Raw genomic sequence first — 72089 nt, 5'->3', positions numbered from 1 at the left:
GGACCCCATAGCAAGGCATGGAAAAAAGTGGATTTTCAGCACCAATTAGGCTTTTACTCGGACACCAAATGACCTATCGAGCCGAAACTCGGGATTCGGGGTCGCCTCACATAGGACTACACATAATGTCCGAACTGGCCCCGCAGCTAGAAAGTAACTATGTGTTTTATGTTTTTTTTATGTTTTGTACCGAAGGCCTTGTGAATTTTGGGCCAGCTCTGAAGTATGTGATACTTGGCTCCTAAACGAGTTGGGAAAAGTGGGTTTGGTGTCAGTTTGTATCAGTTTGGTGTCAGAATGATATCAAATTGACTGATGGACGGTGACTTGCAGGTGACTCTTGTCCATTTGCAATATGTTTAAGCGGTGAGGTACCATCACCAAAAGTGACATTCTGAAATCAACCCAAACGAGCGATGGAGAGGTACCAGAATCACTGCCCAGCCATCCCGAGTTCATCGGTTCAGTCAATTTGGCATTCCTGCATGATTTTTATAGCATGACAAATCGGTGATGGTGACTGCCCAGTTAACCATATGGCAAATGCACAGTGACTTTGCAAGAGTGAGAAACATCACCAAATGGACATTCTGGAATCAACCCTAACGAGCGATGGAGAGGTACCAGAATCACTGCCAAGCCATCCCGAGTTCATCGGGCCAGTCAATTTGGCATTCCTGCACGAATTTTCAGTGACTTTGCAAAAGTGAGAAAACATTTGCAATATGTTTTAACAGTGAGGTACCATCACCAAAAGTGACATTCTGAAATCAACCCAAACGAGCGATGGAGAGGTACCAGAATCACTGCCCAACCATCCCGAGTTCATCGGGCCAGTCAATTTGGCATTCCTGCATGATTTTTATAGCATGACAAATTGGTGATGGTGAATGCCCAGTTAACCATATGGCAAATGCACAGTGACTTTGCAAAAGTGAGAAAACATAAACAAATGGACATGATGAAATCAACACCACGAGTGATTGAAAGGAACAACAATCACTGCCCGGCCATCCCGAGTTCATCAGGCCAGTCAATTTTGCATTTCTGAAGGATTTTTGAGCATGTCAAATTTCTTATGACATTTGGCCCCCACAAAACATATGCCTTATGCACAAGTAAAAAAAAAAAACCATTATGATAATAAAATATGACTAAAGTATGTTGATACAGTTCTTATACGTGTGTAACTGACACAAAATTCGAATTCTTTTCGAAAAACGGTCCAGAAAGCACTTTTTTAGGGGTGTGTGAAGTTTTTTATGAAATTTTGCAATTATTGACTTTTGACTTCTGACTTCCTATGAAATCATATTGCAGATGGACAAAACACATGCAATAATGCGAAGTAAAAAAAATAAAAAAAATATGATAATAAAATTGGACAAAAGTATATTCATACAGTTCTTACACATGTGTAATTGACAAAAAAAGCGAAAGAATTTCGAAAAACGGTCCAGAAAGCACTTTTTTAAGGGGTGATAAGTTTTTGACAAAAAATCAATTTTTTCAAAATTTGGCTTTTGGATGTTGACTTGGAGTCCAATATCAATATGAAAAACCACGGTGGAGCGCACACGCCACCTGTTGGATTTTTGAAGTGTTACAACTGGCAATAGCCATATGGCATTTGAAGTAAACTTTGCATGAATCAACGCCGATTTGGGTGGTATTGACCAATGTGTACATGGTTTGTACTATGCCAATAATTTGCCATTCATTTTTGTCCACTACGGGGGTGAATTCCCTTACATACGATAAGAATACTGGAACTGACTCAACACATGGAAGAGCAAGGCGATAGCTATAATACATTCTTTTAGGATTTGAGCCTCGGTCGGATTCCTTCCACACATCTTGACAGTGGAAAGAATATTTACTTCATATTTCCTATAACAGCAAATACAGCAGCAAACTGATTTGAACATTTTCAAGATGTGTGACCCTGGTACGGCCAACAGAAAGAGAGTCATGGACACAGCAGTGTGTCTTCCTAGATCTACGTGCTGGTTTTGGCAGGAACAAAGTATCCTAAACAAGTGTAAAAACTGTCACATTAGTGAGACAGACCTTGTAGGGGCATGAAGTTTAGATGTAGAATCAAATGCAGACTGGTTCAAATTTCTATCTCAATTTGTCTTTCCTCACTTCCTTTTCAACCATATTGGAGGAGAAGGTCCAAGGTCCCTCCCCTCTGACCTTCTCCAATACCTTTTGAGAAAGTGGCAAGGAGATAGGATGTGAGGAATCGAGACCGAGCCACTTATTAGGGATGTTGCTGCCTTTCTAGTTTCCTCATTACCTTGTGTCTCTTCCTTCTTTTTCAGCATGTTAAACACAACAGTCAGCAGCTCGTCTACTGGCTGAAGGAGAGGACGGGGAGAGGAAACCTATATCTATACCTCTTCAAACAGGGACAACACCTCCAGAGGTAGAGAGAGGTCGGGATGAGAGGTAAGGATGAGAGGTAGGGATGAGAGGTTAGGATGATAGGTAGTGATGAGAGGTAAGGATGAGAGGTAGGGATGAGAGGTTAGGATGATAGGTAGTGATGAGAGGTAGGGATGATAGGATGAGAGGTTAGTGATGAGAGGTAGGGATGAGAGGTAGGATGTAGGTAAGGATGAGAGGTAGGGATGATAGGGGATGAGAGGTAGGGATGAGAGGTAGGGATGAGAGGTAGGGATGATAGGTAGTGATGAGAGGTAGGGATGAGGTAGGATGAGAGGTTAGGATGATAGGTAGTGATGAGGTAGGGATGAGAGGTAGGATGAGATAGGATGATAGGTAGTGATGAGAGGTAGGGATGAGAGGTAGGGATGAGAGGTAAGGATGAGAGGTAGGGATGAGAGGTAAGGATGATAGGTAGTGATGAGAGGTAGGGATGAGAGGTAGGGATGAGAGGTAGGGATGAGAGGTAGTGATGAGATGTAGGGATGAGAGGTAGGGATGAGAGGTAAGGATGATAGGTAGTGATGAGAGGTAGGGATGAGAGGTAGTGATGAGAGGTTAGGATGATAGGTAGTGATGAGAGGTAGGGATGAGAGGTAGGGATGAGAGGTAGGGATGAGAGGTAGGGATGATAGGTAGTGATGAGAGGTAGGGATGAGGTAGGATAGGTAAGGATGAGAGGTAGTGATGAGAGGTTAGGATAATAGGTAGTGATGAGAGGTAGGATGAGAGGTAAGGATGAGAGGTAGTGATGAGAGGTAGGGATGAGAGGTAGTGATGAGAGGTAAGGATGAGAGGTAGGGATGAGAGGTAGGGATGAGAGGTAAGGATGAGAGGTAGTGATGAGAGGTAAGGATGATAGGTAGTGATGAGAGGTAGGGATGAGAGGTAGTGATGAGAGGTAGGGATGAGAGGTAAGGATGATAGGTAGTGATGAGAGGTTAGGATGATAGGTAGTGATGAGAGGTAGGGATGAGAGGTAGGGATGAGAGGTAAGGATGATAGGTAGTGATGAGAGGTAGGGATGAGAGGTAGGGATGATAGGTAGTGATGAGAGGTAGGGATGAGAGGTAGGGATGAGGTAGGGATGAGAGGTAGTGATGAGAGGTAGTGATGAGAGGTAAGGATGAGAGGTAAGGATAATAGGTAGTGATGAGAGGTAGGGATGAGAGGTAGTGATGAGAGGTAGGGATGAGAGGTAGGGATGAGAGGTAGGGATGATAGGTAGTGATGAGAGGTAGGGATGAGAGGTAGGGATGATAGGTAGTGATGAGAGGTTAGGATGATAGGTAGGGATGAGAGGTAGTGATGAGAGGTAGGGATGAGAGGTAGGGATGAGAGGTAGGGATGAGAGGTAAGGGTGATAGGTAGTGATGGAGGTGATAATAGGTAGTGATGAGAGGTAGTGATGAGAGGTAAGGATGAGAGGTAGTGATGAGAGGTAGTGATGAGAGGTAGGGATGAGAGGTAGGGATGAGAGGTAGGGATGAGAGGTAGTGATGAGAGGTAGTGATGAGAGGTAGGGATGAGAGGTAAGGATGATAGGTAGTGATGAGAGGTAGGGATGAGAGGTAGTGATGAGAGGTAGGGATGAGAGGTAGGGATGAGGAGAGAGAAGGAGTATGTTATACCTGAAACTAGGGACTCGGGATAAGTAGATAAGATTGACACTATGACCACAATATGATAATTAATCCCTGTCCAGAAACAACACTACGTACTTAAATTAGATCTAAAATAATTGCATAGGTGTAAACAGCGTGGCTGTGGCCCCATCTTGCCTCCCGATAGATGGAATATTCTGTTCCTGGCAGATCTACAGCAGCTAGGCCCGAGTCTAAGGGGTAGGATCTAGAGGCTGCTTGTGAACCAGGCCCGAGAGAGAGACACCATGGACACTGATGTCCATCCGGGGGGTCAGAGGCAAAGGGTTGCTGGGTTGTGTCTGTGGTTGTCACGGCGTGAGGAAGATCTAACATCAGTCAGCTGTACCTCTCCCTCATCAATGGTTGTGTCCCAAATGATACTGTCCTCCCTACAAGGGCTCTAGTCAACAGTAGTGCACTAGGTATGGAATCAGGTTCCATTTGGGACAGAGGGGAAGTGATACTGCGGGCAAATCATTAAATACAGGCTATATAAAACTGGTGTCTGAAACGTCTCCCTATTCCCTATATAGCACACAACTTTTGACCACTACTGCTCAACATGAGTGTACTATGTAGGGAATAGGGTGCCATATGGGATACAAACATACAGGCCCTCCTCTCTCCTGACCTGATTACCCAGACAGTTCTGAGTGTAAAGGGTGTTCTGATACTTGATGATGGGGAGGAAGTTGTGGTTTAGTCCACTCATATTTGACGTGTTTGAAATATTGTACTTGAACGCTCATTGCCATCAGAAAGATATCATTGTCAGATGGGTGATTGGATAACTCGATGTTCATGATAGTGAGGGGATCAACTTTCCTACTGTTGTGATGACTGCCATGGGATGTGGCGTTGGTCGGAGTAGAGTGAAGTTGGCCCTAGACGCTGATCTTTGGTCAATTTAGCAATTTCCGCGCTAATGGTTTCCATTAGGATTTGGGAAGGGGAAGCTGATCATAGATCTGTACCAAGGGGTACGGTCATCTCAGAGTGATTTTGGTATAGCCTAACATGTCGTCCAGCAGCAGCGTTTTTGTGATGATGCAGCAGAGTTGTTTGGGCAGGCGGCCTAGACCGGGAAAAGATGAGCAGACAAGAAGGGATAAACATCGCTTACTTTTCAGTAGCAGTTTGACATTTCACTTTGAACTTTTTTGATTCAATTCACTGAAAAGTTTCATTGTGACGTAATTAACTGATTCCTGGAATTTTAACAGCTTGAGCAATGTTTAGTTTGTTTTTTTAACACCCTGAAACAGTTTGTGCTTTATTTATTGATACCAGCCTTATGAATGAATCACAATCATGAAAAAGGGAAATATTATTTATCCACTTACGCAATTATTTCTGAATAAGAGTTGACTAGAATTCATGTGTTGGAAATTAAGCAAGCATTACTACATATTGTTGGGAATATGGTGTTAATTGGGACACAGCCATGATGTCATGGCAGTGGCACATCTCAGCAACTATAGAATAGCTGTTATCATTGTGTGTAAACATAAACACCAGCGTGGCACCAATGTGGCATTTCCACGTTTGTCAGGAAATCTATAATGTTGTATATGTGGCTCATTCTTTAGTCTTCACCTATGGACAAATGTACAGTTGGAGGGGTAGATTGTGAGGGGAAATAAAACGGAGGCTGAATAAAAGCCCAACTTTGACCTGTGTGTTTTGATAGAATACAACCAGTAGCAGTGGGACATGGAAATGTGCTTTTATAATTAGGGCATCGAAAGGCAGAAACCAAAGACTCTTCCTATAGTTCTGCAATATGATGCCTTCAGTAGAGATGGGGCTATCTTTATAGTTATGTAATACGATGCCTTCAGTAGAGATGGGGCTATCTTTATAGTTATGTAATACGATGCCTTCAGTAGAGATGGGGCTATCTTTATAGGTCTGCAATATGATGCCTTCAGTAGAGATGGGGCTATCTTTATAGGTCTGCAATATGATGCCTTCAGTAGAGATGGGGCTATCTTTATAGGTCTGCAATATGATGCCTTCAGTAGAGTTGGGGCTATCTTTATAGGTCTGCAATATGATGCCTTCAGTAGAGATGGGGCTATCTTTATAGGTCTGCAATATGATGCCTTCAGTAGAGTTGGGGCTATCTTTATAGGTCTGCAATATGATGCCTTCAGTAGAGATGGGGCTATCTTTATAGGTCTGCAATATGATGCCTTCAGTAGAGATGGGGCTATCTTTATAGGTCTGTAATATGATGCCTTCAGTAGAGATGGGGCTATCTTTATAGGTCTGCAATATGATGCCTTCAGTAGAGATGGGGCTATCTTTATAGGTCTGCAATATGATGCCTTCAGTAGAGATGGGGCTATCTTTAGAGATGGGGCTATCTTAGTATAGGTCTGCAATATGATGCCTTCAGTAGAGATGGGGCTATCTTTATAGGTCTGCAATATGATGCCTTCAGTAGAGATGGGGCTATCTTTATAGTTCTGTAATATGATGCCTTCAGTAGAGATGGGGCTATCTTTATAGTTCTGTAATACGATGCCTTCAGTAGAGATGGGGCTATCTTTATAGTTCTGCAATATGATACCTTCAGTAGAGATGGGGCTATCTTTATAGTTCTGTAACATGATTCCTTCAGTCGTGATGACTCCAATGCTTCCCACAGTTGTGTCAAGTTGGTTGGATGTCCTTTGGGTGGTGGACCCTTTAGTCACACACACAGTCAGAGCCATAAAAATGTATGCATTGACCAAGTTATCATTTTGGCTCTGTACGCCACCACAATGGATTTGACTATCAAGATGACCTGAAAGTGCAGACTTTCAGCTTTAATTTGAGGGTATTTAGATCCAAATCGGGTCAACGTGGAAGAAATTACAGCACTTTGCATGTGGTCCCCCCAATTTTAGGGGCTCAAAAGTAATTGGACAAAATAATATAACCATAAATTAAATTGTGAGTTTTAATACATTGGTTGCAAATCCATTGCAGTCAATGACTGCAGCAAGCGAAGGCAAAACTGTAAAGCTTAGAGACGATCTAATGTTAAACACTGTTAAAGTAATATGGCTACAGGTTCATCTGCTTCACCTAAAGCCCATTCTTGTGGGAAGCTGCTATAGACCACAAGTACTAACAGTTGCTATGTGTGAAATGCTTGATAATGTATGAGATAACAGTGAAGTATATTTTCTAGGTGATTTAAAATATTGACTGGCTTTCATCAAGCTGCCCACTCAAGAGAAATCTTCAAACTGTAACCAGTGCCTTCAACCTGGTTCTGGTTGTCAGTCAACCTACCAGGGTAGTTACAAACAGCACAGAAATTAAATCATCAACATGCATTGATCATATATTTACTAATGCTGCAGAAATGTGCTTTAAAGCAGTATCCAAATCCATAGGATGTAGTGATCACAATATAATAGCCATGTCTAGGAAAACCAAAGTCCCGAAGGCTGGGCCTAATGTAGTGTATAGAAGGTCAGGCGCTGCACTTGAGCAACCAGATGCTGCACTTGACACATTTATGAAATTGCTTATTCCAGTTACTAATAAGCACCCATTAAGAAAATGACTGTAAAAACTGTTAAATCCCCTTGGATTGATGAGGAATTGAAAAATTGTATGGTTGAGAGGGATGAGGCAAAAGCTATAGCAAATAATTCTAGCAGCACAACTGTCATGCCCTGGTCTAAGTATTTTGTGTTTTCTTTATTATTTTGGTCAGGCCAGGGTGTGACATGGGTTATTTATGTGGTGTGTTTTGTCTTGGGGTTGTTGTAGGTTATGGGATTGTGGTATAGTAGAGTTGTCTAGGTAAGTCTATGGCTGCCTGGAGTGGTTCTCAATCAGAGGCAGGTGTTTATCGTTGTCTCTGATTGGGAACCATATTTAGGCAGCCATATTCTTTGAGTGTTTCGTGGGTGATTGTTAGCACCAGATAAGGCTGTTTAGGTTTTCCACGGTTTTTGTATTCAGTTGTTCATGTGTACTATTTCGTATTAAAAGAACCATGGACACTTACCACGCCGCATATTGGTCCTCCGATCCTTTTCGCCTCTCCTCTTCGGAAGAAGAGGAGGAAATCCTTAACAACAACCGACTGGCAAACATACTGCAAATTAAGAAATCATGTGACTAAACTAAATAAAAAATAAACTACACTATGAAACAAAGATAAATGATATAAAGAATGATTGTAAAACGCTTTGGAGCACCTTCATTCATTGAATCAGATGGCACTGATACTGCCAACTACTTGGCATGACAGCAAAAAACCACTGACACTACACATCCCAGTATATCTGACCAAATTATAAAAGACAAGAATTATACTTTTAAATTCCATAAAGTAAGAGGTGAAAAAATGATTGTTGTCTATCACCAATGACAAGCCACCGGGGTCTGACAACTTGGATGGAAAATGATTGAGGTTTATAGCGGACAATATCGGCACTCCTATTTGCCACATAATAAATTGAAGTCTACTAGAAAGTGTGTTCCCTCAGGCCTGGAGGGAAGCTGAAGTCATTCCACTACCCAAGAATAGTAGAGCCCCCTTTACTGGCTCAAATAGCCAACCAATCAGCCTGTTAGCAACCCTTAGAAAAAAATAGTGTTTGACCAGATACAATGCTATTTCACAGTAAACAAATTGACAACAGATTAGCAGCTCGCTTATTGGGAAGGACACTCAACAAGCACAGCACTTACACAAATGACTGATGATTGGCAGAGAGAAATTGATAATAAAATGATTGTGAGGGCTGTCTTGTTAGACTGCAGTGCCGCTTTTGACATTATTAATCATAGTCTGCTGCTAGAAAAATGAATGTGTTATGGCTTTACACCCCCCTGCTATAATGTGGATAAAAAGTTACTTGTCTAACAGAACATAGAGGGTGTTCATTAATGGAAGCCTCTCAAACATAATCCAACTTGATTCAGGAATTCCCAAGGGAAGCTGTTTAGGCCCCTTGCTTTCTTCAATCTTTACTAATGACATGCCACTGGCTTTGAGTAAGGCCAGTGTGTCTATGTACGCAGTGTAGGGATTTTATATGATGTACTGTTTTATTTTTAGCTCATTCAGTACAAACATAGTTCAATGTTTTATCTTTTGTTTTGTTGTATATGTAATGTGGGTGCTTTGGTATGTTTGGACTAACAAATACAAATACAAATGCATTCTCAATTGGATTCAGGTCAGGCGATAGACTTGGCCATTGCAAAACAATCCACTTCATTGCCTTAAACAAGTATTAGGTTGCTTTCGCAGTATGCTTCGGGTCATTGTCCATCTGCACTGTGAAGCGCCGTCCAATGAGTTTTGAAGCATTTGGCTGAATCTGTAGCAGATAATATAGACCTAAACACTTCAGAAATCATCCTGCTGCTTGTCAGCAGTCACATCATCAATAAATACAAGGGAACCAGTTCTATTTTGTAAATGACATTGCTGAAGTCAAGGTTCAGTAGGATAGTCAGGATAGTCAGTTTAGTAGTTTAGGAATTGTTAGTTAGATTACTTGTTGGTTATTACTGCATTGTCGGTACTAGAAGCACAAGCATTTCGCTACACTCGCATTAACATCTGCTAACCATGTGTATGTGACAAATAAATTTGATTTGATTTGATTTAGGCTAGTAGGATAGTCAGGATAGTCAGATAGGCAGCATGAGTGAAGGAGGCTTTGTTGCGAAATAGGAAGCCGATTGTAGATTTAATTTTGGATTGGAGATGCTTAATGTGAGTCTGGAAGGACAGTTTACAATCTAACCAAACACCTATGTATTTGTAGTTGTCCACATATTTTAAGTCAGAACCGTCCAAAGTAGTGATGCTCGTCGGGCGGGTGGGTGCAGGCAGCGATCGATTCAAGAGCATGCATTTAGTTTTACTTGCATTTAAAAGCAGTTGGAGGCCACGGAAGGAGTGTTGTATGACATTGAAGCTCGTGTGGACGTTAGTTAGCACAGTGTCCAAAGGGCCAGATGTATACAGAATGGTGTCGTCTGTGTAGAGGTGGATCAGAGCAGCAAGAGCGACATCATTGATATTTCCAGAGACGGTCGGCCTGAGAATTGAACCCTGTGGCACCCCCATAGAGAGGTCCGGACAACAGGCCCTCCGATTTGACACACTGAACTCTATCTGAGAAGTAGTTGGTGAACCAGGCGAGGCAATCATTTCAGAAACCAATGGTTTATGGTTTACGTCTTGTAGTAAGCCATCTGTATTTACTCTGGTGAAGTCTTCTCTTGAATGTTGACTTTGACACAGATATGACTACCTCCTGGAGAGAGTTCTTGATTTGGCCAACTGTTGTGAAGGGTTTTTCTTCACCAGGGAAATCATTTTTCTGTCATTCACCACAATTGTTTTCCATTGACTTTTGGGCCTTTTGGTGTTCCTGAGCTCACCAGTGCGTTCTTTGATTTTAAAAATGTTTAAAATAAGGTCTTCTGGGTGGCGCAGTGGTTAAGGGTGCTGTACTGCAGCGCCAGCTGTGCCATCAGAGACTCTGGGTTCGCGCCCAGGCTCTGTCGTAACCCGCCGCGACCGGGAGGTCCGTGGGGCGACGCACAGCGTTGTCCGAGTTAGGGAGGGTTTAGCCGGTAGCATGTGTGTCCAAATCAATTGTTTTAAACATTTTTATTTATTTTTTGTTGTTGACTTTTTCTCCCCAATTTCGTGGTATCCAATAGTTGCTACTAAAACAATCTTGTCTCATCGCGCACCAGCGACTCCTGTGGTTTCTTCCGACACATTGGTGCGGCTGGCTTCCGGGTTGGATGCGCGCTGCGTTAAGAAGCAGTGCGGCTTGGTTGGGTTGTGTATCGGAGGACGCATGACTTTCAACCTTTGTCTCTCCCGATCCCATACGGGAGTTGTAGCGATGAGACAAGATGAGACAAGGATTAGCAACAGAATCCAAATGCAAATGTCACACTTGAAATCAACTCGAGACCTTTTATCTGATTACTTGTAAATGAACTAATGAGGGAATAACACACATGACCATGGAACAGCTGAGCAGTCAATTGTCAAATGACTTTTGGTCCCTTAAAAAGATGGGACCACATAAAAAGAGCTGTATTTCCTTTTCACCCAATTTGGATGTACAGTTGAAGTCAGAAGTTTACATACACTTTAGCCAAATACATTTAAACTCAGTTTTTCCACAATTCCTGACATTTAATCCTAGTAAAAGTTCCCTGTCTTAGATCAGTTAGGATCACCACTTCATTATGGCCAAACAGTTCTGTTTTTATTTCATCAGACCAGAGGACATTTCTCCAAAAAGTACAAGCTTTGACCCAATGTGCAGTTGCAAACCGTAGTCTGGCTTTTTTATAGTGGTTTTGTTGCAGTGTCCTTCGTTGCTGAGCAGCTTAAGGTTATGTCTATATAGGACTCGTTTTACTGTGGATATAGATACTTTTTTACCTGTTTCCTCCAGCATCTTCACAGGGTCCTTTGCTGTTGTTCTGGGATTGATTTGCACTTTTTGCACCAAAGCATGTTCATCTATCAAGCGAAAAGGCACGGAGTTTGAAGGTAGGCCTTCAAATACATCCACAGGTACACCTCCAATTGACTCAAATGATGTCAATTAGCCTATCAGAAGCTTCTAAAGCCATGACATAATTTTCTTGAATTTTCAAGCTGTTTAAAGGCACTTAGTGTATGTAAACCTCTGACCCACTGGAATTGTGAATTACAAGTGTAATAATCAGTCTGTAAACAATTGTTGAACAAGTTACTTGTGTCCTGCACAATGTAGATGTCCTAACCGACTTGCCAAAACTATAGTTTGTTAACAAGACATGTGGAGTGGTTGAAAAACGAGTTTTAATGACTCCAACCTAAGTGTATGTAAACTTCCCACTTCAGCTGTATATAATATTCTGCCCCTATGGACACATTTATTTTAGGTCATACAAAGAACAGCTTTGCATTCTTTAATGAAATGCAGCAAACAGACATATTGTTTCACATTCTTTAATAAAAGTCTCTCCCTCCCACCCCTGGGAAACACATGTTCACATTGCCAAAGGAAGGGAAATCGATATCAAAAGTTAAAAACAAATTTACACTGAAATTTCCAAAATAATTAAAGCATTGCAAATGTAATTATGTCTATATACAGTGTTTCTATCTCTCCCATCATTCCTTTTACAAAGTAATTCAACTTGTATTTAGAATTCAATTCTGAGACTCTATGTACTGAATCTTGATGTTGAGTGTGCAGGTGTCTGTAAGCAGGGTAGTACCTTCCACAACCGGTTTTGCTCGACTAAAATACACATAAGCATAGATATAATAGTGGCCTGTAATAATCAAAGATGCTTATCATCCTATTTAAAAAGGGATAATTCACTAAGACAAGTATTTTTCTGACCCCGGAAGGCGACAAGCCGGTTATCTATGCAGACAACTGTCAAGATGTCTAATGTACTGATTCACTTTGATGTCAGCCGAAATTGAACCATCTTTTCCAATGGACCGACGGTGACCTTGTTGTTGACGATACAGAGGTACTTTTGAGGTTCCGCCACAGATTTCAGAATGCCCCACTCCCCCATCTTCTCATGCCACTGGAACAGGCAATTCTCATCTGAACAGGCTGCCTTCACGTCTGGTTTCATCTCTAGCTGTGGATATAGAGAGAGCATAAGTACAAACACCTCAACGAACTCAGTGGCCTTGTGGTAAGAGTGTCTGCCGCTCTAGGGTGGGGGTTCGATCCCTGTGAAGCCCAACCAAAGACTGTCACTCAGGAGATGGATTGGGTGTTGACTTGACATACAGGGCCTGTCTCATGCTACAGAAACAGGATCCTGGCCTTCTGGCTCAGACAAGGCTGATACACTTGTCCACCAGCCAACTCTTATCCTGGGGACCAATCATTCAAGTGGCATACGACAAGCACACAGGAGTGAGATAATACAAAACAGCAGTTTTTCATTTGCTTGCCATGTGGCCTTTCTTTCCTTTTAGTGATTTGGTTCATCGTTTAGTTGTAGTGATTTGGTTCATCGTTTAGTTGTAGTGATTTGGTTCATCGTTTAGTTGTAGTGATTTGGTTCATCGTTTAGTTTTAGCTTCAGTAGGACTTGTCAAGCGCTACATCTGCCACGTTCCTGCTGTGTCAAAATAGTCACACGCATTAAACTATCGTTAGCCTCAATTATAGATGGACTCTACAGTAAGGGGAAATAGGGCTACTGGCCACTATTATTGTTTTTCGGCCGCAGCATGGTCAAAAAAAATTTGCTGTGCATATTATGCTTCTTCTGCTGCACGTGCAACAATGTCTGAGAGGTACTTAAATCCAAGACATGGTACTAGTGTGTCTGGAATGTAGATTAGATATGCTGGTGCTACCAAAGGCTTCTACGTGCTGCTGGTGCCAGGGCAGGGCCAGAATGAGTCAGTTGGACTGGCATTAGGTGGACCCATTGTTAACAGGTGTTATAATAGAGACTGTAGGCAGATCCTGAGTTTATAGTTTGGGGAAGTTTACAATTTATGCTGCCAATCGGTTTGCCAGTTATGATTATTTTTACATGCACGTTTTTATGGAACAGTTTACTTTGAATAACGTTTTCGTTGCTCAAAATTATTGTCAGGTTGTTCATAATAAAAATATGAATAAAAATTATAAAAATCTAAAACTTAAAATTCAACTAATACTAGAACAACACCCTTTGACATCTGGACACATTGGTACACCATGACCCATCTAAAGAAATGAGTGCATGGAACTCAGCCGATAGGCCAACGCAACAGTAGACCTACAACTTCCATGATCAACTAAGTAAAATACATAGGCCTAAAGACTAAATAAATAAAACATGTAGAAAATATACTGATAAATTCAGGTTCTTTAACACTCAACTCTGCCTGTCTGCCTCCCTTTCTAATCTGCTTTGATTTGAGCTATGGCTTAGTGAAGTGCATCAACATGTCAACTCAACATCGGAGGTACCTGCTATCAGGACGGAGACAAAATAATGAAAGAAAAAGAGACAAAACTCTTAAATTACAGTTATGAAATGAACAAATACTTGTTTCTCAAGTACAGCAGATATGCCTACCAGTTACATATGGAATGGAGAATATATACATACATACATACATACATACTGTTGAAGTTGGAAGTTTACATATACCTTAATCTCAGTTTTTCACAATTCCTGACATTTAACCATTGTAAAAATTCCCTGTCTTAGGTCAGTTGGGATCACCACTTTATTTTAAATGTGAAATGTCAGAATAATAGTAGAGAATGATTTATTTCAGCTTTTATTTATTTCATCACATTCCCAGTGGCTCAGAAGTTTACATACACTCAATTAGTATTTGGTAGCATTGTGTTTAAATGGTTTAACTTGGGTCAAATGTGTCTGGTAGCCTTCCACAAGCTTCCCACAATACGATGAGTGAGTTTTGGCCCATTCCTCCTGACATAGCTGGTGTAACTGAGTCAGGTTTGTAGGCCTCCTTGCTCGCACACTTTTTCAGTTCTGCCCACAAATTTTCTATAGGATTGAGGTCAGGGCTTTGTGATAGCCACTCCAATACCTTGACTTTGTTGTCCTTAAGTCATTTTGCCACAACTTTGAAAGTACGCTTGGGGTTAATGTCCAATTGGAAGACCCATTTGCTAACAAGCCTTAGCTTCCTGACTGATGTCTTGAGATGTTGCTTCAATATATCCACATAGTTGTCCGTCCTCATGAAGCCATGTATTGTGTGAAGTGCACCAGTCCCTCCTGCAGCAAAGCACCCCCACAACATGATGCTGCCACCCCCGTGCCTCACGGTTGGGATGGTGTTCTTTGGCTTGCAAGCCTCCCCCTTTTTCCTCCAAACATAACGATGGTCATTATGGCCAAACAGTTCTATTTTTGTTTCATCAGACCGGAGGACATTTCTCCAAAAGGTATGATCTTTGTCCCAATGTGCAGTTGTAAACCGTAGTCTGGCTTTTTTAATGGCGGTTTTGGAGCAGTGGCTTCTTATGTCAATATAGGACTCGTTTTACTGTGGATATAGATACTTTTGTACCGGTTTCCTCCAGCATCTTCACAAGGTCCTTTGCTGCTGTTCTGGGATTGATTTGCACTTTTCGCACCAAAGTACGTTCATCTCTAGGAGACAGAACGCGTCTCCTTCCTGAGTGGTATGACGGCTGCGTGGTCCCATGGTGTTTATACTTGCGTACTATTGTTTGTACAGATGAACGTGGTACCTTCAGACGTTTGGAAATTGCTCCCAAGAATGAACCAGACTTGTGGGGGCTACCATTTTTTTTCTGAGGTCTTGGCTGATTTCTTTTGATTTTCCCATGATGTCAAGCAAAGAGGCACTGAGTGTGGAGGTAGGCCTTGATATACATCCACAGGTACACCTCCAATTGACTCAAAGGATGTCAATTAGCCTATCAGAAGCTTCTATTTTTTTTCACCATAATGTTCTGGAATTTTCCAAGCCCGTTTAAAGGCACATTCAACTTAGTGTATGTAAACTTCTGACCCACTGGAATTGTGATACAGTGAATTATAAGTGAAATAATCTGTCTGTAAACAATTGTTGGACAATTTACTAGTGTCATGCACAAAGTAGATGTCCTAACCGACTTGACAAAACTATAGTTTGTTAACAAGAAATTTGTGGAGTGGTTGAAAAACAAGTTTTAATGACTCCAAACTAAGTGTATGTAAACTTCTGACTTCAACTGTACGTACATACACACACACACACTACCTTTCAAAAGTTTGGCGTCACTTAGAAATGTCCTTGTTTTTGAAAGAAAAGCACAATTCTTGTTCATTAAATTAACATCAAATTGATCATAAATACAGTGTAGACATTGTTAATAATGTTGTAAATTACTATTGTGGCTGGAAACGGCAGATGTTTTTGTGGAGTATCTACTTAGGCGTACAGAGTCCCATTATCACCATCACTCCTGTGTTCTAAAGGCACGGTGCGTTAGCTAATCCAATTTTATCATTTTGAAAGGCTAACCGATCATTAGAAAACCCTTTTGCAATTATGTTAGTTATGGCCAGAAACAAAGAACTTCCAGCATTTGTTTTTGCTGAGTTATATATATATATATTTTTTAAGAACTCTGTCTGCCGAATTCTCTCTAGTCCTTTGCTCTTGTTTTCCCTATATCAAAGGATGTCTGGAGGTGGACACCCCTCCCCTTGTCTCAACATTTTAAATTATACTCAAGAAACCATCTTCACACATAATAGATGCTTTTCCCTGACAGCCACAACTCAAACAGCAACGTGGCTGCCCAACTAGGCCTACGTACCTGTGATTAGAAACAATTCATGGCAACAAAAAAAAATTATTAAGAAGCTAATGATCCAAGTCAAGCTCTCTGGTAAAGTATTTTAAATGATTTTATTTGGACGGAGGTAATTATATAATTTTGGCAAACCATCAATTTACTTCAGGGTAAGCCAGCATCCAAACAGTGCACTGTGCAACCGCCAACTCTCTGTTCTATTTAGCTTAGCTGAAACCAGAGATCTGTAAATGATGACGAGATGCTCATGTTTCCGCCCTAACAATGTGAGTCATTGTCCCAAAGGTGGGAATGCAGGTGACAAGCTTAGATTTGCATATTATGTCCATAAACGCATTGGGCTTATTGGGGATAGATTTTGGCAAGAGTGAGCCATCTTGCTTCTCCTCTTCCTCTCTGCTAAAATTAGCGAGTGAAACAGCACCCCTCTGTCTTACTATCTGATGCTGCCTGGCCAAAAAAAAGCCATGCCATACTGATATTGTCCAGCATCAGATACACGATTGTATCTGGTAAGGGGTAAGGGGCTAAATGATGAGACAGAGTGGTGCTGTTCTACTCAATCGGAGGCTTTATCTGAGACTGATAAGTCTTTATGTCAGCGTCTCGGTCAAATAAATGATCAATATTTTATTTGGACGGGTAAGGAAGTTGGGCGGGCCAGGCCCCATAGGTCCCGCACATAACACTCTTTAACTTCATGGAGTTGGTCAATTCTTGTAGTCCAAAAGAGTCCGCAAACAAACGTATTTTCAAATGCAATTAAATAGATTTATTACCTTCACGTCATCTCCGTCGACAACAGAGAAAACGGTCTGACCATTATACCGGAAACTGAACGCCAATCCAACAGATTTCGAATCCCTTTTCAAGTGGTAGACGGTCACTGAAAAGCAAAATAAGCATTCTTTACTTCCTAGGGTGTGATAAAGATCTGCACATTTTTTCCACCAATAGTTGTATTTTTTTTCTTGTTGCCACAAAAACAACAATCAACTAAGTAATGAATTCACTTAGAATGTCCCTTTAAAGCAGGTGTGGAGGGCCATGTGTCTGCTGTTTTTTCTCATTTCGATGTGTGTTCAATTAAGACCTAAAAAGAACATGTAAGGGGAGTTCCTAACTAATCAATGATAAAGTACAAGGGGAGGAGCCTAAATCCACCTCCACTCCAGGAAGTGAATTTAACACCCCTCTGCTTTAAAGGGACAAAATAACCTATTCTTTATGGGTCTTTTGCAGAAATCACACATTTTACACAATGCAGCAAACAGCACCACTTCAATTCATACTCTTACTTTCATGATTGATTTTCTCATTCATTTGCATCTCCTTGACAATGATGACTGGTTGGTTTCGAGATAAGGAATTTCTGACTGATGCTATCTTCCCTGTTACTTCCATGTGCTTGAAGGTGGTGTGGATTATTTCTTCTCCTGACATGGTAGATCTGTAGAACAACAAAACGATCAATTATCAAGACACAGGATGGAGAAAGTTTTGTTGACGCCGAGGAATGTTTACGTTTTTAAACAACATTCTTAGTAAAGTTCAGAGAACATTCTAAAAATGTAATGGAAAGTTTTCTTAATGTTCTTGGAAAAATTTGAGAACTTTTAAAACTTTTTTATAGTGTTTTGCAAACTGATACATGACACATTAATGCCAAAATAACATGAAAAACAGGCAACAAAACTTTATTAAACAATAACACACACACACACATTTTAGCTAAACAGACGGTTACTGTCTGTCACTGTCTACTGTCTGTTACTGTCTACTGTCTGTTACTGTCTACTGTCTGTTGCTGTCTACTGTCTGTTGCTGTCTACAGTCTGTCACTGTCTACAGTCTGTCTACTGTCTACTGTCTGTTCCTGTCTACTGTCTGTTCCTGTCTACTGTCTGTTCCTGTCTGTTACTGTCTACTGTCTGTTACTGTCTGTCACTGTCTGTTACTGTCTACTGTCTGTTACTGTCTGTCACTGTCTACTGTCTGATACTGTCTGTTACTGTCTACTGTCTCTACTGTCTGTTACTGTCTACTGTCTGATACTGTCTGTACTGTCTACTGTCTGTTACTGTCTGTTACTGTCTACTGTCTACTGTCTGTCACTGTTTAACTGTCTGTTACTGTCTACTGTCTGTCACTGTCTACTGTCTGTCACTGTCTACTGTCTGTTACTGTCTGTCACTGTCTACTGTCTGTTACTGTCTGTTACTGTCTACTGTCTGATACTGTCTGTTACTGTCTACTGTCTGATACTGTCTGTTACTGTCTACTGTCTGTTACTGTCTACTGTCTGTCACTGTTTAACTGTCTGTTACTGTCTACTGTCTGTCACTGTCTACTGTCTGTCACTGTCTACTGTCTGATACTGTCTGTTACTGTCTGTTACTGTCTACTGTCTGATACTGTCTGTCACTGTCTACTGTCTGTCACTGTCTACTGTCTACTGTCTGTTACTGTCTACTGTCACTGTCTACTGTCTGTTACTGTCTACTGTCTACTGTCTACTGTTTAACTGTCTGTTACTGTCTACTGTCTGTTACTGTCTACTGTCTGATACTGTCTGTTACTGTCTACTGTCTGATACTGTCTGTTACTGTCTACTGTCTGTTACTGTCTACTGTCTACTGTCTACTGTCTGTCACTGTTTAACTGTCTGTTACTGTCTACTGTCTGTCACTGTCTACTGTCTGTTACTGTCTGTTACTGTCTACTGTCTGTTACTGTCTACTGTCTGTCACTGTCTACTGTCTGTCACTGTCTACTGTCTGTCACTGTCTACTGTCTGTTACTGTCTACTGTCTGTCACTGTCTACTGTCTGATACTGTCTGTTACTGTCTGTTACTGTCTACTGTCTGATACTGTCTGTCACTGTCTACTGTCTGTCACTGTCTACTGTCTCTACTGTCTGTTACTGTCTACTGTCTACTGTCTACTGTCTGTTACTGTCTACTGTCTACTGTCTGTCACTGTTTAACTGTCTGTTACTGTCTACTGTCTGTCACTGTCTACTGTCTGATACTGTCTGTTACTGTCTACTGTCTGTTACTGTCTACTGTCTCTACTGTCTGTTACTGTCTACTGTCTACTGTCTACTGTCTGTTACTGTCTACTGTCTACTGTCTACTGTCTGTCACTGTTTAACTGTCTGTTACTGTCTACTGTCTGTTACTGTCTACTGTCTGTTACTGTCTGTTACTGTCTACTGTCTGTTACTGTCTACTGTCTGTCACTGTCTACTGTCTGTCACTGTCTACTGTCTGTCACTGTCTACTGTCTGTTACTGTCTGTCACTGTCTACTGTCTACTGTCTGTTACTGTCTGTTACTGTCGACAGTCTGTCACTGTCTACTGTCTGTCACTGTCTACTGTCTACTGTCTGTTACTGTCTGTCACTGTCTACTGTCTGTCACTGTCTACTGTCTACTACTGTCTGTTACTGTCTGTTACTGTCGACAGTCTGTCACTGTCGACAGTCTGTCACTGTCTACTGTCTGTCACTGTCTACTGTCTGTCACTGTCTACTGTCTACTGTCTGTTACTGTCTGTCACTGTCTACTGTCTACTGTCTGTTACTGTCTGTTACTGTCGACAGTCTGTCACTGTCTACTGTCTGTCACTGTCTACTGTCTGTCACTGTCTACTGTCTACTGTCTGTTACTGTCGACAGTCTGTCACTGTCTACTGTCTGTCACGGTCTACAGTCTGTCACTGTCTACTGTCTACTGTCTGTTACTGTCTGTTACCGTCTGTCACTGTCTACTGTCTACTGTCTGTTACTGTCTACTGTCTACTGTCTGTTACTGTCTACTGTCTGTCACTGTCTACTGTCTACTGTCTGTCACTGTCTGTTACTGTCTACTGTCTGTCACTGTCTACTGTCTGTCACTGTCTACTGTCTGTCACTGTCTACTGTCTACTGTCTGTTACTGTCTGTTACTGTCGACAGTCTGTTCCTGTCTGTTACTGTCTACTGTCTACAGTCTGTTCCTGTCTGTTACTGTCTACTGTCTGTTACTGTCTACTGTCTGTTACTGTCTACTGTCTGTTACTGTCTACTGTCTGTTACTGTCTACTGTCTGTTACTGTCTGTTGCTGTCTACTGTCTGTTCCTGTCTGTTACTGTCTACTGTCTGTTACTGTCTGTCACTGTCTACTGTCTGTTACTGTCTGTTACTGTCTACTGTCTGTTACTGTCTGTCACTGTCTGTTTGTTCCTGTCTACTGTCTGTTCCTGTCTGTTACTGTCTACTGTCTGTTACTGTCTACAGTCTGTCACTGTCTACTGTCTGTTACTGTCTGTCACTGTCTGTTACTGTCTACTGTCTGATACTGTCTACTGTCTGATACTGTCTACTGTCTGATACTGTCTACTGTCTGTTACTGTCTGTTACTGTCTACTGTCTGTTACTGTCTACTGTCTACTGTCTACTGTCTGTTACTGTCTACTGTCTGATACTGTCTGTTACTGTCTGTTACTGTCTGTTACTGTCTACTGTCGGTTACTGTCTGTCACTGTCTGTTTGTTCCTGTCTACTGTCTGTTCCTGTCTGTTACTGTCTACTGTCTGTTACTGTCTACAGTCTGTCACTGTCTGTCACTGTCTGTTACTGTCTACTGTCTGATACTGTCTACTGTCTGATACTGTCTACTGTCTGATACTGTCTACTGTCTGATACTGTCTGTCTGTTACTGTCTGTTACTGTCTACTGTCTACTGTCTGTTACTGTCTACTGTCTGTTACTGTCTGTTACTGTCTACTGTCTGTTACTGTCTACTGTCTGTTGCTGTCTGTTACTGTCTACTGTCTGTTACTGTCTACTGTCTGTTGCTGTCTACTGTCTGTTGCTGTCTACTGTCTGTCGCTGTCTGTTACGGTCTGTCGCTGTCTACTGTCTGTGACTGTCACTGTCTACTGTCTGTCACTGTCTACTGTCTGTTACTGTCTGTTACTGTCTGTTACTGTCTACTGTCTGTTACTGTCTACTGTCTGTTGCTGTCTGTTACTGTCTACTGTCTGTTGCTGTCTACTGTCTGTTACTGTCTACTGTCTGTGTCTGTCACTGTCTGTTACTGTCTGTTACTGTCTGTTACTGTCTACTGTCTGTTGCTGTCTACTGTCGGTTACTGTCTGTTACTGTCTACTGTCTGTTACGGTCTGTCACTGTCTACTGTCTGTGTCTGTCACTGTCTACTGTCTGTGACTGTCTGTTACTGTCTGTTGCTGTCTGTTACTGTCTACTGTCTGTTACTGTCTACTGTCTGTCACTGTCTGTCACTGTCTGTTACTGTCTACTGTCTGTTGCTGTCTACTGTCTGTTACTGTCTGTTACTGTCTACTGTCTGTTACGGTCTGTTGCTGTCTGTTACTGTCTACTGTCTGTTACGGTCTGTTGCTGTCTGTTACTGTCTACTGTCTGTTACGGTCTGTTGCTGTCTGTTACTGTCTACTGTCTGTTGCTGTCTGTTACTGTCTACTGTCTGTCACTGTCTACTGTCTGTTACTGTCTGTTACTGTCTACTGTCTGTCACTGTCTACTGTCTACTGTCTGTTACTGTCTACTGTCTGTTACTGTCTGTTACTGTCTACTGTCTGTCACTGTCTACTGTCTGTTACTGTCTGTTACTGTCTACTGTCTGTCACTGTCTACTGTCTACTGTCTGTTACTGTCTGTTACTGTCGACAGTCTGTCACTGTCTACTGTCTGTTACTGTCTACTGTCTGTTACTGTCTGTCACTGTCTACTGTCTGTCACTGTCTACTGTCTGTCACTGTCTACTGTCTGTCACTGTCTACTGTCTACTGTCTGTTACTGTCTGTTACTGTCTGTCACTGTCTACTGTCTACTGTCTGTTACTGTCTACTGTCTACTGTCTACTGTCTGTTACTGTCTACAGTCTGTCACTGTCTACTGTCTCTACTGTCTGTTACTGTCTACTGTCTACTGTCTACTGTCTGTTACTGTCTACTGTCTACTGTCTACTGTCTGTCACTGTTTAACTGTCTGTTACTGTCTACTGTCTGTTACTGTCTACTGTCTGTTACTGTCTGTTACTGTCTACTGTCTGTTACTGTCTACTGTCTGTCACTGTCTACTGTCTGTCACTGTCTACTGTCTGTCACTGTCTACTGTCTGTTACTGTCTACTGTCTGTCACTGTCTACTGTCTGATACTGTCTGTTACTGTCTGTTACTGTCTACTGTCTGATACTGTCTGTCACTGTCTACTGTCTGTCACTGTCTACTGTCTCTACTGTCTGTTACTGTCTACTGTCTACTGTCTACTGTCTGTTACTGTCTACTGTCTACTGTCTGTCACTGTTTAACTGTCTGTTACTGTCTACTGTCTGTCACTGTCTACTGTCTGATACTGTCTGTTACTGTCTACTGTCTGTTACTGTCTACTGTCTCTACTGTCTGTTACTGTCTACTGTCTACTGTCTACTGTCTGTTACTGTCTACTGTCTACTGTCTACTGTCTGTCACTGTTTAACTGTCTGTTACTGTCTACTGTCTGTTACTGTCTACTGTCTGTTACTGTCTGTTACTGTCTACTGTCTGTTACTGTCTACTGTCTGTCACTGTCTACTGTCTGTCACTGTCTACTGTCTGTCACTGTCTACTGTCTGTTACTGTCTGTCACTGTCTACTGTCTACTGTCTGTTACTGTCTGTTACTGTCGACAGTCTGTCACTGTCTACTGTCTGTCACTGTCTACTGTCTACTGTCTGTTACTGTCTGTCACTGTCTACTGTCTGTCACTGTCTACTGTCTACTACTGTCTGTTACTGTCTGTTACTGTCGACAGTCTGTCACTGTCGACAGTCTGTCACTGTCTACTGTCTGTCACTGTCTACTGTCTGTCACTGTCTACTGTCTACTGTCTGTTACTGTCTGTCACTGTCTACTGTCTACTGTCTGTTACTGTCTGTTACTGTCGACAGTCTGTCACTGTCTACTGTCTGTCACTGTCTACTGTCTGTCACTGTCTACTGTCTACTGTCTGTTACTGTCGACAGTCTGTCACTGTCTACTGTCTGTCACGGTCTACAGTCTGTCACTGTCTACTGTCTACTGTCTGTTACTGTCTGTTACCGTCTGTCACTGTCTACTGTCTACTGTCTGTTACTGTCTACTGTCTACTGTCTGTTACTGTCTACTGTCTGTCACTGTCTACTGTCTACTGTCTGTCACTGTCTGTTACTGTCTACTGTCTGTCACTGTCTACTGTCTGTCACTGTCTACTGTCTGTCACTGTCTACTGTCTACTGTCTGTTACTGTCTGTTACTGTCGACAGTCTGTTCCTGTCTGTTACTGTCTACTGTCTACAGTCTGTTCCTGTCTGTTACTGTCTACTGTCTGTTACTGTCTACTGTCTGTTACTGTCTACTGTCTGTTACTGTCTACTGTCTGTTACTGTCTACTGTCTGTTACTGTCTGTTGCTGTCTACTGTCTGTTCCTGTCTGTTACTGTCTACTGTCTGTTACTGTCTGTCACTGTCTACTGTCTGTTACTGTCTGTTACTGTCTACTGTCTGTTACTGTCTGTCACTGTCTGTTTGTTCCTGTCTACTGTCTGTTCCTGTCTGTTACTGTCTACTGTCTGTTACTGTCTACAGTCTGTCACTGTCTACTGTCTGTTACTGTCTGTCACTGTCTGTTACTGTCTACTGTCTGATACTGTCTACTGTCTGATACTGTCTACTGTCTGATACTGTCTACTGTCTGTTACTGTCTGTTACTGTCTACTGTCTGTTACTGTCTACTGTCTACTGTCTACTGTCTGTTACTGTCTACTGTCTGATACTGTCTGTTACTGTCTGTTACTGTCTGTTACTGTCTACTGTCGGTTACTGTCTGTCACTGTCTGTTTGTTCCTGTCTACTGTCTGTTCCTGTCTGTTACTGTCTACTGTCTGTTACTGTCTACAGTCTGTCACTGTCTGTCACTGTCTGTTACTGTCTACTGTCTGATACTGTCTACTGTCTGATACTGTCTACTGTCTGATACTGTCTACTGTCTGATACTGTCTGTCTGTTACTGTCTGTTACTGTCTACTGTCTACTGTCTGTTACTGTCTACTGTCTGTTACTGTCTGTTACTGTCTACTGTCTGTTACTGTCTACTGTCTGTTGCTGTCTGTTACTGTCTACTGTCTGTTACTGTCTACTGTCTGTTGCTGTCTACTGTCTGTTGCTGTCTACTGTCTGTCGCTGTCTGTTACGGTCTGTCGCTGTCTACTGTCTGTGACTGTCACTGTCTACTGTCTGTCACTGTCTACTGTCTGTTACTGTCTGTTACTGTCTGTTACTGTCTACTGTCTGTTACTGTCTACTGTCTGTTGCTGTCTGTTACTGTCTACTGTCTGTTGCTGTCTACTGTCTGTTACTGTCTACTGTCTGTGTCTGTCACTGTCTGTTACTGTCTGTTACTGTCTGTTACTGTCTACTGTCTGTTGCTGTCTACTGTCGGTTACTGTCTGTTACTGTCTACTGTCTGTTACGGTCTGTCACTGTCTACTGTCTGTGTCTGTCACTGTCTACTGTCTGTGACTGTCTGTTACTGTCTGTTGCTGTCTGTTACTGTCTACTGTCTGTTACTGTCTACTGTCTGTCACTGTCTGTCACTGTCTGTTACTGTCTACTGTCTGTTGCTGTCTACTGTCTGTTACTGTCTGTTACTGTCTACTGTCTGTTACGGTCTGTTGCTGTCTGTTACTGTCTACTGTCTGTTACGGTCTGTTGCTGTCTGTTACTGTCTACTGTCTGTTACGGTCTGTTGCTGTCTGTTACTGTCTACTGTCTGTTGCTGTCTGTTACTGTCTACTGTCTGTCACTGTCTACTGTCTGTTACTGTCTGTTACTGTCTACTGTCTGTCACTGTCTACTGTCTACTGTCTGTTACTGTCTACTGTCTGTTACTGTCTGTTACTGTCTACTGTCTGTCACTGTCTACTGTCTGTTACTGTCTGTTACTGTCTACTGTCTGTCACTGTCTACTGTCTACTGTCTGTTACTGTCTGTTACTGTCGACAGTCTGTCACTGTCTACTGTCTGTTACTGTCTACTGTCTGTTACTGTCTGTCACTGTCTACTGTCTGTCACTGTCTACTGTCTGTCACTGTCTACTGTCTGTCACTGTCTACTGTCTACTGTCTGTTACTGTCTGTTACTGTCTGTCACTGTCTACTGTCTACTGTCTGTTACTGTCTACTGTCTACTGTCTACTGTCTGTTACTGTCTACAGTCTGTCACTGTCTACTGTCTACTGTCTGTTACTGTCTGTTACTGTCTGTCACTGTCTACTGTCTACTGTCTGTTACTGTCTACTGTCTACTGTCTGTTACTGTCTGTCACTGTCTACTGTCTACTGTCTGTTACTGTCTACTGTCTGTTACTGTCTGTCACTGTCTGTTACTGTCTGTCACTGTCTACTGTCTACTGTCTGTTACTGTCTACTGTCTACTGTCTGTTACTGTCTACTGTCTGTTACTGTCTGTCACTGTCTGTTACTGTCTGTCACTGTCTACTGTCTGTTACTGTCTACTGTCTACTGTCTGTTACTGTCTACAGTCTGTCACTGTCTACTGTCTACTGTCTGTTACTGTCTGTTACTGTCTGTCACTGTCTACTGTCTACTGTCTGTTACTGTCTACTGTCTACTGTCTGTTACTGTCTGTCACTGTCTACTGTCTACTGTCTGTTACTGTCTACTGTCTGATACTGTCTACTGTCTGTTACTGTCTACTGTCTGTTACTGTCTACTGTCTACTGTCTACTGTCTGTTACTGTCTGTCACTGTCTACTGTCTACTGTCTGTTACTGTCTGTCACTGTCTACAGTCTGTTACTGTCTACAGTCTGTTCCTGTCTGTTACTGTCTACTATCTGTTACTGTCTACTGTCTGTTACTGTCTGTTGCTGTCTACAGTCTGTTCCTGTCTGTTACTGTCTACTGTCTGTTACTGTCTACTGTCTGTTACTGTCTGTTGCTGTCTACTGTCTGTTCCTGTCTGTTACTGTCTACTGTCTGTTACTGTCTGTCACTGTCTGTCACTGTCTGTTACTGTCTACTGTCTGTTACTGTCTGTCACTGTCTGTTTGTTCCTGTCTACTGTCTGTTCCTGTCTGTTACTGTCTACTGTCTGTTACTGTCTACAGTCTGTCACTGTCTGTCACTGTCTGTTACTGTCTACTGTCTGATACTGTCTACTGTCTGATACTGTCTACTGTCTGATACTGTCTGTCTGTTACTGTCTACTGTCTGTTACTGTCTGTTACTGTCTACTGTCTACTGTCTGTTACTGTCTACTGTCTGTTACTGTCTACTGTCTACTGTCTGTTACTGTCTACTGTCTGTTACTGTCTACTGTCTGTTACTGTCTACTGTCTGTTACTGTCTGTTACTGTCTACTGTCTACTGTCTGTTACTGTCTACTGTCTGATACTGTCTGTTACTGTCTGTTACTGTCTGTTACTGTCTACTGTCGGTTACTGTCTGTTGTCTGTTACTGTCTACTGTCGGTTACTGTCTGTCACTGTTTAACTGTCTGTTACTGTCTGTTACTGTCTACTGTCTGTTGCTGTCTGTTACTGTCTACTGTCTGTTACTGTCTACTGTCTGTTGCTGTCTACTGTCTGTTGCTGTCTACTGTCTGTCGCTGTCTGTTACGGTCTGTCGCTGTCTACTGTCTGTGACTGTCACTGTCTACTGTCTGTCACTGTCTACTGTCTGTTACTGTCTGTTACTGTCTGTTACTGTCTACTGTCTGTTACTGTCTACTGTCTGTTGCTGTCTGTTACTGTCTACTGTCTGTTGCTGTCTACTGTCTGTTACTGTCTGTTACTGTCTACTGTCTGTGTCTGTCACTGTCTGTTACTGTCTGTTACTGTCTGTTACTGTCTACTGTCTGTCACTGTCTACTGTCTGTTACTGTCTGTTACTGTCTACTGTCACTGTTACAGTCTGTCACTGTCTACTGTCTGTGTCTGTCTACTGTCTACTGTCTGTTACTGTCTGTTACTGTCTGTTGCTGTCTGTTACTGTCTACTGTCTGTCACTGTCTACTGTCTGTCACTGTCTGTTACTGTCTGTTACTGTCTACTGTCTGTTGCTGTCTACTGTCTGTTACTGTCTGTTACTGTCTACTGTCTGTTACGGTCTGTTGCTGTCTGTTACTGTCTACTGTCTGTTACGGTCTGTTGCTGTCTGTTACTGTCTACTGTCTGTTACGGTCTGTTGCTGTCTGTTACTGTCTACTGTCTGTTGCTGTCTACTGTCTGTTACTGTCTACTGTCTGTTACGGTCTGTTACTGTCTGTCACTGTCTACTGTCTGTGTCTGTCACTGTCTACTGTCTGTGACTGTCTACTGTCTGTTACTGTCTACTGTCTGTTACTGTCTGTTACTGTCTACTGTCTGTTGCTGTCTACTGTCTGTTGCTGTCTGTTACTGTCTACTACTGTCTACTGTCTGTCACTGTCTGTCACTGTCTGTCACTGTCTGTACTGTCTACTGTCTGTCACTGTCTACTGTCTGTTACTGTCTACTGTCTGTTACTGTCTGTTACTGTCTACTGTCTGTTACTGTCTACTGTCTGTCACTGTCTGTCACTGTCTGTCACTGTCTACTGTCTGTGTCTGTCACTGTCTACTGTCTGTGACTGTCTACTGTCTGTCACTGTCTGTCACTGTCTACTGTCTGTGTCTGTCACTGTCTACTGTCTGTTACTGTCTACTGTCTGTTACTGTCTGTTACTGTCTACTGTCTGTTACTGTCTGTTACTGTCTGTTACTGTCTACTGTCTGTTGCTGTCTGTTACTGTCTGTTACTGTCTACTGTCTACTGTCTGTTACTGTCTGTTACTGTCTGTTACTGTCTGTTGCTGTCTACTGTCTGTTGCTGTCTGTTACTGTCTACTGTCTGTCGCTGTCTACTGTCTGTCACTGTCTGTACCTGTCTGTCACTGTTGTTGTAGTTATTGTTACATATAGAGACAGATGACAGGATTGAGTAAAGATAGGTATACATTAGACCACAAACAGAAAGCGGACAGGAAACCAAAGATTAAACAGACATAAGTGCTTTACTGTGCATAAGGGCTTAGGGCAAAGAGGAGGAGGTGACACTTAAATACATGATCTATTATGGAAAGAGCAGGACACCATTATAAAGATTAGATAGAGAGGAACAAACATAAGTGCTTAGGGTAAAGGACACAAGTGCTTAGGGTAAAGGACACAAGTGCTTAGGGTAAAGGACACAAGTGCTTAAGGTAAAGGACACAAGTGCTTAAGGTAAAGGACATAAGTGCTTAGGGTAAATAGACCTATATTAATTTTAGGACACGAGGGTCCTGCCACCATTGTAATCTAATCAAGAGCGGATACAGGCGTTATTAGGCATGAACATGGAGGAAGCCTGGACTGAAAGATCATGGTGACGGATGACTTGAGGGAAGTAACTCCAATAAAATATGGAATGGACTCATATACTGTGTGTGTATAAAGACAGAGCCAGTGCTCTGGGAAAGTGTGTGTTCCGCGGACCATCTAGGCTTCTGAAATGTTTGTATTAAAAGCCTATATTGAATTCACAAGTTATTGTAAGTGTTATATTTTGAAACGATCCTCCATGACACTGTCTGTCCCTGTCTGTCTATTGTCTGTTCCTGTCTGTCTATTGTCTGTCCCTGTCTACTGTCTGTCCCTGTCTACTGTCTGTCCCTGTCTACTGTCTGTCCCTGTCTACTGTCTGTCCCTGTCTACTGTCTGTCCCTGACTACTGTCTGTCCCTGTCTGTTACTGTCTACTGTCTGTCCCTGTCTGTCTATTGTCTGTTACTGTCTGTTACCGTCTACTGTCTGTCCCTGTCTGTCTATTGTCTGTTACTGTCTACTGTCTGTTACTGTCTACAGTCTGTCCCTGTCTACTGTCTGTCCCTGTCTGTCTGTTACTGTCTGTCACTATCTACTGTCTATCACTGTCTGTTACTGTCTGTTCCTGTCTACTGTCTGATACTGTCTGTCACTGTCTGTCATTGTCTGGATTCATGTTTATCGTCGAAGGAATGAGCGTTACACTGAGGCCTGTACACAGGAGCGGGATCGATTTGGAGGTGGAAGGTCCATCATGGTCTGGGGCGGTGTGTCACAGCATCATTTACATTTACATTTAAGTCATTTAGCAGACGCTCTTATCCAGAGCGACTTACAAATTGGTGAATTCACCTTCTGACATCCAGTGGAACAGCCACTTTACAATAGTGCATCTAAATGCCACCAGCCATACTGCTCGTTCTGTGAGTGATTTCCTGCAAGACAGGCATGTCAGTGTTCTGCCATGTCCAGCAAAGAGCCAGGATCTCAATCCCATTGAGCACGTCTGGGATCTGTTGGCTCGGAGGGTGAGAGCTAGGGACATTCCCCCCAGAAATTTCCGGGGACCTGCAGGTGCCTTGGTGGAAGAGTGGTGTAACATCATCTCACAGCAACAACTGGCAAATCTGGTGCAGTCCGTGAGGAGGAGATGCAGTGCAGTACTTAATGCAGCTGGTGACCACACCAGATACTGACTGTTACTTTTGATTTTGACCCCCTCCTTTGTTCAGGGACACATTATTCCATTTCTGTTAGTCACATGTCTGTGGAACTTGTTCAGTTTATGTCTCAGTTGTTGAATCTTGTTATGTTCATACAAATATTTACACACGTCAAGTTTCCTGAAAATAAAAGCAGTTGACAGTGAATGACGTTTCTTTTTTTTGCTGAGTTTCGATATCAGGACAGCGATTACCCGTAGTGGAAGAAGATTATTACATCAACGAGTCGGACGCAAAATATTTCCTCCAGACACCCGACAAGGCCCTCATCCCCGTCATTCGCAGGAGAAAGAGACGGAGATATCTAGGACCTCGGTCTGGGTGACTTGTAAGGATCCGACAGCGAGTGAGTAATCTGCCTTTACCATCGGTCCTATTAGCCAACGTACACTCATTGGATAATAAAATAGACGAACTACGAGCACGTATATATCCTACCAACGGGACATTAAAAACTGTAATATCTTATGTTTCACCTAGTCGTGGCTGAATGACAACATGAATAACACACAGCAGGTGGGTTTTACACTTTTTTGACCTGATAGAACAGCCACCTGTAAGACAAGGGGTGGTCTATGTACATTTTGTAAACAACAGCTGGTGCACAAAATCTGAGGGAGTCTCAGAGTTTTGCTCGCCTGAGGTAGTATCTCATAACCTGTAGACCACACTATTTGCCAAGAGAGTTTTCAATATTCTTTGTAGCTGTCCATTTACCACTAGAAACCGATGGTGGCACTAAGACCGCACTCAAAAAGCAAACATGAAGACACTTGGGCGGCAGGTAGACTAGTGGTTAGAGCGTTGGGCCAGTAACCAAAAGGTTGCTGGATCGAATCCCCGAGCTGATAATTTAAAAATCTGTTGTTCTGCCCCTGGGCAAGGCAGTTAACCCACTGTGGATGTCGATTACGACAACCCCCCGCACCCCTCTGATTCAAAGGGGTTGGGTTAAATGCGGAAGACACATTTCAGTTGAAGGCATTCAGTTGTACAACTAGCGAGGTATCCCCCTATCATCCAGAAGAGGCACTCTTAGTGGCCAGGGACTTTAATGCAGGGAAACTTGCATCCGTTCAACCTAATTTCTACCAGCATGTTAAAATGTGCAACCAGAGGGAGGAAAAAAAAACTCTAGACCACATTTACTCCAAACACAGATGTACAAAGCTCTCCCTCACCCTCCATTTTGCAAATCTGAACATAATTATATCCTCCTGATTCCTGCTAACAAGCAAAAACTAAAGCAGGAAACACCACTGACTCGGTCAATAAAAAAAGTGGTCAGATGAAGCAGATGCTAAGCAACATGACTGGTTTGCTATCACAGACTAGAATATGTTCCAGTATTCTTCCAATGGCATTGACGAGTACACCACATCAGTCACTGGCTTCATCAATAAGTGCATTGATGACGTTGTCCCCTTAGGGACTTTTCGTACATACCCCAAACAGAAGCCATGGATTACAGGCAACATCCGGATTACAGGCAACCTGATCACCAACCACGATGAGACAGCCTATAGGGATGAGGTCACACCTGGCTGTGTGGTGCCTGGACAACAACCTCTCCCTCAATGTGATCAAGACAAAGGAGAGGATTGTGGACTACAGGAAAAGGAGGACCGAGCACGCCCCCATTCTCGTCAATGGGGCTGTAGCGGATCAGGTTGAGAGCTTCAAGTTCCTTGGCGTCCACATCACCATCTAACTATCATGGTCCAAACACACCAAGACAGTCGTGAAGAGGGCACGACAAAGCCTATTCCCCCTCAGGAATCTGAAAAGATTTGGCATGGGTCCTCAGATCCTCAAGTTCTACAGCTGCACCATTGAGAGCATCCTGACTGGTTGCATCACTGCCTGGTATGGCCTCCAACCGCAAGGCACTAGAGGGTAGTGCATACGGCCCAGTACATCACTGGTGCCAAGCTTCCTGTGATCCAGGACCTCTACACCAGGTGGTGTCAGATGAAGGCCCTAAAAATTGTCAGACTCCAGTCACCCCAGTCATAGACTGTTCTCTGTGCTACCACACAGCAAGCGGTACTGCAGCGTCTACCCCCAAGCCATGAGACTACTGATCAGCTAATCAAATGGCTACCCACTATTTGCATTGCCCCCCCTCTCTACCTGCATGTACATATTACCTCAATTACCTTGACTAACCGGTGCCCCCGCACATTGACTCTATACCGTTACCCCTTGTATATAGCCTCTCTATTATTATTTTACTGCTGCTCTTGTATTATTTGTTACTTTCATTTTTTTTTTTTTTTAAATGTACTTGTCTATTTTAGTCTTAACACATATTTTTTCTTACAACTGCATTGTTGGTTAAGGGCTTGTAAGTAAGCATTTCACTGTAAGGTCTACAGCCTTTGTATTCCGCGCATTTGACAAATAAAATGTGATTTGGTCATTCATGCTGAAAGGTTAAGCCTAGTGTAGCAATCTGCCAACCTCCTTAAAGGCAGGCAGGCATAAATACTCTTTATCTGGGAAAAAAGTATATGCAAACACGCTTCTGCCCAGCTTAAAAACATTATGAAGTTGGAAGTCCCAACCAGTTGCCAAAATGAAATAAAAAGAATGATGGACACCCTTAAAGGCACTGCCCATGCAAATGAGTCATTTTGGCCACTATAGCTCTCTATCACTCTATGGTCTATTGTTTGTTTGTCTTTTAAACAATAATTTCCTCTCTTTGGTTTCAGCATTTTAAACACCTTGAGCAAATAATGTACTCACAGCATTCTAGATTTTCGTGAAGCTTGCATTCAATGGCCCCTCCCTGTTGCACACATGAACCTTCCATTCCCTCCTGTCCCAAGGGGATTTATGCCTGATTTAAGATGAAATCAACAACCCTGATACTTTATTTGGCACTTAATAGGCATTTACTGCAGTATTTGTATTTATTTATTTAACCTCTTGAAATGAGAACGTGTTTTTTATTAAGTTCAACATGAGCTCTTTATGACAGAATGTTATACTTCTCAAACGGCAGAGGTGGAACAACACAAGCAAGTTGTATTCTCCAGCAATCAATGTGTAAACTATATCATTAATAAAAATAACTCTGAACAGCAGGAAATATTGCAGCTTGCACCTTTACATTTTATAACCTTTATAAACGTATATGATTAAATAACACGTTTCTTCATTTACACAAATGGCAATGAATCCAATCCATTAAATAAAATAATTGATAAAGAAAATAAGTTAGTATTTCTTTGGGATTCCTGGGGTCCAAAACAGGACAATGCTATGCTGCAAATATCACATTCTGTAGAATAAAACCAAATAATTATAAACTAATAAAATACACTTGTTAAAAAATAAGTTAGAGAAAGAGGAATTGACATACTTTCTCCGTTGCCTCGTCTTGTGGATGCTGAGTTGTAAAAGTTTGGTGCTGTTGTGCTTTCTTGGTTGTAGGATCTGCAATGTCTGCACGCTCACCGCGCCCCCCAACAATTTTATAGAGCGCACACCGGAATAAGCATTCGCACGCAAATGGCACCCAGATTGGTGAGTTTCGACCGTAACAAACAAATGGCACCCAGATTGGTGAGTATCGACGGTAACAAGCAAATGGCACCCAGATTATCGACGGTTAAATCGACAAGTTAAACCAGAAACATAATTTATTGAAACTATATTGAGCATTCCAAGTACATTTTCTATGGAAGGGTGGGACGGCAGTTTGGCATGTAAATGACAGTATGTAGAGATGTCTTGTTTTGCCAGTCTTGGGTTAGAGTCAAACAGTTGCAACACACACATATATGATTGTCTTCTAGAATGACATTCACGGGTAAAACAGAATCTGGAATATGATGTATTTAGTGTGTCCTAAATGTATCAGCTCTGTAATTAACTTTGGAATGTAAAATGTGTATGTTAGTTTGTGAGAACTCACTAATTCCCCATCATTCATTCTGTTTTCATCAGCACATCGAATGAATTGATTTCAATATTTTGACCAGCAGTCTGGTTAGGACAAGCCTCCTTCCCAGGCTTCGTTCATGGTGAGGTGAAAACACAAGTCTCGTTAGGACTAACGAAATGCTTTCACTTATAAAATTGACTGACACTGAAATTACCAAATTTAATTATTTATTATACATAAATACAGACATCATTCATGCCTCTAAATTACAAAAAACGACATTAAAAAATAAAAAGCAGGTACAGTTGAAGTCAGAAGTTTACATACACCTCACCCAAATACATTTAAACTCAGTTTTTCACAATTACTAACATTTAATCCAGTAAAAAAAAACAACATTTTAGGTCAGTTTAGGATCACCACTTTATTTTAAGAATGTGAAACGTCAGATTAATAGTAGAGGGAATTATGTATTTCAGCTTTTATTTCTTTCATCACATTCCAACTGGGTCAGAAGTTTACATTCACCCAATTAGCATTTGGTAGCATTGCCTTTAAATTGTTAAACGTTTCTGGTAGCCTTCCACAAGCTTCCCACAATCAGTTGGGTGAATTTTGTCCCATTCGTTAGGCAAGGGTAATTTCAGTGTAGGAAATGATGAAACAGCGTTACTGCCACAAGTAAGTACACATAGTGATATATATCCCCTCGCACGGTCCCCGCAGCCAGACAACTTTCTCATCGCTTCAGGAGGGAAATGCTGTAGGAATGCAGCAGACAAACTTTCAACCGGTTCTCGCCATTAAGCAGCGAGTCAGAAGCCGAGCCTTCTCAGGTCTCTCCTCCTTCCGTTACGGGGTCTGAGATGCCGAAGCCTCCCACCATTAGCTCTGACAAATTGAAAACTCTAGTCATTGGCGACTCCATTACCCGCAGTATTAGACTTAAAACGAATCCTACAGCGATCATACAGTACATTGTTTACCAGGGGGCAGGGCTACTGACGTTAAGGCTAATCTGAAGATGGTGCTGGCTAAAGCTAAAACTGGCGAGTGTAGAGAGTATAGAGATATTGTGGTTAGGACGAAACAGTCAGAGGTCACCAAGTGCAACATAGTTTCAGCATGTAAATTAGCTAGAAAGATGTGTCGGCATCGAGTAATTGTCTCTGGCCCCATCCCAGTTAGGGGGAGTGATGAGCTCTACAGCAGTCTCACAAATCAATTGCTGGTTGAAAACTGTTTTCTGCCCCTCCCAAAAGATAACAATTGTAGATAATTGTCCCCCTTTCTGGGACTCACCCACAAACAGGACCAAGCCTGGCCTGTTGAGGAGTGACAGACAGACTCCATCCTAGCTGGAGGGGTGCTCTCATCTTATCTACCAACATAGACAGGGCTCTAACTCCTATCTCCACAATGAAATAGGATGCAGGCCAGGCAGCAGGCTGTTAGCCAACCTGTCAGTTTACTGGAGTCTGCCACTAGCACAGTCAGTGTAGTCAGCTCAGCTATCCCCTTAGACCAGGATTATGAGGAATAGCTATCAGACCACCATTTTATTACTTTTGCAATCGCAACAAAAAGGCTGCTCAGAACGCCAACCTAGGAGCATCAAAAGTTGTGCTATAAATTTGCAGATAACCCAAAGATTCCTTGATGCCCTTCCAGACTCCCTCTGCCTACCCAAGGACGTCAGAGGACAAAAATCAGTTAACCACCTAGCTGAGGAACTCAATTTAACCTTGCACAATACCCTAGAGGCAGTTGCACCCCTAAAAACATTTGTCATAAGAAACTAGCTCCCTGGTACACAGAAAATACCCGAGCTCTGAAGCAAGCTTCCAGAAAATTGTAACGGAAATTGCGCCACACCAAACTGGAAGTCGTCCGACTAGCTTGGAAAGACAGTACCGTGCAGTATCGAAGAGCCCTCACTGCTGCTCGATCATCTTATTTTTCCAACTTAATTGAGGAAAATAAGAACAATCCGAAATGTCTTTTTGATACTGTCGCAAAGCTAACTAAAAAGCAGCATTCCCCAAGAGAGGATGGCTTTTACTTAAGCAGTAATAAATTCAAGAACTTCCTTGAGGAAAAGAACATTATCATTAGAAAGCAAATTAGACACTTCTTTAAATCTGCATATTCCTCCAAAGCTCAGTTGTCCTGAGCTTTTGTTGCAAACCGTAGTCTGGCTTTTTTTGTGGTGGTTTTGGAGCAGTGGCTTCTTCCTTGCTGAGTGGCCTTTCAGGTTATATTGTACACGTTTTACTGTGGATATAGATATTTTGAACCTGTTTCCTCCAGCATCTTCACAAGGTCCTTTGCTGTTGTTCTGGGATTGATTACACTTTTCGCACCAAAGTACGTTCATCTCTAGGAGACAGAATGCGTCTCCTTCCTGAGTGGTATGACGGCTGCGTGGTCCCATGGTGTTTATACTTGCATACTATTGTTTGTACATATGAACGTGGTACCTTCAGGCGTTTGGAAATTGCTCCCAAGGATGAATTGTGGAGTTCTACAATTTATATTTTATTTTTACAATTTTCCCATGATGTCAAGCAGAGGCGGAGTTTGAAGGTAGGCCTTGAAATACATCCACAGGTGCACCTCCAATTGACTCAAACAATGTCAATTAGCCTATCGAAGCTCCTAATGCCATCGTCATTTTCTGGAATTTTCCAAGCTTTTTAAAGGCACAGTTAACTTAGTGTACTTCTGACACAGTGAAATATAAGTGAAATAATGTCTGTAAACAATTGTTGGAAAAATTACTTGTGTCATGTACAAAGTAGATGTCCTAACCTACTTGCCAAAACTATAGTTTGTTAACAAGAAATGTGGAGTGGTTGAAAAACGAGTTCTATTGACTCCAACTTACACTTAAGTAAACTTCCCACTTCAACTGTATGTACAATCTTTAAAAAAAAACCTTACCACAGTTTGCATTAAAAAACAAAAGTCCATCTAAAAAGTCAATGGATGCTTTTGGTTTGACATACAAATGAGTAACCCATCTATGCATGACCCCCAGACAGATGGATCAACAGGCTCTTCCTGCACAGACAAACTCACCCCCCAGGTGTCTTTCAGAATTGTTTGTTTTACTACAGCTCGCCACTAAGGAATGTGACCATGCACTGAAGGACATACAACTGGACAGGTGTAAGCTACATTCCCAGATGGTGAGTGGGCATCATATCCAGCACCTCCCTATTCCTGTACTGGTAGATCAGGCTAAAGCAGGAGAGGAAGCCACTTTACACTACTTGGACACAGCCCGTTAGTCTTCTTCCTCAGCGTAGACCAGCTGGATGTTGACCTTGTCTCTCAGCGCACCGTTCTCTCTGTACACGTACAGATGACCGTTTGGGACGGGCCCAGCGCTGCCTCCCCCCTCTTTGTCTCCCTCCCCTTCCTCTTCTCTCTCATCCTGCTGGGCCATCAGGTCATTGAAGGAGGCAACACATAGGTCGTGCTCCTGCAGGGAGGCGGGGTAGAAGAGCGCGGACCTCTCGATCCTCACTGAGCGCCTGACGGGCGTGAAGAATCTCAGCTCCTGTCCGTCCAACATGCGGGCCACCGCCGACTCCCTCTTCTGGCTCCTGAAACCACTGTGGGTGGGAGAGATTAGAGAACAGGTTACAGTATGAACAGTACATACACATGGCGATGGGTTACAAGCCCAGAGCACACATTAAATACAGTACACACACAGTGATGGGTTTGAATCCCAGAGCACAAGTTTAATAACAGTACACACAGTGATGGGTTTGAATCCCAGAACACGGGTTAAATAACAGTACACGCGGTGATGGGTTTGAATCCCAGAACACGCATTAAATAACAGTACACATGGTGATGGGTTTGAATCCCAGAACACGTGTTAAATAACAGTACACGCGGTGATGGGTTTGAATCCCAGAACACGGGTTAAATAACAGTACACGCGGTGATGGGTTTGAATCCCCCAGACACGCGGTGATGGGTTTGAATCCCAGAACACGGTTTAAATACACGCGGTGATGGGTTTGAATACGTGTTAAATAACAGTACACGCGGTGATGGGTTTGAATCCCAGAACACGCATTAAATAACAGTACACATGGTGATGGGTTTGAATCCCAGAACACGTGTTAAATAACAGTACACGTGGTGATGGGTTTGAATCCCAGAACACGTGTTAAATAACAGTACACATGGTGATGGGTTTGAATCCCAGAACACGCGTTAAATAACAGTACACATGGTGATGGGTTGAATCCCAGAACACGCGTTAAATAACAGTACACGAGGTGATGGGACTGAAATGGCAGCTCTTGTCAATAGTTGTGCACTATACAGGGTAGGACTGCCCCCAATTAGTCGACAGGTCAATTGTTTGGTTGTAACGCTGTTGGTCGACCAAGATGTTGTTTTTTTTGCACCCATCTCAGTGAACTAATCCATCCATACATTTGCACCCATCTCAGTGAACTAATCCATTGTGGAGGCCTAGACTAAAATGTGGTCGGAGGCTCCATATGGGAGGGTGGGACAATGCAGAGGGCTCTGTATATCTCCGTAATTGACATGATTGGTTGACGGTAGGTGGGGGCGGTACATCCTGTAGAAAACTCACTTCCTTGACGACAGCTTTGTACTGCTCAGCGAGTATGAATGCCCTTTCATGTTTGCCTTGTATATTTATATTTTATGAGTAAAATACTTTGATTACTCATGTCTGTGGTCCTGCACCGGACTCTAACACCAGCTACATATAGGACCCCTTACACGAGCACATATAGCCAACAGCTGTGTCTGTACCGAGCTCACTGGTACAAGAAACTGAGGGTCCAGAATGTTATGCAACGTTGCATGTTCACGAGCCAAGCTTCAGGACAGACCCAAGAAAGCCAGCAGGGGGAGAATAGTTGTCGGGTTACGTTTTAATTTTTCTTTGACTATTAAAACACATAAGACTACTTTCGGCCAACCAAGATGTTTGCTAGTCGGGGACAGCCCTAATATAGGGAATAGGGTGCCAATCGGAACATAGACAAGGTGATTGGGGCGACAGGAAGCTTAGCGGGGCGGCAGGCAGCCTAGTGGTTAGGCGTTGGGCCAGTATCCGAAAGGTTGCTAGATCAAATCCCTGAGCCGAGGTAAAAAGCTGTAATTCTGCCCCTAAACAAGGCAGTCAACCCACTGTTCCTAGGCTGTCATTGTAAATAAGAATTTGTTCTTAACTGACTTGCCTAATTCAATAAAGGTTCAATAAAAATGTATGGGAATACGGGACATGCCCGAACCGGACAACCTGTTGCCAATGGCAGTGTTAGTGTCTGGGTACAAGGATGTGGTAAAATGAAGCCCTATTCAGTGTGGTAGCCCTTTACACTTGGATCCATATAAGAGTTGAAACATTTGGACACTGATAAGCACTTCAATTGAGCACAGTAACATATACATCACCACAGCGCAGTATTGGTTTTGATTAACAGCAGTTCTGAATTGAAGTCAGAAGTTTACATACACTTAGGTTGGAGTCATTAAAACTACTTTTTTGAACCACTGCACACATTTCTTGTTAACAAACTGTAGTTTTTGCAAGTCGGTTAGGACATCTACTTTGTGCATGACACAAGTAATTTTTCCAACAATTGTTTACAGACAGATTATTTCACTGGATCAGAAGTTTACATACACTAAGTTGAATGTGCCTTTAAACAGCTTGGAAAATTCCAGAAAATGACATCATGGCTTTCAAGGCCAACCTTCAAACTCAGTGCCCTTTTGCTTGACATCATGGGAACATTAAAATAAATCAGCCAAGACCTCAGAAAAAAAAAAAGTCTGATTCATTCTTGGGAGAAATTTCCAAACGCCTGAAGGTACCACGCTCATCTGTACAAACACCATGGGACCACGCAGCCGTCATACCGCTCAGGAAGGAGACGCACTTTGGAAACGTACTTTCAATCCCAGAACAGCAGCAAAGGATCTTGTCAAGTCGCTGGAGGAAACCGGTACAAAAGTATCTATATCCACAGCAAAACAAGTCCTATATTGACATAACCTGAAAGGCCACTCAGCAATGAAAAAGCCACTGCTCCAGAACCGCCATAAAAAAAAAAGCCAGATTATGGTTTGCAACTGCACATGGGGACAAAGCTCGAACTCCATCCCAACCGTGAAGCACGGGGGTGGCAGCATCATGTTGTGGGGGTGCTTTGCTGCAGGAGGGACTGGTGCACTTCACAAAATAGATGGCATCACGAGGAGAGAAAATTATGTGGATATATTGAAGCAACAACTCAAAACATCAGTCAGGAAGTTAAACCTTGGTTGCAAATGGGTCTTCCAAATGGACAATGACCGCAAGCATACTTCCAAAGTTGTGGCAAAATGGCTTAAGGACAACAAAGTCAAGGTATTGGAGTGTCCATCACAAAGCCCTGATCTCAATCCCATAGAAAATGTGTGGGCAGAACTGAAAAAGCGTGTGCGAGCAAGGAGGCCTACAAACCTGACTCGGTTACAAAAGCACAGTACGGAGGCATGTGACAAAATTCACCCAACTTATTGTGGGAAGCTTGTGGAAGGCAACCTGAAACGTTTGACCCAAGTTAAGCAACGCCACCAAATACTAATTGAGTGAATGTAAATTTCTGACCCACTGGGAATGTGATGAAAGAAAAAATCTGAAATAAATAGTTTTCCTTCACTACTAACTATTCTGAAAATAAAGTGGAGATCCTAACTGACCTAACACGGGGCATTTTAACTAGGATTAAATGTCAGGAATCGTGAAACTGAATTAATGCATTTGGCTAAGGTGTATGCAAACTTTCGACTAACTGTACACACACACACACACACACACACACACACACACACACTTTTTCAGGACTGTCTTTCAAAGATAATTATAAACCTCCAAATAGCTTCACAGATCGTCATGGTAAAGGGTTTAAACACGGTTTCTCATGCTTGTTCAATGAAACAAACGATTAATGAACATGCACCTGTGGAATGGTCGTTAAGACACTAACAGCTTACAGACGGTAGGCAATTAAGTTCAGTTATGAAAACGTAGGACAGTAAAGAGGCCATTCTAGTGACTCTGAAAAACACCAAAATAACGATTCCCAGTGTCCCTGCTCATTTGTGTGAACGTGCCTTAGGCATGCTGAGAGGAATGCACATGTTAACAGGGTAATAAATTGTAATGTCCTCACAGTGGCAGAGCACGTAACACCTGCACAGGATTGATACATCCGAACATCACACCCGCGGGGCAGGTACAGGATGGCACCAACAACTGCCTGAGTTACACCAGGAACACACAATCCCTCCATCAGTGCTCAGACTGTCTGCAATAGGCTGAGAGGCTGGACTGAGGGCTTGTAGGCCTGTTGTAAAGGCAGGTCCTCAGACATCACCGGCAACAAAGTCGCCTATGGGCACAAACCCACCGTCGCTGTACCAGACAGGACTGGCAAAAAGTGCTCTTCACTGACGAGTCGCGGTATTGTCTAACCAGGAATGAGCATTACACCGAGGCCTGTACTCTGGAGTGGGATCGATTTGGAGGTGGAGGGTCTGTCGTGGTCTGGGGCGGTGTCATCGGACTGAGCTTGTTGTCATTGTAGGCAATCTCAACGCTGTGCATTACAGGGAAGACATCCTCCTCCCTCATGTGGTACCCTTCCTGCAGGCTCATCCTGACATGACCCTCCAGCATGACAATGCCACCAGCCATACTGCTCGTTCTGTGATTTCGTTCTGTGATTTCCTGCAAGACAGGAATGTCAGTGTTCTGCCATATCCAGCAAAGACCTCTGGGACCTGTTGGATAGGAGGGTGAGGGCTAGGGCCATTCCCCCCAGAAATGTCCAGAAACTTGCAGGTGCCTTGGTGGAAGAGTGGGTTAACATCTCACAGCAAGAACTGGCAAATCTGGTGCAGTCCATGAGGAGGAGATGCACTGCAGTAATTAATGCAGCTGGTGGCCACACCAGATACTGACTGTTACTTCTGATTTTGTTCAGGGACACATAGTTCTATTTTTGTTTGTCACATGTCTGTGGAACTTGTTCAGTTTATGTCTCAGATGTTGAATCTTGTTATGTTCATACAAATATTTACACATGTCAAGTTTCCTGAAAATAAAAGCAGTTGACAGTGAGAGGATGTTTCTTCTTTTGCTGAGTTTATATAGAAATGGGCCTAAGTAAGTTACTGTTTGAAGACTTAACAGGACGCGTTCTTAGGCCTACAGCCCAAAGGGGTGGTTATACAAGGCTGCTATACAAAGCCTACTAATGATAACGATATTATTATCATTATGATTATTAATAAGTAATGAGAGAGAATAAGAAGAGGGAGGGTATAGGAGCTAGAGCTGTGTACATGTGTGACAAACCGGTGCAGTTGGATTACAATCGTATTTTTCTGCCTGTTTGGAACAGTGTAAACACTCAAATTATAACAAATACCAGGCTGTTTTAGTGGGGGGAAAAAAATGGTTAAGCTCAACCATGATTAAAAAACAGCCAAATCTGTGAAAATATCTTTATCCGACATTTTGCCGTTGCAAAACACTCAAACAGGCAACAGAAGCAAGATTGTCTTATTTTTGTAGATATACAGTACCAATCGAAAGTTGGGACACAATCTTACTCATTCAAGAATAATAGTGATGACATCCAAACTATGAAATAACACATATGGGAATCATGTAATAACCAAAGACACAAATCGAAATATATTATATATTTGAGATTCTTCAAAGTAGCCACCCTTTGCCATGACAGGTTTGCATACTCTTGGCATTCCTTCAACCAGCGTCACCTGGAATGCTTTTCCAACAGTCTTGAAGGAGTTCCCACATATGCTGAACATTTGTTTGCTGCTTTTCCTTCCCTCTGTGGTCCAACTCATCCCAAATCATCTCAATTGGGTTGATGTTGGGTGATTGTGGGGCCAGGTCATCTGATGCAGAACTCCATCATTATTGGTCAAATAGCCCTTACACAGCCTGGAGGTGTGTTTTGGGTCATTGTCCTGCTGAAAAACAAATGATCGTCCCACTAATCGCAAACCAGATGGGATGGCGTATCGCTGCAGAAATGTGGTGGTAGCCATGCTGGTTAAGTGTGCCTTGAATTTTAAATAAATCCCTGGCAGTGTCACCAGCAAAGCACCCCACACCACCTCCTTCATGCTTAACGGTGGGAACACACATGAGGAGAGATCATCTGTTCACCGACTCTGCGTCTCACAAAGACATGGCAGTTGGAACCAAAAATCTCAAATTTGCACTCATCAGACCAAAAGGACAGATTTCCACCGGTCAAATGTCCATTGCTCGTGTTTCTTGGCCCATGCAAATCTTTTCTTATTGCTGTGCTTTAGTAGTGGTTTCCCTTTGCAGCAATTTGACCACGAAGACCTGGTTCACACATTCTCCTCTGAACAGTTGATGTTGAGATGTGTCTTTTACTTGAACTCTGAAGCATTTACTTGGGCTGCAATTTCTTCAGGCTGTTAACTCTAACTTATCCTCTGCAGCAGAGGTAATTCTGGGTCTTCCTTTCCTGTGGCGGTCCTCATGAGAACCAGTTTCATCATAGCGCTTGATGGTTTTTGCAACAGCACTTGAAATTTTAAACGTTTTTGAAATTTTCCAGATTAAGACATGGAGGTCAGTCAAAGTATTGACTGTTGTTTCTCTGCCTATTTGAGCTGTTCTTGCTATAATTTGGACTTGGTCTTTTACCAAATAGGGCTATCTTCTGTATACCACCCCTACCCTGTCACAACACAACTGATTGGCTTGAACGCATTAAGGAAAGAAATTCCACAAATTAACAAGGCACACCTGTTCATGTGCAAAGCTGTCAAAGGCAAAGTGTGGCTACTTTGAAGAATCTCAAATTTTGATTTGTTTAAAACTTTTTTGGTTACTACATGATTCCACGTGTTATTTCATGGTTTTGATGTCTTATTATTCTACAATGTAAAAAATTAAGAAAACTCCTGTAATGAGTAGAGGTGTCCTAACTTTTGACTGGTATTGTATATGGGTTATTTGTGAAAAGCCAGGCACATTTAACAGTCAGGTTATTTATTATAGACTGAATTAAGAAGGGGTTTGCCCACTCCACAATGTTCTTAGACATTAAGGCTAGGCCTTATGCACACAGGACTAGTATTACTGGAGAACGTTGGTCATGTGATTATTACTCCGGAATGTCTGTTATTCCAGAGGACAACACGGACAGGATTCTTTTTCCCCAAACTGCACCCTGTATTTAGAATTATTTTCTCCAAGACAATTGACAGTTATGACAGAAGCCTGGATTTTTATCCTTCTAGGCATAAAGAAATTTCAACAAGTCCAGACAATAACAGGGCTACACTGATACCTCGAGTTCCCAAGTTTCTAAACCATACCAAAATTAGCTTTGTTGTAGTGTCACCATTATATTTCAATTGTGGAAGTGTGATCATAATCATTAGGATATTTTTGCGCTCTGCAGTAAAAAGTTGTCCCATAGCCTTCAGATGTGAGCTAAACGTACACTTGAGATGCGTTTTAAGGCTATGGATGAGAAAGTGAATACATCATTTCCAAACATTTAGGTCAGTTGTATGCTGCTTCGCAATCTATTAACAGCAAGGGTTACAGAATAGGCTATGGGTAACAGTTCGTTCAATTTATCAAATCAGTTATAGTTTTCTTGCTCAAACCGTGAGCAACACCTGTCAAACTCAGACATTTCTCTCAAAACACAAGGATGTCGAGAGAACCTTTAGAGTTCACCAAAAAAATGCAGGTTATTTTGGCTGGAATTGTTACTCTCCTGCCCTGTACAAATTACTGACATGGCAGATTCGGACGGGACTAAAATGACAGATGTGGAGTTTGTGCACATAATTAAAATCCCCAGACCACCCCCAGAAAAAACTAATCCAGTCCGAATAGGTATTTAAAAGCTAAGGCAGTTTCCTCCGCCACAATGTTCTCAATCCCAACATGCTGGTTAATTCTACTATTATGCACATAGTAACGGCACACTGAATATTATGTTTCTGAACCGTGGACAGTGACCATTACAAAGTGGGAGAAAGTAGATTAAAAAATAATATTAGATTTGAGTGTTGCACCATTATTTTAACAACCAAACACAATTTCAGTATCACGTCGCAAGAGTGACTGTGCCACCCCCTTGGCCTCCTATGGATTAGTCCAGAGACAGGCGTGACTCAGACAGGTGTCTTGTGCACAATGGGAAAAAATTAATAAAAATAGCGACTGCTCGACTAAAGAAATCTTGATCGACCAAGAGCCTATCGACCAAACAATCAAACCAGTTGACTAAATGGGGTCAGCCCCCTTGGAGAAACCAGTTAGACCTATCACTCACATCGGTAATCATGAAGTGCTTTGAGAGGCTGGTTATGGCAAACAACTCCATCATGCCTTACCTACTCCGATATGTATACTCACCCCCACAGATCCATTGATGGCATAATCTGAATTTCACTCCACACTGCCCTCACACAACTAGACAAGAGGAATACCCACGGTGCATTCGGGAAGTATTCAGACCCCTTCCCTTTTCCGCATGTTGTTACTTTACAGCCTTATTCTATGAAATATACGTTGCTCAATCTACACACAATACCCCACAATGAAAAAAGCGGAAAAAAAACATTTTTTTCATAATTTACTAAATAAAAAACCTTATTAAATACCTTATTTACATAAGTATTCAGAACCCTTGCTATGAAACTCAAAACTGAGCTCAGGTTCATCCTGTGTCTATTGATCACCCTTGAGATGTTTCCACAACTTGGAGTCCACCTGTAGTAAATGCAATTGATTGGACATGATTTGGAAAGGCACACAGCTGTAAAGTCCCACATAAGGTCCCACAGTCGACAGTGCATGTCAGAAAAAAACCAAGCCATGAGGTCGAAGGAATTGTTCGTAGAGCACCGATACAGGATTGTGTCGAGGCACAGATCTGGGGATGGGAACGAAAAAAAGTATGTTCTGCAGCATTGAAGGTCCCCAAGAACACAGTGGCCTTGATCATTCTTAAATGGAAGACGTTTAGAACCACTAAGACTAGAGCTGGCTTTCTGGCCAAACTGAGCAATTGGGGAAGTAGGGCCTTGGTCAGTGAGGTGACCAAGAACCCGATGGTAACTCTGACAGAGCTCCAGAGTTCCTCTGTGGAGATGGGAGAACCTTCCAGAAGGACAACCATCTCTTCAGCAATCCACCAATCAGGCCTTTATGGTAAAGTGGCCAGACAAAAGCCACTCCTCAGTAAAAAAGGCACGACAGCCCGCTTGGAGTTTGCCAAAAGGCAGCAAAAGGACTCTCCGACCATGATGAAACCAAGATTGAACTCTTTGGCCGGAATACCAAGCGTCATGTCTGGAGGAAACCTGGCACATCCCTACGGTGAAGCATGGTGGTGGCGGCAGCATCATGCTGTGGGGCTCTTTTTCAGCGGCAAGGACTTGGAGACTATTCAGACTTGAGGGAAAGATGAACAGAGGAAAGTACAGAGAGATCCTTGATGAAAACCTGCTTCAGGACAAGTCTTTTAATGTCCTTGAGTGGCCCAGCCAGAGCCCGGACTTAAATGATTACACATCTCTAGAGATTCCTGAAAATAGCTGTGCAGTGATGCGCTCCATCCAACCTGACAGAGCTTGAGAGGATCTGCAGAGAAGAAGGGGTCTGAAAACCTTCTGAATGCACTGAAGGTCAATTTCTACTTTGTAAGGTTTTAACGCAGGCAAGGACCTGCAAGACGGGAGATACAAGTCTCTGCTTAAGGTAAAATGACTGTATATATAAACAAGTAATGGGGCTGCCTTTTTGTTTTTTTTTCAAATATCAGGTTGTAGCTTTAAAATGGTTGATGGTAACCCGGATCAGGGAAAGATCAAAACAGGAGGAAGAGGCCATAGGCAGTCAGGTCAGAGGTCATAGAGTACCCTGGAGTGGCGGTGATCTTGTACTTGACCACAGACGAGCCTCCTCGGTCACCACGGATCAGGGCTTTGACGGCTGTGGGTGTGGCCATGGTGTCTGGTGTAGAGTGAAGCTCCATAATGTCATCCTGCTCTCTTACAGGCTCCTGCGCCGATGCCACGGGAGACTGACCTGGAAGTAGTAGCAATAAGAAGAAGAATGTTATAGTCACCTACTGAGATGTGTGCACACACACCGCTAAGTCCCATATATCCACCCACCTCTTCAGGATATCACAATGTCCTGGTGTCGTAAAGTCATTCATGACACCACCACCGAAACTATATTCTATTTGATGGATTCTGACTTCTTAACTGAAAATATGAAATATACTAAATATACCAGTCGGGTTTCAGTTTTAATTTTTTTTTATTTAACAAGGCAAGTCAGTTAAGAACAAATTCTTATTTTCAATGACGGCCTAGGAACAGTGGGTTAACTGCTCGTTCAGGGGCAGAACGACAGATTTGTACCTTGTCAGCTCGGGGGTTTGAACTTGCAACCTTCCGGCTACTAGTCCAACGCTCTAACCACTAGGCTACCCTGCCGCCCCGGGATGAGCCAGGGCTTGGAATGTTACTGGGTAAGGTAAGGGAATGTAACATGGTTGCGGTCACTGATAAGGGTGGAGAGCTGTAGATTAGTGAGGAATGTGGTCCGAGCTCAGGTCGCAGTAAGAGAAGGAACAGTTTATTACCCACATCACTTTACAGCTTTATTGCTGATGTTTAGAGGGAAGGAGACTTCATCTAAATTAGGGGTATATATTAGAGGTCGACCGATTTATGATTTTTCAACGCAGATACAGATACCGATTATTGGAGGACAAAAAAAGCCGATACCGATTAATTGGCCGATTTTAAAAAATAAATAAAAATGTATTTGTAATAATGACAATTACAACAATACTGAATGAACACTAATTTTAACTTAATATAATACTTCAATAAAAATCAATTTAGCCTCAAATAATGAAACATGTTCCCTTTGGTTTTAATAATGCAAAAACAAAGTGTTGGAGAAGTAAAAGTGCAATATGTGCCATTTTATGAAAGCTAACGTTTCAGTTCCTTGCTCAGAACATGAGAACATATGAAAGCTGGTGGTTCCTTTTAACATCCAAAAGAAATTCATTTAACAAGTTTTAGGTTGTAGTTACTATAGGAATTATAGGACTATTTCTCTCTATACCTTTTGTATTTCATATACCTTTGACTATTGGATGTTCTTATAGGCACTTTAGTATTGCCAGTGTAACAGTATAGCTTCCTTCCCTCGCCTCGCTCCTCCCTGGGCTCGAACCAGGAACACAACGACAACAGCCACCCTCGAAGCAGCGTTACATGCAGAGCAAGGGGAACAACCACTCCAAGTCTCAGAGCGAGTGACATTTGAAACGCTATTAGCCCGCACCCCGCTAACCAGCTAGCCATTTCACATCATTGTTACACCAACCTAATCTCGGGAGTTGATAGGCTTGAAGTCATAAAGAGCAGAGCTGCTGGAAAAACACACGAAAGTGCTGTTTGAACGAATGCTTATGAGCCTGCTTGTGCCTACCATCGCTCAGTCAGACTGCTCTATCAAATCATAGACTTAATTATAACATAACCCACAGAAATACGAGCCTTTGGTCATTAATATGGTCGAATCCGGAAACTATCATCTCGAAAACAAAACGTTTATTTCAGTGAAATACGGAACCGTTCTGTATAACAGGTGGCATCAATAAGTCTAAATATTCCTGTTACATTGCACAACCTTCAATGTTATGCCATAATTACGTAAAATTCTGGCAAATTAGTTCGCAGTGAGCCAGGCAGCCCAAACTGTTGCATATACCCTGACTCTGCGTGCACTGAACGCAAGAGAAATGACACAATTTTACCTGGTTAATATTGCCCGCTAACCTGGATTTCTTTTAGCTAAATATGCAGGTTTAAAAATATATACTTCTGTGTATTGATTTTAAGAAAGGCATTGGTGTTTATGGTTAGGTAAACGTTGGAGCAACGACAGTCCTTTTTCGCGAATGAGCACTGCATCGATTATATGCAACGCAGGACACGCTAGATAAACTAGTAATATCATCAACCATGTGTAGTTATAACTAGTGATTATGATTGATTAAGTTTAATGCTAGCTAGCAACTTACCTTGGCTTCTTACTGCATTTGCGTAACAGGCTCCTCATGAGGCAGGTGGTTAGAGCGTTGGACTAGTTAACCGTAAGGTTGCAAGATTGGAACCCCTGAGCTGACAAGGTAAAACTCAGTCGTTCTGCCCCTGAACAAGGCAGTTAACCCACTGTTCCCCTGGACAAGGCAGTTAACCCACAGTTCCTAGGCCGTCATTGAATATAAGAATGTGTTCTTAACTGACTTGCCTAGTTAAAAAAAAACATCTATTTAAATCCGCGTCCAAAATGACCAATTTCCGATTGTTATGAAAACTTGAAAATCGGCCCCAATTAAATCGGCCATTCCGATTAATCGGTCAACCTCTAGTATATATACACACACTTGTGCTGGTGGGAACATGTCTTTGTCTGTCCAGCTGTCTGACCCGTTGGGTCAATAAACTTGGTTTGAGCTTCAATAATCATTGGTGAGTTTTTACACGGTTCATTTAGAACCTAACATTATACGCTTGGAAAGTGGAGATATCATAGAACGTCAAAATGTAAAAATCGCTGGACACACCTTGCAGTTTGGCAAGACACTGTCGCACTTGCTAGCAAAGACATTTGTGGTGGCTAAATCACAGGAAATTGTGAAAGTATTTATTTCACCGTTCACCTGCGTTCTGGTGGAATGCATTCAGTTGTGCAACTATGTAAACCCCTTTCCCTTTCTAGTCAGAACCTGTCCCAACTGACACAGGTTAAGACGGAACATTGGTACACTGTGGGAGGTATGAAGGGCTGCACACTGTTTTTATGCTCCAAATTCACTGCTTTATTGACAACGTTTAGATTCTAAACGGATATAATTCTTTATGATCATATGTACCTCTATCATTGATAAACGACCCTGGGCCAATTGTGCGCCACCCTATGGGACTCCCAATCGTGGCCGGTTGTGAAACAGCCTGGAATCGATTCAGGGTGTCTAGTGACACCTCTTACACTGAGATGCAATGCCTTTGACTGCTGCGCCACTTGGGAGCCCAAAACAATGTGCAAAATTGGTTTCCATACCCACCAACGGTTGTGACAAGAGGGAACACAGCTTCAACTGGAAGTGACTTTTTCATAGCAGGTTAGGATAATTAATGTGGCAGGTTAGGTGACTATGGTTAATAATAGGAAAAGGATTAGGGTTAGATAAAACATTCTAACCGGCTACGAAATGTCACTTCTGGTCATAGCTGTAATCCCTCGAGTCACAACCGTTGGTTGGGGCAGGTACCCTAGCGGTTAGGAACATTGGGCCACTAATTGGGGCAGAGAGGATTCTTCAGAACAGGCAAGCTACCTTATCCAGTTGTTGCCCTAGTGCAAACATCCCAGCCGGATAGGTTTCCACTAGTTACAACAGCCATAAAATTGTTAATTGGTTATATCGGGGGAAAAAAATCTGGAAAACAAAAATGACCTTTTTGTTCATCATTTAAGGTTAGGCATAAGGTTAGCAGTGTGGTTAAGGTTAGGTTTAACATCAGATTTTAAGAAGATACATTTTTAGAAATAGGCAGTTAAATGACTTTGTGGCTGTGGTAACCAGTGATGACCAGACAACGTAGTAGCTAGCTAGCAAGCGAGCGAGATGGAGATTGTGTTTTTATAATTTTGAGTGCATTTCACAAGTGGCTAGTTTGCATCATCTACTTTCACTAAAATTTTGGTTTTGAATCGCGACAATATCAAGTTCTCATAACAATCGGTAATCTGCCTTTTTGGACGGCGATTACATTGCAATCCACAAGGAAACTGTGTGGCAGGCTGACCACCTGTTACGCGAGTGCAGGGTAAAAAGGACCTTGTGGCGACAAGGAGCCAAGGTAAGTTGCTAGCTAGCATTAAACTTATCTTTAAAAAAAACAATCAATATTCACATTATCACTAGTAAACTACACATGGTTAATGATATTACTAGGTTAACTAGCTAGTCCTGCATTGCATATAAAATTAACAGGCACCGCATTGATTATCATCGAATCACAGTTTACTACAACTTCGCCAAAGGGGTGAAAAATGTACCTAACAATAAACATCAACGCCTTTCATAAAATCAATACACAGAAGTATATATTTTTTTAAACCTGCATATTTAGTTAAAAGAAATTCATGTTAGCAGGCAATATTAACTAGAGAAATTGGGTCACTTCTCTTGCGTTCAGTGCAAGCAGAGTCAGGGAATATGCAACAGTTTGGGTCGCCTGGCTCGTTGCGAACTGTGTGACCGTAATTAATTTCCCAGAATTGTACATAATTATGACATAACATTGAAGGTTGTGCAATGTAACAGCAATATTTAGACTTAGGGTTGCCACCCGTTCGATAAAATATGAAGAATAAACGTTTTGTTTTCGAAATGATAGTTTCCAGATTTTACCATATTAATACCCAAAGGCTCGTATTTGTGTTAATTATAATATAATAAAGTCTACGATTTGATATGATAGAGCAGTCGGACTGAGCGGTGGTAGACAGCAGCAGGCTCATAAGCATTCATTCAAGCACTTTACTGCGTTTGCAAGCAGCTCTTAGCAATGCTTGAGGCACAGCGCTGTTTATCAACTCCCGAGATTAGGCTGGCAATACTATAGTGCCTATAAGAACATCCAATAGTCAAAAGGTATATGAAATACAAATTGTAGAGAGAAATAGTCGACGCGTCATAATTCCTATATATATATATATATATATATATACACACACACAGACAGACAGTGGGGCAAAAAAGTATTTAGTCAGCCACCAATTGTGCAAGTTCTCCCACTTAAAAAGATGAGGCCTGTAATTTATCATCATTAGGTACACTTCAACTATGACAGACAAAATGAGAATCCCCCCCCCAGAAAATCACATTGTAGGATTTTTTATGAATTTATTTGCAAATGATGGTGGAAAATAAGTATTTGGTCAATAACAAAAGTTTATCTCAATACTTTGGTTATATACCCTTTGTTGGCAATGACAGAGGTCAAACGTTTTCTGTAAGTCTTCACAAGGTTTTCACACACTGTTGCTGGTATTTTGGCCCATTCCTCCATGCAGATCTCCTCTAGAGTAGTGACGTTTTGGGGCTGTTGCTGGGCAACACGGACTTTCAACTCCCTCCAAAGATTTTCTATGGGGTTGAGACTGGCTAGGCCAATCCAGGACCTTGAAATGCTTCTTACGAAGCCACTCCTTCGTTGCCCGGGCGGTGTGTTTGGGATCATTGTCATGCTGAAAGACCCAGCCACGTTTCATCTTCAATGCGGCAGTGTAGCCTAGTGGTTAGAGCATTGTACTAGTAACCGAAAGGTTGCAAGTTCAAATCCCCGAGCTGACAAGGTACAAAATCTGTCGTTCTGCCCCTGAACAGGCAGTAAACCCACTGTTCCTAGGCCGTCATTGAAAATAAGAATTTGTTCTTAACTGACTTGCCTGGTTAAATAAAAATAAAATGCCATTGCTGATGGAAGGAGGTTTTCACTCAAAATCTCACGATACATGGCCCCATTCATTCTTTCCTTTACACGGATCAGACGTCCTGGTCCTTTTGCAGAAAAACAGCCCCAAAGCATGATGTTTTCAATGCTTCACAGTAGGTATGGTGTTCTTTGGATGCAACTCAGCATTCTTTGTCTTCCAAACACAACGAGTTGAGTTTTTACCAAAAAGTTATATTTTGGTTTCATCTGAGCATATGACATTCTCCCAATCTTCTTCTGGATCATCCAAATGCTCTCTAGCAAATTTCAGACGGGCCTGGACATGTACTGGCTTAAGCAGGGGGACACGTCTGGCACTGCAGGATTTGAGTCCCTGGCGGCATAGTGTGTTACTGATGGTAGGCTTTGTTACTTTGGTCCCAGCTCTCTGCAGGTCATTCACTAGGTCCCCCCGTGTGGTTCTGGGATTTTTGCTCACCGTTCTTGTCATCATTTTGACCCCACGGGGTGAGATCTTGCGTGGAGCCCCAGATCGAGGGAGATTATCAGTGGTCTTGTATGTCTTCCATTTCCTAATAATTGCTCCCACAGTTGATTTCTTCAAACCAAGCTGCTTACCTACTGCAAATTCAGTCTTCCCAGCCTGGTGCAGGTCTACAATTTTGTTTCTGGAGTCCTTTGACAGCTCTTTGGTCTTGGCCATAGTGGAGTTTGGAGTGTGACTGTTTGAGGTTGTGGACAGGTGTTTTTTATACTGATAACAAATTCAAAAAGGTGCCATCATCTAACAAGGGCACTGCGTTCATCCACCTCTGGCCTGCTCGCCTCCCTACCACTGAGGAAGTACAGTTCCCGCTCAGCCCAGTCAAAACTGTTCGCTGCTCTGGCCCCCCAATGGTGGAACAAACTCCCTCACGACGCCAGGACAGCGGAGTCAATCACCACCTTCCGGAGACACCTGAAACCCCACCTCTTCAAGGAATACCTAGGATAGGATAAAGTAATCCTTCTCACCCCCCCTTAAATGATTTAGATGCACTATTGTAAAGTGGCTGTTCCACTGGATGTCAGAAGGTGAATTCACCAATTTGTAAGTCGCTCTGGATAAGAGCGTCTGCTAAATGACTTAAATGTAAATGTAATGTGCCATTAATACAGGTAACGAGTGGAGGACAGAGGAGCCTCTTAAAGAAGAAGTTACAGGTCTGTGAGAGCCAGAAATCTTGCTTGTTTGTAGGTGACCAAATACTTATTTTCCACCATAATTTGCAAATAAATTCATTAAAAATCCTACAATGTGATTTTCTGGATTTTTTTCTCTCTCGTTTTGTCTGTCATAGTTGAAGTGTACCTATGATGAAAATTACAGGCCTCTCACCTTTAAGTGGGAGAACTTGCACAATTGGTGGCTGACTAAATACTACCCCCCCCCCCCCCCCCACTTTATATATAAAAAAATATATATATACACAAATCGGCCGATTTAATCGGTATCAGCTTTTTTTGGGGTCCTCCAATAATCGGTATCGCCGTTGAAAAATCATATAGTCGGTCGACCTCTACTCCTGCTACTAATAATAACAACAACATCCATACTTAACCCCTCTCAATGATATCATTCACTAGTAACATGAGTCAGAAACCTGCTCTCTTGTGAAATCAAACGTCTCGGGGCTTTCAGCAGTCATGAACCACAGCTATTCACTGCATGTCTGGACACTTTCCCCCCCATTATTAGTTCAGTCAAAATCCATGACGACAACATGATTAACATACGATAAGAATACTGGAACTGACTCAACACATGGAAGAGCAAGGCGATAGCTATAATACATTCTTTTAGGATTTGAGCCTCGGTCGGATTCCTTCCACAAATCTTGACAGTGGAAAGAATATTTACTTCATATTTTCTATAACTGCAAATACAGCAGCAAACTGATTTGAACATTTTCAAGATGTGTGACCCTGGTACGGCCAACAGAAAGAGAGTCATGGACACAGCAGTGTGTCTTCCTAGATCTACGTGCTGGTTTTGGCAGGAACAAAGTATCCTAAACAAGTGTAAAAACTGTCACATTAGTGAGACAGACCTTGTAGGGGCATGAAGTTTAGATGTGGAATCAAATGCAGACTGGTTCAAATTTCTATCTCAATTTGTCTTTCTTCGCTTCCTTTTCAACCATATTGGAGGAGAAGGTCCAAGGTCCCTCCCCTCTGACCTTCTCCAATACCTTTTGAGAAAGTGGCAAGGGGAGAGGATGTGAGGAATTGAGACAGAGACACTTATTAGGGATGTTGCTGCCTTTCTAGTTTCCTCATTACCTTGTGTCTCTTCCTTCTTTTTCAGCATCTCAAACACAACAGTCCGAAGCTCGTCTACTGGCTGAAAGAGAGGAAATAGATACCAAACCATCATATTACTAGTTTAAATTAAATAGATACCAAAGTAGGCAGCTCTAAATTTAGTTTGGAGAATTCTTCAGAGGTCTAATCAAACATACACACACAGAGCTAGAGAGAGAGAGAGAGGATTGATGTTGCTAGACTAAGATTCCCCATGGTGGGGAAGGAGAGAATGATAAAAGAAAATCAGAGCAGATAGAGGGATGAGACAGTAGCTTTCACCTGTAGGAAGACTAGTCCTGCCTCCTAACAGGGGCAGCAGATAGAGAGGCATGGGGTATAGAGATAGAGAGGTAGAGGTATAGAGAGAGCGAGGGGTGAGGTAAATGGAATATGCTATACCTCTAACACCACTCGTACAGCCTCTTCAAACAGCGGCAGCACCTCCAGGTTGCCCTGGCGCTCCATCAGACGGGCCTGGCAGATCCAGTACTTGGAGAACTTCTCGGCCATGGGCACAGTGGACAGCATCTCCTGCACCTGGGAGGACTGGCAGCCCTGTAGGGGGTGGGGGAAACACAGTCAGAAACACAAAGTCAGACACAGGAGCAGTCAGTCAGACACGGAAGCACAGGCAGAGACACCGAAACAGTCAGAAACATAGATGGCGTCGATAGAGGGCAGCCGTGCTTCTAGCCCCTTGGCCACTCTGCTTGCCTAATAATGTAGGAAATAATACAAAGTAAATACCGCAAATGTTGTGTTATTACATACAGCCCCGGGAAGAACTTTTGGATATCAGAGCGGCGGTAACTCATCAGGAGTACAACTCTCCCAAATCTTATCTTTTGTTCGTACCCCTCCCAGGCAAATGAACTGATTCCAGAGGCTGATCCAAAACATCCCCAGAGATGTACTCGAAGTAAACTTCTAGTCCCACTCAGGGGGCGCGCATACCACCCACAACTTCAGAGTATATTACTAGTGTTCCGTGTCTGGATAATAAAGTTGACGAGCTCAGGGTGAGGATTTCCTTCCAGAGAGACCGTGTATCATACCGTGGATAGATGGGAGCAGTCGCGCAAAACTTAAAGCGCAAATCACCGCATTTAACCATGGCAAGGTGACTAGGAATATGGTTGAATACAAACAGTGGAGTTATTCCCTCTCTGATAAAACAGGCTAAACATCAGTATAGACAAAGCAGAGTCAGACACAGAAAAAGTCAGAGACACGGGAAAAGTCAGTCATTTAAGTCTGTTTACCCAAATCTTTAAGGCTGTTAACAAATTACACAAATATTAGGTGAGCTATTATCAGTAGCCTACAGCTAATGATGGCCAAATGTGTTATTCAGTAAAGGGGGCCGTCAGGCAGACCACGCTGGAAAGATGAGGGGTCAACCAACACTTCTGTTTGGTCTCGACGTTTACGGTATGTGTTAGAACAAATCAAACAAAAAACAGTAGTGAGGTTATGTCCAAATTATCTTGGCTTCCTCCCAAAGTATGCAAGTGTTCCCTTCCCTTTCCCTGACTTGAAAGGAAATGAATGGCATCACAAATTTGGAAATAACCACACACTTCAGGTGAAAGGAGATATCGTGACGCACCCCTCCTTTCCAGGACAATCACAGGTCATGTTACTAGACTGGAAAACAGATAGTCAGTTTACAATACCATGGGACCTTTTTTTGAACGGTCTTCAAGCAAAAAAAAAAAAAAAACACAATGGCTAGTCACTTTCCCATCGCATTACTGTAAACAACTTAACGGCTTCAAAGTTGCTACGGGAAACTATTTTTTATTGCTTCCATGTGAACTTGAGGAAGTTCTATTCATGCTAGGGCTGGGAATTGCCAGGTACCGAACAATACAAAACTTATTACGATTTGATGTTCCAAACATATTGCTCACCATATGTTTGCTGCAAAGGGACAAGAGAGCCATGAGAAAACGACTTTTGATAAGTCATGGAAATAAGTGCTGAAAGGAAATGGGCTCACTATATTTAAAAAGAAGATGGAGAACAAGCTATTACGGAAACATTTTGGTGCAGGTACAGTCAACTAGCGCAAAAAAAACCATATTGCAATATACACTGCTCCAAAAAAATAAAGGGAACACTTAAACAACACAATGTAACTCCAAGTCAATCACACTTCTGTGAAATCAAACTGTCCACTTAGGAAGCAACACTGATTGACAATAAATTTCACATGCTGTTGTGCAAATGGAATAGACAACCGGTGGAAATTATAGGCAATTAGCATGACACCCCCAATAAAGGAGTGGTTCTGCAGGTGATAACCACAGACCACTTCTCAGTTCCTATGCTACCTGGCTGATGTTTTGGTCACTTTTGAATGCTGGCGGTGCTTTCACTCTAGTGGTAGCATGAGACGGAGTCTACAACCCACACAAGTGGCTCAGGTAGTGCAGTTCATCCAGGATGATACATCAATGCGAGCTGTGGCAAGAAGGTTTGCTGTGTCTTTCAGCGTAGTGTCCAGAGCATGGAGGCGCTACCAGGAGACAGGCCAGTACATCAGGAGACGTGGAGGAGGCCGTAGGAGGGCAACAACCCAGCAGCAGGACCGCTACCTCCGACTTTGTGCAAGGAGGAGCAGGAGGAGCACTGCCAGAGCCCTGCAAAATGACCTCCAGCAGGCCACAAATGTGCATGTGTCTGCTCAAACGGTCAGAAACAGACTCCATGAGGGTGGTATGAGGGCCCGACGTCCACAGGTGGGGGTTGAGCTTACAGCCCAACACCGTGTAGGACGTTTGGCATTTGCCAGAGAACATCAATATTGGCAAATTCGCCACTGGCGCCCTGTGCTCTTCACAGATGAAAGCAGGTTTGTAGGGAGGTCCAGGCATTGTAGGGAGGTCATACAGGCACGTGGAGGCCACACACACTACTGAGCCTCATTTTGACTTGTTTTAAGGATATTACATCAAAGTTGGATCAGCCTGGAGTGTGGTTTTCCACTTTAAATCCAGGCCTCCATGGGTTGATTCATTTGATTTCCATTGATAATTTGTGTGTGATTTTGTTGTCAGCACATTCAACTATGTAAAGAAAAAAGTATTTAATAAGAATATATTTAGATCGAGGATGTGTTAGTTTAGTGTTCCCTTTATTATTTTGAGCCGTGTATAATCAAATTGATAATTTAAGGATCATGTTCCCCCTCACTAATCTTGCTACGAGAAATTAATCGCACACCTCACACACAAAATTCCTCCATGGAAAAAAAAAAACAAGGGAAAGTCCATCAGGTGATGTTAGTAGCCCCAGGTTATGTAAACTCAGCAAAAAAATAAACATCCCTTTTCAGGACCCTGTCTTTCAAAGATAATATGTAAAAATCCAAATAGCTTCACATATCTTCATTGTTAAGGGTTTAAACACTGGCCGTAGGCATGCTGCAAGGAGGCATGAGGCCCGCAGATGTGGCCAGGGAAATAAATTGAACTTCAACTTTTAAAAATCCACCTCTCTAAAAACAAGTCTCTCACCGTTGCCGCCTGCTATAGACCACCCTCTGCACCCCAGCTGTGCTCTGGACACCATATGTGAACAGATTAGAGGTCAACCGATTAATCGGAATGGCCGATTAATTAGGGCCGATTTCAAGTCTTCATAACAATCGGAAATCTGTATTTTTGGGTGCTGATATCCGATTTAAGATTTTTCTTAAACCTTTTATTTAAACTAGGCAAGTCAGTTAAGAACATATTCTTATATTCAATGACTGCCTAGGAACTGTGGGTTAACTGCCTTGTTCAGGGGCAGAATGACTGATTTTCACCTTGTCAGCTCAGGGGTTCCAATCTTGCAACCACACAGTTAACTAGTCCAACGCTCTAACCATTGCACTCCACGAGTAGCCTGCCTGTGACGCGAATGTAGTAGAAGCCAAGGTAAATTGCTAGCTAGCATTAAACTTATAAAAAACAATCAATCAATCAATCATAATCACTAGTTATAACTTCTTATCCAGTTTAGCAGGCAATATTAACCAGGTGAAAGTGTAATTTCTCTTGCGTCCATTGCACGCAGAGTCAGGGTATATGCAACAGTTTGGGCAGCCTGGCTCATTTCGAACTAATTTGCCAGAACTTTACGTAATTATGACATACATTGAAGGTTGTGCAATGTAACAAGAATATTTAGACTTAGGGATGCCACCCGTTAGATAAAATACCGAACGGTTCCGTATTTCACTGAAATTATAAACGTTTTGTTTTCGAAATTATAGTTTCCAGATTCGATCATATTAATGACCAAAGGCTCGTATTTCTGTGTTTTATTATGTTATAATTAAGTCTGATTTGATAGAGCAGTCTGACTGAGCAGCAGCAGGCCTGTAATCATTCATTCAAACAGCACTTTCGTGTGTTTTGCCAGCAGCTCTTCGCAAGCACAGCGCTGTTTATGACTTCAAGCCTATCAGCCTAATGGCTGATGTAACCAATGTGAAATGGCTAGCTAGTTAGTTGGGTGTGCGCTAATACTGTTTCAAACGTCACTCGCTTTTAGATTTGGAGTAGTTATTCCCCTTGCGCTGCAAGGGCCGCGGCTTTTGTGGAGCGATGGGTAACGCTGCTTCGAGTGTGGCTGTTGTCTTTGTGTTCCTGGTTCGAGCCCAGGTAGGGGCAAGGAGGGGGACGGAAGCTATACTGTTACACTGGCAATACTATAGTGCCTATAAGAACATCCAATAGTCAAAGATATATGAAATACAAATGGTATAGAGAGAAAGTCCTATAAATACTATATTAACTACAACCTAAAACTTCTTACCTTAGAATATTGAAGTCTCATGTTAAAAGGAACCACCAACTTTCATATGTTCTCATGTTCTGAGCAAGGAACTTAAACGTTAGCTTTTTTTACATGGCACATATTACTTTCTTCTCCAACACTTTGTTTTTGCATTACTTAAACCAAATTTAACATGTTTCATTATTTATTTGAGGCTAAATTGATTTTATTGATGTTTTAAATTAAGTTAAAATAAGTGTTAATTCAGTATTGCTGTAATTGTCATTATTACAAATAAAACTTTTATTTTTAAACTGGCTTTTTTGGTCCCCCAATAAATCGGTATTGGCGTTGAAAAATCATAATCGGTCGACCTCTAGAACTGATTGCCCCCCATCTATCTTCAGAGCTCGTGCTGCTAGGCAACCTAAACTGGAACATGCTTAACACCCCAGCCATCCTACAATCTAAGCTTGATTCCCTCAATCTCACACAAATTATCAATGAACCTACCAGGTACCACCCCAAAGTCATAAACACGGGCACCCTCATAGATATCATCCTAACCAACTTGCCCTCTAAATACACCTCCACCAAGACCTCAGCGATCACTGCCTGCATCCGTAATGGGCGGTCAAACGACCTCCACTCATCACTGTCAAACGCTCCCTGAAACACTTCTGCGAGCAGGCCTTTCGAATCGACCTTGGCGGGGTACCCTAGAAGGATATTGATCTCATCCCGTCAGAAGAGGATGCCTGGCTATTTTTTTTTTTTTAAATGCCTTCCTAACCATCTTAAATAAGCATGCCCCATTCAAGAAATTTAGAACCAGGAATAGATATAGCCCTTGGTTCTCCCCAGACCTGACTTCCCTTAACCAACACAAAAACATTTCTCCCAAATCCAGTCATGTTCTGAAAGAGCTGCAAAATCTGGACCCCGACAAATCAGCCGGGCTCGACAATCTGGACCCTTTCTTTCTAAAATTATCTGCCCGAAATTGTTGCCACCCCTATTACTAGCCTGTTCAACCTCCCTTTCGTGTCGTCTGAGATTCCCAAAGATTAGAAAGCAGCTGGGTCATCCCCCTCTTCAAATGGGGGGGGACACTCTTGACCCAAACTGCTACAGACTAGAGGTCGACAATTAATCGGAATGGCCGATTAATTAGGGTCGATTTCAAGTTTTCATTACAATCAGAAATCGGTATTTTTGGACACCGTTTTTTTTTTTTTTTTTTTTTTTTTTTTTTACACCTTTATTTAACTAGGCAAGTCAGTTAAGAACACATTCTTATTTTCAATGACGGCCTAGGAATGGTGGGTTAACTGCCTCGTTCATGGGCAGAACGACAGATTTTCCCCCTTGTCAGCTCGGGGGACCAATCTTGCAACCTTAGTTAACTAGTCCTTGTGTACTCCACAAGGAGACTGCCTGTTATGCGAATGCAGTAAGCCAAGGTAAATTGCTAGCTAGCATTAAACTTATCTTATGAAAAACAATCAATCAATCATAATCACTAGTTAAGTACACATGGTTTCTGATATTACTAGATATTATCTAGCGTGTCCTGCGTTGCATATAATCTGACTGAGCATACAAGTATCTAAGTATCTGACTGAGCGGTGGTAACCAAATTGAACATGTTTCAGCTTTTTTGGTCCTCCAATAATCGGTATCGGCGTTTAAAAAAATCATAATCGGTCGACCTCTACTACAGACCTATATCTATCCCACCCTGCCTTTCTAAGATCTTCAAAAGCCAATTCAACAAACAGATTACCGACCATTTCGAATACCACTGCACCTTCTCCGCTATGTAATCTGGTTTCAGAGCTGGTCATGGGTGCACCTCAGCCACGCTCAAGGTCTTAAATTATATCTTAACCGCCATCGATAAGAAACAATACTGTGCAGCCGTATTCATTGACCTGGCCAAGGCTTTCGACTCTGTCAATCACCACATCCTCATCGGCAGACTTGATAGCCTTGGTTTCTCAAATGATTGCCTCGCCTGGTTCACCAACTATTCTCTGATAGAGTTCAGTGTGTCAAATCGGAGGGCCTGTTGTCCAGGCCTCTGGTAGTCTCTCTGGGGGTGCCACAGGGTTCAATTCTTGGACCGACTCTTCTCTGTATTCATCAATGATGTCGCTCTTGCTGCTGGTGAGTCTCTGATCCACCTCTACGCAGATGACACCATTCTGTATACTTCTGGCCCTTCTTTGGACACTTAACAACCCTCCAGACGAGCTTCAATGCCATACAACTCTCCTTTCGTGGCCTCCAATTACTCTTAAATACAAGTAAAACTAAATGCATGCTCTTCAACCGATTGCTACCTGCACCTGGCCGCCCGTCCAACATCACTACTCTGGACGGTTCGGACTTAGAATATGTGGACAACTACAAATACCTAGGTGTCTGGTTAGACTGTAAACTCTCCTTCCAGACTCACATCAAACATCTCCAATCCAAAGTTAAATCTAGAACTGGCTTCCTATTTCGCAGCAAAGCACCCTTCACTCATGCTGCCTAACATACCCTCATAAAACTGACTATCCTACCGGTCCTCGACTTTGGCGATGTCATTTACAAAATAGCCTCCAATACCCTACTCAATAAATTGGATGCAGTCTATTACAGTGCCATCCGTTTTGTCACCAAAGCCCCATATACTACCCACCACTGTGACCTGTACGCTCTCGTTGGCTGGCCCTCGCTTCATACTCGTCACCAAACCCACTGGCTCCAGGTCAACTACAAGACCCTGCTAGGTCAAGTCCCCCCTTATCTCAGCTTGCTGGTCACCATAGCAGCACCCACCTGTGGCACGTGCTCCAGCAGGTATATCTCTCTGGTCACCCCCAAAACCAACTCTTCCTTTGGCCGCCTCTCCTTCCAGTTCTCTGCTGCCAATGACTGGAACGAACTACAAAAAGCAGCACTGAAACTGGAAACACTTATCTCCCTCACTAGCTTTAAGCACCAACTGTCAGAGCAGCTCAAAGATTACTGCACCTGTACATAGCCCATCTATAATAATGTATCCCAAATAGCTACCTCTTTCCCTACTGTATTTATTTTGCTCCTTTGCACCCCATTATTTCTCGCTCTACTTTGCACATTCTTCCACTGCAAATCTACCATTCCAGTGTTTTACTTGCTATATTTTATTTACTTTGCCACCATGGCCTTTTTTCCCCCTTACCTCCCTTATCTCACATTGTATATAGACTTATTTTTCTACTGTATTATTGACTATGTTTGTTTTACTCCACGTGTAACTATGTGTTGTTGTATGTGTCGAACTGCTTTGCTTTGTCTTGGCCCGGACGCAATTGTAAATGAGAACTTGTTCTCAACTTGCCTACCTGGTTAAATAAAGCTGAAATAATATATATATATATATTTTTTTTTTATGTCCGTACTGTGAGACGCCTAAGACAGCGCTACAGGACAGACAGCTGATCGTCCTCACAGTGGCTGACCACGGTTAACAACACCTGCACAGGATCGGTACATCCAAACATCACACCTGTGGGACAGGTACAGGATGGCATCAATAACTGCCTGAGTTACACCAGGAACGCACAATCCCTCCATCAGTGCTCAGACTGTCTGCAATAGGCTGAGAGGCTGGACTGAGGGCTTGTAGGCCTGTTGTAAGGCAGGTCCTCACCAGACATCATCGGCAACAACGTCGCTGGACCAGACAGGACTGGCAAAAAGTGCTCTTCACTGACGAGTTGCGTCTCACCAGGGGTGATGGTTGGATTCACGTTTATCGTCGAAGGAATGAGCATTACACCGAGGCCTGTACTCTGGAGGGGGATCAATTGGGAGGTGGAGGGTCCGTCATGGTCTGGGGCGGTGTGTCACAGCGTCATCGGACTGAGCTTGTTGTCATTGCAGGCAATCTCAACGCTGTGTGTTACAGGGAAGACATCCTCCTCCCTCATGTGGTACCCTTCCTGCAGGTTCATCCTGACATGACCCTCCAGCATGACAATGCCACCAGACATACTGCTCGTTCTGTGTGTGATTTCCTGCAAGACAGGAATGTCAGTGTTCTACCATGGCCAGCAAAGAGCCAGGATCTCAATCCCATTGAGCACGTCTGGGACCTGTTGGAAATGTCCGGGAACTTGCAGGTGCCTTGGTGGAAGAGTGGGTTAACATCTCACAGCAAGAACTGGCAAATCTGGTGCAGTCCATGACAAGGAGATGCACTGCAGTACTTAATGCAGCTGGTGGCCACACCAGATACTGACTGTTACTTTTGATTTTGACCCCCCCTTTGTTCAGGGACACATTAATCCATTTGTTAGTCACATGTCTGTGGAACTTGTTCAGTTTATGTCTCAGATGTTGAATCTTGTTATGTTCATACAAATATTTACACACGTCAAGTTTCCTGAAAATAAAAGCAGTTGACAGTGAGAGGATGTTTCTTCTTTTGCTGAGTTTATATAGAAATGGGCCTAAGTAAGTTACTGTTTGAAGACTTAACAGGACGCGTTCTTAGGCCTACAGCCCAAAGGGGTGGTTATACAAGGCTGCTATACAAAGCCTACTAATGAGAACGACATTTACACATTAAGTTTCCTGAAAATAAACGCAGTTGACAATGAGGATGTTTCTTTTTTTGTTGAGTTTATGTACATGTCTTACACAACCTGGAAGAGTTGCACCACGAATGAATAGCACCTGCGGAACAATATACCTGTTCCTTCAAGTGTCTTGCTCTGGCAGTGAAGGCAGAGGCTGTGTTCCAAATGTCACCCTATGCCCTACATCAGTGGTTCTCTACTAACCACACCCGACTCACTGAATCACCAAGGTGAGCCATTTGGCGACAGCAAAATTGCAAAACATCTGTGGGTCCCTAAGGAAAGGTTAGAGAACCACCTCACTAAGTAGTGCACTACTTTTGACCAAAGCCCTGTCTGTTTTACTGGGCCATTATTTCCTGAATAATAGAAACTACATCATCTGACCTGACCATGTGTTGGATTAATGGCAACACACAAAGCAACCGGCCAAGCAACCTTGAAACACATTGTGTAAGAAGGGCTGGGTCTACATTCAGTTGCTGTGCTGGTCTCTTCCACTGAAACACACCACCCCATCGGTCCCAGAGGAATGTCACAGAAGGGATCTAGTAACAGTCACTTATCCAGAGCGACTTACAGTAGTGAGGGCATATATTATTGTACTGGTACCCCGTGGGAATTGAACCAACAACCGTTGCAAGTGCCATGTTTTACCAACTGAGACACATGGGACGTGGTCTAGACGGGACGTTAGACAGGCAGAACAGTAACTGGAAAAGCAGTGGAAACTAGAGGTCGACCAATTATAATTTTTCAACGTCGATACTGATTATTGGAGGACCATAAAAGCCGATGCCGATTAATCGGCCGATTTTTTAATTTGTAATAATGACAACAACAACAATACTGAATTAACACTTATTTTAACTTAATATAATACATAAATAAAATCAATTTAGCCTTAAGTAAATAATGAAACATGTTCAATTTGGTTTAAATAATGCAAAAACAAAGTGTTGGAGAAGAAAGGAGAAGTGCAATATGTTCCATGTAAAATATGTGCTATGTAAGAAAGCTAACGTTTCAGTTCCTTGCTCAGAACATTAGAACATATGAAAGCTGGTGGTTCCTTTTAACATGAGTCTTCAATATTCCCAGGTAAGAAGTTTTAGGTTGTAGTTACTATAGGAATTATAGGACTATTTCCCTCTACCATTTGTATTTCATTAACCTTTGACTATTGGATGTTCGTACAGGCACTTTAGTATTGCCAGTGTAACAGTATAGCTTCCGTCCCTCTCCTCGCTCCTCCCTGGGCTCGAACCAGCAACACAACGACAATTAGGGCGTGCTAACTCGCTAGCCATTTCACTTCGGTTACACGAGCCTCATCTTGAGAGTTGATAGTCTTTAAGTCATAAACAGCGCAATGCTTGACGCACAACGAAGAGCTGCTGGCAAAACGCATGAAATTGCTGTTTGAATAAATGTTTACGCGCCTGCTTCTGCCTACCAACGCTCAGTCAGATACTTGTATGCTCAGTCAGATTATATGCAACGCAGGACACGCTAGATAATATCTAGTAATATCATCAACCATGTGTAGTTAACTAGTGATTATGATTGATTGTTTTTTATAAGATAAGTTTAATGCTAGCTAGCAACTTACCTTGGCTTACTGCATTCGCATAACAGGCAGCCTCCTTGTGGAGTGCAACGAGAAAGAGGCAGGTCGTTATTGTGTTGGGCTAGTTAAGGTTGCAAGATTGGATCCCCTGAGCTGACAAGGTGAAAATCTGTCATTCTGCCCCTGAACAAGGCAGTTAACCCACTGTTCCTAGGCCGTCATTGAAAATAAGAATGTGTTCTTAACTGACTTGCCTAGTTAAATAAAAAACTAATTAGCAAAATCGGCGCCCAAAAATACGGATTTCCGATTGGAATGAAAACTTGAAATCGTCCCTAATTAATCGGCCATTCCGATTAATCGGTCGACCTCTAGTGGAAACACACTGGTTGCTGGTATGAGAAAGCTAACATAATTTCTACAGGGTTCATATAGACAGTGGCAAGTCAAATTCAAGGACTGTTAACTCAATTTGTAATAGTAAATAATAAAAAAAAATAACTGCAATAGTTCCTACTTGCCACCAGATGGCATATCACCATAACCCCATGAAGAAAAAAATGCACCTCGTATTCATCACTCCCTTACAAGTTCTACTCAACAACATGTTGTTTCACTACTTATTTACTACATGTACATGAGGGGTAAAGTCAGTACTGATGATTTTGTCATTTGAGTAGTGATGACGAGAGTTTAGGGATATTACCTATTCACATTACTACACAACTCTATTTAATTACTATTTTTATTGGGAATTTGGTAATTTACTACTTAATAGCTATGAAAAAGTGTCTTGCTGACGACTGGCAGCGTTAGTGTTGCCGGTCGGGAGAATGTGCGGGTGGGCTGAGTGAGGGAAAACGCCATGTGAACGGCCAAAACGCCAACAGAGCAACAATCAACCCCCCCAGTTGTTATTGATTTATTTTACCTTTATTTAACTAGGCAAGTCAGTTAAGATCCAGTTCTTATTTACAATGACGGCCTTGGAACAGTGGCTTAACTGCCTGTACCTTGTCAGCTCGGGGATTTGAACTTGCAACCTTCCAGTTACTAGTCCAACGCTCTAACCGTTCTAACCACTAGGCTACCCTGCCGACCCTTCTGCGGTCACTCAACCAGCCTGAAGACGGCTCCAGGCAGATCACAATCCACAGTTGATTTGTCATACATTTTCAATTCCTGTAATCTAACCCAACCCATTCCTCTGCCACACCTCATTCAGCAGTTTGATGCAGTCAGACAGGCACCGGTCCACAGCTTCAACCAGAGACCTGGCCTCAACTTCCTCCTCCATACCGTCCCAGTAAGCCTGAGGAAGGGCCAAGGTGCGCCGCACCCGAGGAGGCCTCACCGGCATGGGGGGACGCTTGTAGGAGATGCCCCTGTTCTCACGCCATTCCTGGAGCTTCTGCCTGAAGACACACACAGAGTGGAATATAAGGTTGTTCAGTAAAATGTCAGATGTTTGTAGTCCAATTCAACCACACTATTAAATGAGGTGCTGGGTGGAAAGAATATGGTGGTATAATGGAAAAGACCCAGCACATTCATATGCTATGATACCAACTCACATACCTTTTGCTGAAGTGAAATGACAATGTTATCTTGGTGTTATTTTGTTATTTCAACAAACAAAATCACAGTAGTTATGTGCACTGTGTAATCCAAGGCCTTATTCAACCAGTCTAGAGTTTAATATTTTAAGACTTCAAGTCATTCTGTATAAGATTGTCTGCTAAAATCACAAAATTGTAAATTTACTGTATTCTACCTCCTAGTACTTATCTAATTGACAATAAAAAACACTTACATTCTCTCTTCCTGGGCAGCTGTCATCTTCCTGCGGCCCTCGGTTTTGGGCACGACCCTGGCCTGGTCTCTGGGTGTCTTAAGGCCAACACCAGCCTCCCACTCCACCTCCTCCTGGCCATGGCTGGACTTTTTGGCTGAGCGAGGCACCGTCTGGGGGATCCACACACCACTTGCTGTGCTGCTGTGAGGCCTAGGCCAACACGCCGGAGATGTTGATGAGGGCGATGGAGCATTGGGTTCATTCTTGGTGTCTGCCGACCCGCTCTCCATGTCTCGGTTTTCCTCGGCGCTGCTTTTCTGTCCCATCGCAGCCACGGCTGCATGCATGGCCCTACTCAGAGCCGTGTTCTGCCATTGGCTTCCTGGAATCCCGGTGGAGGCTCGAGAGGCAGCCTTCCATATCTGAGTGCTGGCTCCTGCTCCTCTAGCCTCGGCCCTGTGCTGTGATGCAGCCCTCTGAATAACTCCTGGCTTCTTAGCTGCAGTCTTGTGCCCAGGACCAGTAGGGCCTTGGATGGTGGGTTTAGGTCCAGTGACAGGTTGTTTCTGCCCTGCTGGTTTACTGGATCTCTCTGGGAGTGGTTTGGAATCAGTCCCGCTCACAGCTTGGCTCCTCCTTTGCCCATTGTCCGCAGCCGAGGCAGTTGTCCTCTGGTTAGTCTCACTCATGCCAGTGAAGGGATTCGTTCTCCTCTGAGTCGTAACTGGTGGCTTTTGGGTCATCGCTGGGACTGGGCTGGTGCTTGGGCATGCTCTGTTCAAGACCAGGGGGGTGAAGGAGACTGATGCTGGAGCATGGACGGTGGTGCTTCTAGGCTGCACCTGGACAGACACAAGGCTTGTCTTGGTTTTAACCATTGTGCTCGGACTCATTCTGGCACTGCCGGCTGTGTTGGGCCGCGTGCCGGCTGTGTTGGGCCGCGTGCCGGCTGTGTTGGGCCGCGTGCCGGCTGTGTTGGGCCGCGTGCCGGCTGTGTTGGGCCGCGTGCCGGCTGTGTTGGGCCGCGTGCCGGCTGTGTTGGGCCGCGTGCCGGCTGTGTTGGGCCGCGTGCCGGCTGTGTTGGGCCGCGTGCCGGCTGTGTTGGGCCGCGTGCCGGCTGTGTTGGGCCTCGTGCCGGCTGTGCTGGGCCGCGTGCCGGCTGTGCTGGGCCGCGTGCCGGCTGTGTGGAGAGTGTTAGCGGGTTTCCCAGTAATATTTGACTTTGGTCTGGTTGTGTTGGCTGAACGTGTTCTACCAGCGTTTGCCAGGGGTATGGCTGAGCTCGGGCATGTGTTACCGACTTTAACAGCTGGATTAGGCTGGGTTCTGGGTTGGTTGGTGGTGCCTGGGCATCTTTTGGTAGGGACAGTGGATTGTGATCTGGCTGGAGCAGTCTTCAGGCTGGTTGGGTGACTTGGGGCAACCGCAGAAGGCTTTGTAATGCCTTTGAGCACGTTGAGACGTGCGGTACTCGATGCTGCAGAGAGGAGACCGTTGGCGGAGCTCTGTTTGTTGGTGGTACTGCAGAAGGTGCCTGTGGTTTGGGAAACGGCATTGGCCATCAGAGGTCGAACCTTCACCACTCTCTTTTTCATCTTGAGAGTATTTGGACCCCGGTTCTCTTTTCCCGGGTCCAGCTGTAATTACAAAACAATATCAGTTGATATAGTTCGTAACTATTTCCTGCTTAAAGACACCTCAACGTGTCAGTTAATTAGTATTTTAGATGTCACTTAGCAGATGCAGTAGTGAGTGCACACTTTTTAATTAAAAAAAATGTCCATACTGGTCCCTCGTAGGAATCAAAACCACAAACCTGACATTGCAAGCTCCATGTCCAATCAACTGAGCCACACGGTACCTACTATAATTCAAGCCTCACTATATAATTGATAGTGAGCAAACTGACAGGTTTGCTTTGCGAGAGATGGTGTCAAGGAGAGGAAAGTGATTGGCTCCAATACTTACATCATCCTTCACGGTAGACAGGGTGATCTGCTTTGCTTTAACGGCATCTCGAAGATAAGGTCTGAAATCAGTCATGTGTGATAGGACATTATTTACAAAAGACTACGGCTAAAAAATGTCAAGCTGAAATATTGCAACTAGTTAATACCGTAGGGCTTTCACTCGCTGCAATACAATACCACCTATAGAAAAACAGGGCAATTCAAGAGGGAGCACCAAAATGAATGTGAAAACATCATTCTTGTTGCCTGATGTCATTATAAATGACATATAATTAATTAAATGTATTTATCAAGACCTTTTTTTCTCCTTTTACATCAGCCGATGTCCCAAAGTGCTAATAATCATTAGATTATAATATTGTAGAGAACAACGTTAACATACTAGTACTTGACCGTGTTGATGAAATAAGAACGTTCATTTGCTGTGACCGTTACTAGTTTAAACTGTATCCCTTTCATTGAAGGTGTTGTGAGATGATTCACCTCCAGATCCTTGGCTTTCATCATTTCAGTAAAGCAGACGCCAAGGGATTCGTAAAAACAGAGGTTACAAATGAGTGGCAAGAGTTGTGGATCAGGAAGAGTAAAGGAAACACCTGTATAAGATCCAGGAAAAGGTGGGGGCAGGGGGTCCTCAGACCAAGAGAGAAGGGAGGAAAGTGTAGGTGCAAGGCTGAGACTGGGACACACAAGGCTCAATAGTAAGTTGAAAGTGGCGGGGAAACATGATCATCGTCACACCTCTCAGATGGAGACAGTGGAACATGTTATATTTCAGTGCCAGAAATGCATGAGACAAAGGGAGCAGTTGTTATTAGATTTGAGGAGTAATGGGTGTTGAATAGCCTGGATTAAGTGAACTGCTGGGGAAATCTTCAGGGGATGAAGTATTTAATTATGTATTTTGTTTCCTTCGGGGGAGAAGATTATTGGGTTGGATTTAGACCTTCACTGTCTCTGATCCATGCCCCAGTCCAGTTGGTGGCAGTAATGCAGTTTAAAGTTGGTTACCAACCGCCATATAAAATCCACAGAATAATAATATACAATGCAAACAAGAACCGAATGTCTTCGCGGAGGGTGGATATTGCAATTCAGTCTGTTAGGGTTAATTATTTATTTACCAAGCTATTCGGTTTTCTATTCAAGGGATTTAATTTTGAAAAATGCCATGTTTTCACTCACGAACCTGCAGCCACTAGATAGTTTGTCAGTTTGACGTTCGTAGTTAGCGGCTGCCGCGGAGCAACGGCCAGATTTTGATCATAACAATTCCATTAACGCTAAATTCTCAGAGTAAATCTTCGGCAACTTTTTAACCATATATGGTAGAGACATGGGGTTTGGACTATTGTTTGTATAAACATAGACATTTGTATAAACCTTGAATGAATGAATCATCTTATATAGGCTATATAAATGGCCAAGAAGATAGCCGTCAAGCCATGATGATTTCTTACTTTGGGTTTGGTGGCTTCAGTCTTCCTTTTGCTGCTAAGTACTCTATCAACTGCTGCTTGCGCAATTCTGTGAAAGACAAGAAGCAACTTTAAAACAAACCCTTAACTTACTCCTCCACTATTTGGTCAATAGTGGTAAAGATAGCTAGCTAGTTAACATTAAATTAGCTGGCTAACATCAGCTAGCCCTAGCTGCAACATTGTTGTTCTAACAGGTGATGGTTCTAGCTAGTTACGTTAACGTTACTCGTTTAGGGAGTCAATAAGACAGCCCAATGTCCCAAAAGACTCCATAAGTTTCCTCTGAACTAAGCTAGCCTATATCTAGTTTTTTCCACTGTAACTTGACAGAATGATAAATAAAAAACGTATTGTTTACATTGTATTATGACTAACAACTATAGTTAGTAAGCTGAAGAAGCCTGCTAGCAGTCATTGTTAGCAAGCAAATAATAGAGCTAGCGGTATATTTGTTAACGTTAGCTACACCATACCTTTTCTGTTAAGTTGGGCAACAATTTCTTCGGCGTCCATTGCTATTTGTAATCTAGTCACTTGAGACATGTTATTTTAGTGTAGCTAGCTAAATGTTTCGCTATTTTAGTGGAATACAAGTTATGGCTTGCTAGCGAGCTAACATAAACAAACCGACTTCATCTATTTCGTGGTCTGTTTTGAAATTGCCGGGGCAACGCCACTCTTTTCCCATTGGCTCGTTCAAATATTTGAAAAAAACAAAACACGCCCAATCAGACAGCTACTCCAATGCGTCTTTTAATTCTGTCGGTTTTATATGGATGGTAACATTGAAAGTGGTGGGGAAACATCTGACTGGGAGGTGTGATCATTGTCAGGAGGAGATGATGGAACATCAGAAATATATGAGACAAAGGGAGCGATTGTTATTAGATTTGAGGAGTAGTGGGGTTGAAGAGCCAGGATTAAGTGCATTTTGGGGGAAATCTTTCAGTGTTGTAGTTTTTA

The 72089-nt window shown here is 42.7% G+C and overlaps 1 protein-coding gene across 1 annotated transcript; it reads right to left on the bottom strand.

Moving 5' to 3' along the window:
- Positions 1-34137: 34137 nt before the first annotated feature.
- Positions 34138-71764, bottom strand: ckap2l (cytoskeleton associated protein 2-like). The gene is made up of 9 exons (XM_064936689.1): positions 71600-71764; positions 71106-71172; positions 69644-69704; positions 67694-69312; positions 67097-67295; positions 55324-55479; positions 54901-54961; positions 46939-47107; positions 34138-37547 (listed from the first exon to the last, which is right to left on the bottom strand). The coding sequence occupies exons 1-9, from the start codon at positions 71667-71669 to the stop codon at positions 37217-37219; spliced, it is 2733 nt and encodes a 910-aa protein (XP_064792761.1). The 5' UTR covers positions 71670-71764; the 3' UTR covers positions 34138-37216.
- Positions 71765-72089: the final 325 nt, after the last annotated feature.

Source organism: Oncorhynchus masou, chromosome 25, assembly GCF_036934945.1.
Source record: "Oncorhynchus masou masou isolate Uvic2021 chromosome 25, UVic_Omas_1.1, whole genome shotgun sequence".
Lineage (NCBI taxonomy): Eukaryota > Metazoa > Chordata > Actinopteri > Salmoniformes > Salmonidae > Oncorhynchus > Oncorhynchus masou.
This window is presented reverse-complemented; position numbering and strand designations above follow the sequence as displayed.

Bases quoted from the DNA above. Each gene is read 5' to 3' on its own strand.
- ckap2l (XM_064936689.1), bottom strand. From the start codon at position 71,669: ATGTCTCAAGTGACTAGATTACAAATAGCAATGGACGCCGAAGAAATT. The intron at 54,962-55,323 runs GTATAGCATATT...CCTCTCTTTCAG, and splicing joins CTGTACGAGTGGTGTTAGAG to CCAGTAGACGAGCTTCGGAC. The intron at 37,548-46,938 runs GTACTCTATGAC...TCCCACCCACAG, and splicing joins AAGATCACCGCCACTCCAGG to TGGTTTCAGGAGCCAGAAGA.